The 72,089-nt window shown below is 36.5% G+C and overlaps 1 protein-coding gene across 4 annotated transcripts; it reads left to right on the forward strand.

Moving 5' to 3' along the window:
• Positions 1 to 19,553: 19,553 nt before the first annotated feature.
• Positions 19,554 to 36,170, forward strand: LOC131164507 (casein kinase II subunit beta-1-like). Of its 4 annotated transcripts, none has more exons than XM_058121767.1 (5): positions 19,554 to 20,316; positions 28,024 to 28,242; positions 34,820 to 34,929; positions 35,023 to 35,188; positions 35,455 to 36,170. In XM_058121767.1, the coding sequence occupies exons 1-5, from the start codon at positions 20,085 to 20,087 to the stop codon at positions 35,583 to 35,585; spliced, it is 858 nt and encodes a 285-aa protein (XP_057977750.1). In that variant the 5' UTR covers positions 19,554 to 20,084; the 3' UTR covers positions 35,586 to 36,170. The 4 variants fall into 4 exon arrangements, with proteins under 4 accessions (XP_057977750.1, XP_057977751.1, XP_057977748.1 ...); XM_058121768.1 differs by having other exon boundaries at positions 35,023 to 35,185; XM_058121766.1 differs by having other exon boundaries at positions 19,612 to 20,316; positions 35,023 to 36,170.
• The last annotated feature ends 35,919 nt before the right edge of the window (positions 36,171 to 72,089 follow it).

Below are 72,089 nucleotides of genomic sequence, written 5' to 3' on the forward strand. Positions count from 1 at the left end.
AGAAAAAAGTTTGAGACTTTGAATACTTTTATCATCATCACTTGTAATAGATATCATCCATATAGACAACAAGAAGGATCTTACCCGATGAAATATGACGATAAAATACGAAATGATCCACAGCACACCGTCGAAACCAAACTCAACTACTACAACATTGAAATAACTAAACCTCCTACTTAAGGTCACCATGCAAGAAGACATTCTTCACATCTAACTGATGCAAATACCAGCTACAAGTAGTAGCCAATGAGATGAACAGACGTACTGATGTAAGTTTGGAAACTGAAGAAAAAAGTATTAGAATAATCGAGACCACACATATAAGTGTATACCTTAGCAATAAGATGTGCCTTTAGACGAGCCACATAATCATGATGGTTTACTTTCATAGTGTAAACCCAATGATAACCAACCACAAAATTTGTCAAGAGGAAGAGGTACCAAGTCCTAAGTACCATTGTCATGTAAAACATTCATCTCTTCAACCATAGCATCCTTCTACATAGAATGGGCAAAGACTTCAGAAACATATTTAGGAAGGGTGGTAGATGATAGAACAGTAACAAAAGAATAATAGGAGGGTGATAAGGAGTCATAACAAACATAGTTGGAAATGGGATATTGAGTATATGTGTGTTTTCCTTTCCAAATAGCAATAGGAGGATCAACATCATGGGGAGTATGGTCATTAGACAAGGAAACAAAGGTGTGGTAGTAGAAGCTACTGAGGACTCTCTTCTTTAGAGCCGTTGTCGTGAATACACTTGCAAATTAGGATGATCAAGATGACGAGAAGGACTTGAACTTCATAGAGACTCATATGGTTGGTTGGGCAAGGACAACAAAGTAGAATCTAGAAGATAGGCGAAGGAAGAGACTCATTGAGCTCAAAAGCACTCAGTGATTGGGTGTAATAAGATGTAGATTCAGAGAAGGTAACATCAGTAGAAACAAAGCGATATAGTATAGGACTGTAACAACGATATCCCTCTTGAGCATATGAGTAGCCCAGAAAAACACATTTTATAGCAGAAGGATTCAACTTATCCACTTCAGGAGTTGGTTGATGAACAAAGGACACATACCTAAATATACGAGGAGGAAGAGAAAATGAAGGTGAATTAGGAAAGAGAATGGAGTAGGGAATTTTATCACTAAAAACAAAGGATGACATTCTGTTGATTAGATAACAAGCAGTAAGTACATCATCACTCCAAAACATTTTAGGTACATGCATTTGATAAAGTAAGGTGTGAGTGATTTCAAGAAGAGAAGTGTGAGCACAAGATGATTGATGAACAATACCAAATTAAGTCATATAAGTAGTGGATTGTCTATTGAAATATCCTTTAACACTCACTTCGGAGTATTCAAACTGACAAACCAAATTGAGTCTTTATTTCAGAATAAAATGCACAAAATACATGAAAAAACTCAGAACGATCTTTTATTAAAAGTAACCAAGTCATTTGAATAATCATTCATAAAGGTTACAAAATACTGGAAACTCAACTTGGACACAACCCTACTAAGGCCCCAAACATAAAAATGAATTGACTTAAAAGGGTTTGCAACCCACTTATTGACTTGGGAAGCGAAAGGAATATGATGATGCTTTCCTAACTAACAAGACTCACAATCAAGATTAGACACAAAACTCACATAGGAACAAGACATTTCAACTTTTTCTAATGAAGGATGACCAAGATGACAATGAATTTGAAAAGGTATGGCAGCAACAATGCAGGTGGTAGAAGGGGATATCGACTCAGTAATATAGTCCACCAGCTTCACACCCTCCCCAATCTCCTTCCTCGTCTTCGAATCCTAAATAACCACAAAATCAAGGAAGAATGTCACTAAACAATTTCCGGATTTAGTAATTTTTCTAATTAACATAATTGGGATATAAAATTGAAGGAAGAGAAATAGAAGAAGTGGAGTTTATACCCAATTCCCTTGACTACAGTGGTGGATCCATCAGCAAGAGTAATATAAGGTAAATTTGTAGAATATTGAAGAATGGAGAAGAAGCTTGGTATACCTATGATATGATCAGTGGTAGCAGAGTCTATAACCCAAGGACTAGAACGAGAAGTACTGGATGACAAACATACTGTGGGATTACTTGTTTGGGCAAGAGATGCAATGGGAAGAGAAACTTGTTGTGACGCTTGATATTGTTGGAACTTGGAATACACTTCCTCTAACATGGATACAATACTAGATGACAAACATATTGTGGGATTACTTGTTTGGGCAAGAGATGCAATGGGAAGAGAAGCTTGTTGTGACGCTTGATACTATTGGAACTTGGAATACTCTTCCTCTAACATGGATACAGTATGTTGGATTTCACTAGGACCCAAAGGTGAGGAGTCGGTGGTGGTTGCATTAGTTATCCCCAAAGGTGTGGAGTCGGTGGTGCCTGGATTAGCAACACGTGAAGATCTACCGCTTAGATCCCAACATTGCTAAATAGTATGATTACTCCATCCATAATGAGTGCACTTGTGAGGAGTACCTCTACCTTGTCCTTCTATACCACTACAACCACTTGAACCACCTCGATAACTTTTGCAGTTGTTTGGTAGAGAACTAGAATCATCTTGTGTAGCAAAGACTATCCTCTTAGAGCTAGATGCAAGAGTAGGAGAATGCGTGCTAAATGAAGCACGAAGAACACAAGAATAAACATCAGAAAATGATTGAAGCTCGACACTGCTAAGTATGTGGGACCAGAATGCTTCAAACTCAAGTTTCAAGCCTACCAGAACACGAAGAACTGTCATCTGCTCTCTTTGCTTCCGCATCTCACGAATGTCGACAGTTATAGGTTGCACAACGTTGAGCTCCTCATAAATATGCTTCATCTCTCCAAAATTGTTTGCAATACTCCTATCTCCTTGTTGTAACTGAAAGTACTCCTGGGATAAATCATGCATATGTGTAATGTTATTAGAATATAGAAGTTTGGTATAATCCCAAATCTCCTTGCACATATCTATATGCATACACATATGTGCAATCTATGGCTCCATTGAATAAACAATCAAGGCATCTACTTAAACCCACAAGTCTTTTCTCTTCTCGTAAGAAGGATCATATTGGAGCAAGTGGTTAGATTTTCCTAATCCTACTAAATAAACCCGAACAACTTTAAACCATTGAACATAGTTCTTTCCATCCAACTTTTGAGTCGTTATTTGTGGCAGCGATGTAGGAAACAATTTTTTTGGATTTATAGATTCCATCCCAACACTAACAAATCAGCAACCACACCAATGTCAAACGAGAAAAGCAATCAAAACTAATTGAGACAATCACAAACTATGTAAAGCATCGACACAACCACGAACGAGGTGAACAACTCACTGATGATAACACTGCCACAATCTCACACTTGAACATGCGAATGCTACCATTGCTCCAAAAAACTTACAAAGAAGCGTTTACAATCCCTTAACAAAGATTAACAAAATATTGTGAGTGCAGGTTGAAAAATGTTGGATTTTTTAAGCAAAAAAACAAGCCCAATAGCTTGATAATATTGTCTAGAGAAGGAATCATAACATGGCAGGGGGAAAAAAAAAAAAGGTGGCCAAAAATTAACTCGCACGCCGACGTGTGGGGTCGGCACTACTGGCATTTGGCTAGCGTATGGGGGCTCCTCTAGCGATGGGGTTTTTTGGGGTTAGGCTTCGGGGAGTTTTGTTTCTAGGTTTATGGTTGGTTTTGTGAAATAATGTGGGGTGGAAGTGGATTTGGGAAGGATAGCTACGGGAATGGTTTTTCTGGCGATGATTGAGGGGAATAGAGTTTAGGTTAGATCACACTCTAACTTGAAGGTAGGTCTCTCCCTCTATCTGTAATACAAATTAAATACACTCTAATGACAATAATACCCTTACTAACTCTTACTTATTAATATACTAATACATTTAATAATAATAATACTAAAAGATATAAATAACCTCTTCCATATATGAAATATAATTTCAACAATATAAGGAGGAATATTGAATATAAAATTAAACGTGATAATTAAGAAACCAACAACACTAATAAAATTCGATATGTTAGATAAATTAAGCAAGCAGAAGGAGAAATTGAAAATAATCTACATAGAGTTAAAACAGATAGAGTAAAATGGAGGAGTATTGCAGGCATGCTATACAATCATGGAATATCAATAAAATTAAAAGGAAATTTCTATAGAATGACTATAATACCATCATGCTATATGGACCAGAATGTTTGATAATTAAGAAACAACATATTCAAAAAGTAAAAGTGGTTGAAATGCACATGCTAAGGTGGATGAGTGATATAACATTAAATGGTAAATTAAGGAATGAACCTATTTGCAATAAGTTAGGCATAACACCAATGACATATAAGATAAGGGAGTGTGACTTAGATGGTTTGGACATTTGAAACACAAGTCAAGTATGGACCAGTGAAAAGAAGTAAGATAATTATTATTAATAGTACTAGAAGAGGAAGGAGTAAACCTAAAATAATTTGAAATGATGTAATGAATAAAGATTTAATAGCTTTTAAGCTAGTTGAAGAAAATGTCTTTGATTGCATGAATTGATTGGAAAAAAATTAATATAGCCGACCTTACATAGTGGGACTTAAGAGTAGGTGAGTGTTTTTTCTTTTTTTAAGTTTCAAAGGGGCCTTTGAGGTAGTGTTTGGGAGCATGAATTTCAAACCTTGAATTTGAATTTAAATGAATTTGGACAAATTTCAATATAATTTTTTACATCATCTTATCTAAATCTAAGACAACTCAAAACCCAAAACCTCCCCAAATATGGGGTTAATATCATAAAAGAGAAAACCTTAGGATGGCAAATTTAGATCGTAAAAAGAAATGAAACGTAAACTCACAACATATTCTTCTTATTTCAAACATGATAATGATACGATGTATCTATTAGGGATTGACTTGCTCTTTTGAGCCAACCTAAGATTCTTAATATGTCTCAAGACCAATAGAGGTATTTAAAGATTTGGTACACCATCCCAACAATTCTTTTCATTATGAAATTCAAACCTCCATTTAATATCAACTAAATGGAGAATAAACGGTGGTTATGAATTTCAAGAATCAAAATTGCTCATGGAATAATTGAAATAAAAATAAAACTTCAAAAGTAAAATAGATCATTCATTTTGTTGGAATTGATGTATTTTCAAGAGGGGGGGGTGAATTGGAATTTTAAAACTTTTGCCTAGGTCAATTCAGATTCCTCAAATAGTATTGCACAAACCTAAGATTTTTCTATATAATCTTAAGTCCAATCAAATATTAAAACAATTAAATATAAACATTCAAGTGCTGAAATTTAAAATGCGGAAATTAAAAGCAGACACAAGAAATGTTATCGGGGTTCGGCCAATACTGCCTACGTTCCCGCCTCTAGCTCGCAAGCCCGAAGATTTCACTAATGTTCACTTAACGGGTGGAGTGGCACCGTTTACAATCAGGTCAAATTACCAGGGTTGACATCAACCTTTATGCACTCTTCTTACGGGGCAAAGAAGGCCCTAACAACGGATCCTTGCGGGCTAGATTAACCCCCCCCCTTCAGACCACGCCTGGAATACAACAATGAATATAAAATTTGCGTACAAATAAAGATGCTTCTAATACAAGCAGATTTGTACAAATACGCACAAGCAATGACCAATGCACTTTAATATGATAGGAAATATGAGCTCAATGAAGATATATGAAACTACTCTTAATATAATGTCAATATGCAATCAAAATGTGAGAGTGAGTTTAGCAAAGTTTCTTTGAAACAATATATATATATATATCAACTACAAATAAGGTTTCAAAGATTTTCAAGAGTATAATCAAATATTTCAAAAAAGATTTCCAAAAGTTTAAGCACAAGTGATATTTAGCAAACAAGCTTGTCAAAAATATTTTTAACAAAACACAAGACAAGTTCAAGAGTTTTGTAATTAAAATGCAAAGACTCACAAGCTTAAAAAGTTTTCTCCAAAAAGATTATATTGATTAAATCATTAGGGAAAAACTTTGGGCTTAACTCTCTTTAAAAATCAACAATCAATATGAGAGTATAAGCTAGTGGAAACAATGTAGGATTTGTCAAAGCACTCTCACCAAATTTGTTTTTGCAAAGGAATAGGAATGGGTGAAGTACATAAGCTTGTTTGGGATTGAAAAATTCAAGGAGATTCAGAGAGAAATTTTGTTAATTAAGGCACTAGTCTCCTCTTGATTTTTCCAAATGAAAGTATATATATATATATATAGTCTTCAATAAAAATATGATTGTTAGGATATAAAGGGAATTATTAAAATTGTTTAATAAACCTTTAATCCAATTTACCTTTAATTAACCACAATTACTGCGGTTAAAAAATATGGCAACCCAAGAGTTTCGGTCGCCTGGACCTCAGAGTCGGTCCCCCGAACACTCACAATTGGAAAAGTTGGATTTTCAACTTTGGGTGCTCGAGGACAGGTTCGGGTGGCTGAACCAAGGCAATTTTCTAAATGCTAAAGGTTTGGTTGCCCGGTTCATAATTCGGTCTGCCGAACTTTATGATTCGGTCGCCCCGGGTAAAATTGAACTTAGTATTCGGGCGTCCGGGGACGGTAGAAAGTGTCAGCCTTTACGTTTGGTTGACTTAGAATAGTATGTTCAATTTAGGTTCAGTTGCTTGGGCCCTAGTCAACATGTTGACTTTCTACCAGTTCGGTCGACCGAGGCATTTTCAACGCGCTAGGTTTGGTCGCCGAAGCCTTTTCAAACTTAAACCTAGGTCCTGCTTTTGAGCATAAGTTACCCCTGTTTGCATAGTTATGATTTGTAAGATAGAGAGGATTTGTGCAAATGATGTGTAGGGATTTATGACCAGTTTACAACCTAGGTTTTTTAATTTAGCCTAAAAACTTGGCGTCGGTTGACCTTCTATGGTCATTTGAGCTTATAGTCCTACCATGCATGCCATGCATTAATTATTACAAACCAATGATTATTATAGACCCAAAGAAAAATAGAATGAAATACAATACAACTTAAAACAAACAAGAAATTTCATGCTCTGCTCCTTTGCAATTTCATGGATTGCGCCCAATGGTGTGTGCATTCAAATACTTTTCGGCTTCCATTTCTCATTTGTAATCCGTGTTTAGAAAAATGAACTTGTTCATATACTTAGCACACATATGAGATACTGTGGTTTGTTATAATCAAAATAGAGATCGGATTCAAAAAGTCAACACATTTCTATTCATACCTTGAAGCATTCTCAAAATAGCGGAATTTTGATTTTGAGTTTTCCTGACCAAAATGACATTGTTTAGTTTTTTATTTAGTATTAACCTCCTACAACAACAGAACATTCTAACTATATCTTCAATATGTAAGAATGAAACAAAATGGATGGAAAGTAATTTAAATTTATCACTCTATTTCTTTATATTTTTTATTCAAAATTTTATTTTATTTTCATTCCATTTCGTTTTTCAAACCAAATGTCACGTAAATACATGATAACATTAAAAAAATAAGAAGGAAAAAGGATCCTCAAAGTTTCTTATTTTTTAAAGGCAATTTTGATTTTCTTTCAAGTTGGGAAAACCCCTTTTGATATTGTATGTATATATGTATGTGTGTGCATATATATATATATATATATATATATATATATATATATATAGAGAGAGAGAGAGAGAGAGAGAGAGAGAGAGAGCAGCGCGAAGTTTCTTAAGATAATGTTTGAGAGTAGGAATTTTGAGATTATATTTTGATTTGTGTGGATTTGAAAGAGAGTCAATCTAATTTTGTGTTATATTTTTTAAAATTTACACATCCAAATCCATCATTCTACTTCCATGCTTTCAAATGTAAGGTAAAAGTTCTTGAGATTGGATTGTAAATTAAAGAAGAAAATTTTCTATTTGTTAAAACAAGTAGTAATTTGGTTGAATTCAAAGAAATGAAAATTAGTTGAAAAAATGTCTAAAGTATTTTCACATGTCGGAATTAAGCTCAAGTTTGACAATTTTATTACTTTTAATGTAAAGGATTAAACTAGATTTGGCCTAATGGACGGCACTTGAGATTTAAGACCCAATTTGTGTTTTTTTTGCTCATACAATTGCTTTGGGATTATAGAAGTATTATGTTGAGTATTTGTTAAAAGAAGAAGGACATGTTTCCAGGGAAGCAAAGAGTCGCTCAAAAGCACAGTGATTGTTTTTTTATTTTGTTTATGCAAAAGTTATTCACTCTGTGTTTGAGAGCATGAATTTTGGACTTCAAATTTAAATTTCGGTTAATTTGGACAAATTTCAATACAACTTCATATTTCATCTTATCTAAATCAAAGTTTTTCCAAACATAAGTTTAAACAAGTTAATGGCTATTTTTAACTCAACGAATTAACTTTATTTTCAGTAAAATCCTACCTCATTTAATTTTATCAAAAGCCAACAACATTTGCTCTTTTTTTTTTTAAATGCTCATGGTAATTTTACAATAATATTTTTCAAACATATAATGAAATACATGTCATTATTAATAGTTCTTGCAAAACAATTGCCAAAAAGTTATTAAAAGAAAACCTTCAATAGCTTCTTCAAAGTTATTTATTGGTAGCACTTTCATACATTTATAACACCAAGCAAACCCTAAGTCCAAGAATGGCCTTCAATTCATTTCAAGTGGTCCTCACCTTTTGGCTTTTAACTAAACTTTCATTTTTTATTTTTTATTTTTTATTTTTTATTTTTAGCTTACTTTTATGAGAAAAGTGATTCTTCATAGGACTATTGTCAAGGGTCTTAGCTTTCATATCAATTTTGGACATTGTGATGCCCCAAGTTTCATTTGATTAAACCAATGAAACACAATCAAATTCATTGGTTAATCTTGCAAGTGTGCAAAAAGAATTTAGCATATACAAAGTAATACATTTACAAAAGCAACATCTCTCAACCTTTATTTTTATTTAAGACAATGATCGCAAACTTAAGACATACATAGGAAAATCATCCGTGAATTCCCTTTGGAGTTTTATGCGAACATAACATGTCAATTTATATATTTACACCCCAATGGTTTAGGATTAGCAGTTGAAAGGCTATGCTGGACACAGTTAGCGTTTGCCAACAAGGCATAAGGAACAATGTGTACATATTTGTGGCTGGAAATGTTATCGTTTGTCCAAACTATAAGATAACCTTCAATCCAGTATGCATGTCAATACCTACAAGAGAAACTATTGGGTAATTGCCATGTTTGGTCAACATGTCAACATTGTTGTTTCTATCATTAATACTATACAGAGTCAGCGGGTCGACTTCTTATGTCATGCATGATTAACTTTTAACCATGACATATCCCATATATAAATTTGACATGTATCCAAATTAACCATCTAACACCGACTAAAATTAGCCACTGTAGCAAACTTGTTAAAGATCATAAGCACAAATCATATTCTTCTCTAACCATGTTGAGTACGTTATTTAACGTCTTAACTTCCATGTGCTCCCTTCTTTGTGACGTAAAATGTCAGTCCACGAAATCCCACAAAACAACCCATGACAAATCATTTTCTATTGTTGTCTTGGCACATGAGTTAACAACATCACATGCCTTAGTGTCACGGTCCAACTATTTTCACACCCTTGTGAAGGGTCGTGCGGCGCTAGCTAAAACACTCTTGTTTAACTAGCCAGCCTATCATTTGCCAACATTCATTCACGAAATACTTTCATTAGCATTCAATCAAATGGCAGCGGAAACAGTAAGCATTCATGAAAGTAGTGGCACGCAAGCAGTAAACATTGAAATTACGCAATTCATTAACAACACCTCCGTTGACATTGTGTGCTTAGCGAGGGAGGCAAGTAGGCTAAACACATTGACAATAGCTAGTGAGTTTTATAATGACTAATGAATACTTACCCTCCCCTAAAGAGGTTTTTATGTAATTATCATCTGGACACTAAGAAACATCAAAGTGACCGAAGAGTCATACTGCCTTATTTGGCATACAAAGACACTACTAGCAAATAATAACCCTACACTAGTATTTACATGATGGAAACCCATCCCAAGTACACGAGATAAGCGGTCACAAGCAAGCATAATGCCCTGAACAAGCTTAGCTCGTGACATTCTCCCCCATTTATCTGGTCAACGTCCTCGTAAACTTTGGCAATAGGTACACTTCAAGTTTGTCCATGAACGATTGAGTATCTTCCATAGAAATCCAATTGATTTCTTTGTCATCAAGGCATTTCCACTTCATTAGGAACTTCTGCCGCTTCTCCCTTGAGGATATGAACTTTCTGTCTGCAAGGATCTCTTCAACGTCATGTCTATCAGGTTGCACTGTCTTCAACTCTGCTTTGTTGGACTGACTTCTGCTTAGGTCATTAGTGTCGGCGTTGAACGGCTTGAGGCAGCTGACATGAAACTGTGGTCTTCTCCCCTGATCTTCCCACTTCTTCATCTGCTTAGAAGCTTTCTCCAGATTGGCTTGGGAAAACTCTGCATTCTGTCTCCATTCTCTGGTGAATATGTACTCCCTGGGACTTTTTCGTCTGTACGGCTCGTCCACTATGTGAGGTAATAGCGGCAGCTGGCCTGTAACAAGCTCAAAAGGGCTCTTGTTGGTTGTTGAGCACCTTTGGGCGTTGCCACAGAACGATGCCACATCAAGTAGTTGTACGTCATTCTTCTGGTTGTCTTTGACAAAATGGCACAAGTACTCATTTAGTAGCTCTCTAAATCTCTTCATCTGTCTGTCTGTCTGTTGGTGATAATTCGAAGAGATGTCAAGATGTGACCTGAATATCCTGAAAAATTCTGTCAAGAAGTTGTCAGTGAACATTAAGTCTCGGTCACAAATAATAACTTGGGGAACACCTCAATGTTTCACAACAGTCACAAGGAACAATTGTGTCATCTCCTTTGTCGAACAGTACTTTGGTGTAGCCATGAAAGTACCATACTTCTTCCGCTCCCCCTTATCTTGTTGGCAAGTGAGACAAGTTCTAGTATAATCAACCACATCATCCCGCGTGTGCGACCAATAATACCTCTCCAGTAGTCCTGTCATTGGAGTCATTCTCTGCGAATACCCCTCAACAAACTTCCGACAGTATCTAGTAAGACCAAGAAAGGAACGCAACTTCTTCACTGTCATGGGGATCTTCCGTTCTTGAATCATCCTTACCTTCTCCATACCCCTCCGGATACGACTTTGTTCAACCACATGACCAAGGAATTTGTTGCTTCGCTGAGCAAAAGAGAACTTCCCTTTCTTCATATGCAGACTGTTTGTCCTCAGCCTGTCAAACATCTTCTGTAGATGCTCTTCATGTTTCCTCTAAAACAACACAGATGCTCCCAATGGTGCTTTGGAAGGGTGAACACATCCTATAACGACCCGACCCTTTATACGGACCAGCACCGTTAACCCAAATATAAAATACCTATACCTGTTCAAGATATATAGACAACCCGCCCTAAACAGGGATATATGAGTGTAAACCATACATAATTACAATGTAAATGTTGCAGAAAAACATAAACATTCATTGAGATTTCTACTAGACTTATACCAGAGTTTACTATTACATCCTCAAGTACATAAATTCAACATAGAATATGACCTGTTATTACAACCCTCCAAAAAGGAACTTCATCAAAGTTTAGTACATAATTTGGAACGCTTACGTAATGCTAAACCAAAAATAATCTCTCCAGTCCCTCTAGCTACTAGGACCGACGTACTGATGGATCTGAAAACAAAGGTTGTATAATAGGGTGAGACACCTCTCAGTAAGGAAAAAAGTGTTACAACAGTGTGTGACTGCATATATGCACATTTTCATAGAAACTCATACATATGGAACATTTGTTTATGATACTGTAATATATAAAATTTATCTGCACATCAAGTATTTAAATCGTGCATATGAATATTAGAACACTTCCAGCTTGGTATGACAATTTGCCTGTTTACCCCCGTGGCACGGGTTGTGCACTAATACCTCTGACAGTGTCTTGTTCGTGTAGACAAAGTCGGGCATCTTTTATAGTCCGACCGCCCCCTGGTTTATTTTTACTAGCAGCTTACTAACTCCTTGTAGGTCAACCATCTAAAGTACCCATACTGATCCCTCATGTATGGTTGCACTATACTGCCTACATCGGAACTGTGCTTATAATAGTTTAGAGTATTTTTCAACCCCATCACTGAAGTTTTTTTCAACTTCTTTTGGTAGCAAGCTGTGGTTCTAGTATCATATATACAATTTATAGCAAAATATAGTAACCTATGCAATTCCAGTATTTTCACAAATTTAGATAATCACATCAGGTACAAACCGGCGCCTATCCACTCGATTTACCCATTTTGTTTCACTGATGCAGCTTGGTGTATAACTGGCCTCTATTTTCCACATTTTCAGTATAACAAGTTGGAACTCCGTTCCCATAATCCATATACATAGTATAGAAAAATTCATACATTTCCATTTCAACATATATCACACGAGAATCCAAAAATCCGTTAAATGATAAAAATCCAGTAAACATCATTTAAATGAAAAATGTAAAGGATTCAAGCATCTCCTACTACTAAATAAATGCAAATAAGTGTTTTTCGTAAAATTTGGAGATCGTACGCCAAAATCCTCGTTTTTACCAAAAATCGTAAAATCATAAAACCGAAATTTCTACTCGGTAGAATTTAGCAAATAAGCAGTTAAATCATACATATAAGTATAAACTAGCTTTTTAGCGGTTTAGTTTTTCAAAAATGCTGTTGTAATCAAATTCCCTTTACCTTAAACTCGAAACGAAACTACATACGAAAACGATCCAAACCGACAACTTGGGATCCTCAAAACCTAAAACCACAAAACATAACCTTACTATAATTTTGACTACTATCCAAATATCCAATCAAAATTGAGATCAGATCTTTACCTCGATTTTTGGGAAAATCCAAAAATCCTCAAAACAACAATCTGATCCGCTAAAATGTAGAACTTCCTCCTCTGATCCCCGTAGGAACTTTCGTTTTTAGAAACGGACGTCAAACAACAAAGAATCTTAGAAAGAGAGAAAAATTTCATTGGTTGAGAGAGAGAGAGAGAGAGAGAGAGAGAGAGAGAGAGAGAAAGAGAGAGAGAGTTTGGAGAGAAACTTAGCTTCTAAGCAACCAAAATAGATATTTATAGAGCCTTTGACCGAGTCAAACTCGTCGACGAGGCGGCGTCTTCGTTGACGAATCCGCCACACGGCTCGTCAACGAAGCCATCCCTTTGTCGCCAAGCCCAAATTTCGGATATTTCTCTGACCCGCTCGGTATTTGCTCGTCGATGAGACCCTGAATTTCGTCGATGAGGTTCTAAATGACTTCATCGACGAACGTGACTTCTTCGTCGACGAACCCAGCTTATTTTGGGTTTGGGTCTTTACACATCCCGCTTCTAATTCATCAAGCTGTTTCCCCAACTCTACTATCTCTGGAGGCGCAATCCGACATGACCCTTTAGCAGGTGGTTTCACTCCTGATAACAATTCGATCTTATGCTCCACAGTTCGTCATGAATGCAATTTGTGAGGCAGCTTATCCGGAAACAACTCTTTGTCCTCATCCAAGGTTGGTCGTAGGCTCCAGCTCTTGGCCTACTTCTTTGTCTACCACCACCGTGGCTAGATGTGTTTGCTCACCCTGACCCAATCCCTCATTGAGTTGTATCACTAAAAGAGACTTCCCGTCATTTCCTTTCATTGCAACGACTTGCACCGTGCACGAGTGATCTCCAATCAGACACAGGGAACCAATCGAAGGCATCAGCACTGCCCTTGTCCCCCTTAGGAACTCCATTCCTAGAATGACTGGAAAGTCATCCAATGACACCGCTGTGAAATTTGCATGACCTTCCCACTGTCCAAGCTTCATAATAACTTGCTTGGTTACTCCCAGAGTAGGCTGGGCTACAGAACTAATTGCTTTCATGCTTCGTGTATCCTTCTCTAAGGATAAGTTAAGTCTCCATGCTTCCAATTACGAAAAAAATTGTGAGTAGCCCACGTATCCACCATAGCGCGGGAACTCTTCCCATTGATCCTCAAGTCTACAAACATTAACCCTTTTGCTCATATAACTTTCGGTGCTTTTGCCTACTTTTCCATTGTGCTCACCAGCCGCACTAAACCTACCCTCGGGGCATCATCGTTTTCCTCCTCGCTTTCCACCACTTTTCTCGATGTGGAAGCTTGTAAGGCATTGAGTAATCCCTTGTGTTGACACTTACTCACTCTGTGAGATCCACTACACAAGTGGCACGAAATTTTACTCTTCCCCTTTCCATTGGGTGTGTTGAACCCTTGAGACAACAAAACTTCCTTTGAGGTTGATAACTTAGAGTCAGCTCCCCCACTATTGGTTTTGCCTTTCTTGAAAGACTTTCCACTGTTTCCCTCTCCACCAAACTGTTTGGACGAAGTGGTATCATCACCAACGTAGTCAATCAAATGTTCTGCAGCAGCTTGTCCAGTTGACAAGTAGCTTGTGCAGTTGATAAGTCTTGAACCCTTTGCCTATGAAGTTCAGTTCTTGCCCACGGTTTTATCCCCTTTAGAAAATAGAACAACTTGTCATTCTCCAACATATCTCGAATATCCAACATTAAATTAGAAAATCGTTTCACATATTCCCTAATTGACCCTGTATGCTTAAGATCTCTCAGTTTTCTCCATGCATTATACTTAACATTCTTAAGAAAGAATTGGGTTTTGAGCTCTCTCTTCAAATCTGCCCAACTATTGATTACACAGCGTCTAGTTTCAATCTCTTGGTACTTGGTATGCCACCACAGTTTGGCATCACCAACCAAGAACATGGTCACAGTATTCACCTTTGCCTGTTCTGAGATCATCCTCACAGCGCGAAAGTACTGCTCCACATCAAACAAGAAGTTCTCTAACTCCTTGGCATCTCGGGCACCGCCACACGTCTTGGGTTCTGGTACTTTGGTCTTGCTAACTCCCAGAGTGTTGGAGTTCCCCATAACAAGAACCATCAAATTCACTTTTGCATCCAGATAAGCCATCCGTGACTGCAAAGTTTCAACTGTATGGCGAAAGTCCTCTGATATGTCGCCTATCAAACTTGCTTAATGTTTTCGTGATCCCATCACTTCATCAACAAGTTCTCTCATCTGGTCGCGGCCATAGTATTGGTTGTTGCCTCAACTTGTGCTTCTAGCACGCTGATCTTCTCAGCATTGTTTGGTACCATGGTCACTTACCAAAGCTTTCCAAATCCCACAATGAAGTTAACTGAATTTTTGTAGCAACTGAGCCTGGGCTTTGATACCAAGTGTCACGGTCCGACTATTTTCACACTCTTGTGAAGGGCCGTGCGGTGCTAGCTAAAACACTCTTGCTTAACTAGCCAGCCTATCGTTTACCAACACTCATCCACGAAACACTTTCATTAGCATCTAATCAAATGGCAGCGGAAACAGTAAGCATTCATGAAAGCAGTGACACACAAGCAGTAAACATTGAAACTACGCAATTCATTAACAACACCTTCGTTGACATTGTGTGCTTAACGAAGGAGGCAAGTAGGCTAAACACGTTGACAATAGCTAGTGAGTTTTACAATGACTGATGAACACTCACCCTCTCCTAAAGAGGTTTTTATGTAATTATCATCCTAATACTAGGAAACATCAAAGTGATCAAGGAGTCATACTGCCTTGTTTGGCATAGAAAGACACTACTAGCAGAAAATAACCCTACATTAGTATTTACATGATGGAAACCCATCCCAAGTACACGAGATAAGCGGTCACGGGCAAACATAATGCCTTGAACAAGCTTAGCTCGTGACACTTAGCAATGCCATGGTAATGAAGGGTTTAACTATTGCTTTTGTGGAGATCATGGACATTTTTTTTAAGGATTAACTCCAATGAGGATTTGTCCATTTTAATTTATAAAGTTTCACGATTTGATCTCATAAAAAGGGTCTTACAGTGTTAGCCTAAACCAGTTTTGTACGACCAAAAGTTCAATTCATTACTACATATCCAATATGGGATTATGACATTATGCATAGCATTAGTTATATCAGGTTTTGATTACAATCCCAATGAACACAAGGTTGGTTATTTTGGTGGTTTGGGTTATGAAGTAATGACCTGCTTATTTTACCATTTTTTTTCTTTCTTTTCCATAATAATATTCTATATAATAACCCTAGCAAATCATAATCAACGTAGTAAATCATAATTCACCTGGACCCAAGGGTACCCGAGTACATCTGAAATACAATACTGATACCTAAGCAGCAGGAAACGTATTATCATATACATATCAAATTACCATTCAACACAATACCAAAGTTTTACTACAACTGTCATATACATATACGTACCCCAAAATATCCAAAAAAAAAAAAAAAAAGTGTCCTAGAGTCACCACCCAAAAATCTGTCAGACCCTAGCAAAAGACTTACCCTTCAAATAGGGTAGAACAACTAAATCCTAACGCTGCGGAGTTTTTTCCGCTCTTCTATCTGGGGATCCTGAAATGTTTATATAATTTGGGGCGAGACACCTCTCAGTATGGAAAATAAACTAATATCAGTGTATGACAACATGAGTAATTCCGTGATATACATATAATAGTATAAAAATTATACTTAGTATATCTACCCGTATTATATCTGTGGAAAACATATTTTATCATATCATGGTATAACATACGGAATTTCTATACATATATATTATCTCATATAACTGTACATAGAAAACACCCTAGATGGATAGCTGGCTGGTGTCATGTCTTACCCCCACATGATTGGGTTGTGCGGCCTGAAGGCGGGACCTAGCAATGGCTAGCCGACCACACTAGATCAAACATAAGTCTGTAAGTACGATGGGTCTGCCCCTCCTGGTCCAGACACTAGAGGGATGCTTGCGCTACAATAAACCACATTGGCTTTCGATCTCCCACTGCCCCGTACGGTAAGCGGTAGCACTAACATAAACATGATCGTGATCATATAGCTACGATACTGTGCTTCGTGAAAGCCTAAACCAAGCCAACCAGGTTCTAATAACATATAATATATTTTCAAATAATGGTACGTGACTATTCCATAATAATAATTGTCAAGTTAATATCTTCATATAATTTTGCATAACATGTCTAAAACCTTTGGCCCTTACACCGGTATTTCATATAAAATCCTCGGCTCGTACGCCGATATATCATATAAAATCCTTGGTTTGAAAAATCCCTGCATCATTTTAACATTTTCTTAGAAACAGTAAAAACATACTTATTTTGTAAACATAATATTCCATTATCATAATTTTCCATGATAAATTTTACTCATGACACACAAAAGAGGTATTAATCATATTTCTAATCAACATCATTATTTCTAACATAATTCTACAACTTACATATTTATTTGAAATTAAATGCTGTAAAAAAATAAATACATTTTCATGAAATCCTGATTTAGTTTATCCCCTTTCATGACTTTTGAAAAGCCCCTACAATGTCTAGTCTTACACCCGTAGGATTTCCCGTTCAGCACCCTAAAAGCAACATCTCCCTGAACAAAACTTCTGTATTTCTTCGACTACTACATTTTCTACAACTGTAGGAAAGTCAAATACTAAATAAAAAGTATTACCCTGAATTTGGGATGGAGTCCAAGTTAGCCTCACCAATGATCCACTCCAGCGGACTTGGAGAGAAACTTCCAAGGAGTGTTGTGGCGGTCTCGGATCATCGAATTGGCAAGAAACCGGCCCAAATTATGTGAGAGAGAGAGAGAGAGAGAGAGAGAGAGAGAGAGAAATATTTATACACCTACACTCATCGACGAGCCACGTCATTTCGTCGACGAGGCCACTAAGGAAATTCGTTGACGAATGCCTATTCCTCGTCGACAAAATTCAGAACTGAAAATAGTCTCTCGGTATCTTCTCGTTGACGAGACACGTGTCTCTGTCGACGATCCCAATAAGCCACTGCGTTCATTGACGAGAACCTGCTGTGATCCCCTTTATAATTTTCTATTTCTCTCTCTTTATTATTTAAATACCATAATTCTTCAGGTTTCCACATATGATGCATGGGTTTAGTGAGTCGTGTTTTGCACTTTTTTGTCCAAAAATGTAGTAAATTCCTTTGAAATTTTTAGTCCAAAATAAAACTTGTCCATCAACAGGCCCAAATTAATTAGGGCTCATATTACATTGCCCAAAAAATCAATGGAATGACACTAAAAGCACAAGAATAAAGAGGGAGGGAAGGGGTAGACAAGACAAACATCATGAGATTCACTAATCAAGAGATAATCGACTTGCATATGACATAGATGCTCTCTACTTATTATTGCAAAGATTGAGTTAAGTAATTTGTGAAGTTTTTGTTACTTCGTTTTGTGGTTTGGAAAGAAAATGATCGGTTTGAATTGGGAATTGAATGTATTAGGTTGTAGTTGCTGGAGGTTTAGGTATCAAACATAAAATGAAAAGAAGAAGAAGAAGAAGGAGAAATCATATATGGGAGTTCAATTGGTTTGACCTCTGACCAAATTAAAAATGCACAACTTTAAAGCTAAATCACTAATCAATTTTTGACTAAATAATTTATTAGTATGGATCAACATGCTATGATTAGTTATGCTATATGGATTAAATTGTTAGACAATTAAGAAATAACATATCAAAAAATAAAATAAAAAAGAAAGTCGAAATGAGAACGTTAGGATAGATGAATTATAAAAAATGAACACATTCAATGTAAGTTACTCATAAAACCTATAGAATAGAAGACATGGAATGAGCAACTCAACTATTTTAGAGCCTATGTAACACGAGCAAATATTTGATTAGTAAGGAGGAGCGAGTTAATTATTACTGACAATAATAGAAACGTAAGAACTTAAAATAAAATAATGGTTAAGAATTTAATAGCAATCAAATTATTAAAGAAAATTCCTTATTATATATATTGACAGAAATTGATTCACGTACTTCACCACCTAGTAGTAATGGAACAAGCGGGATGGTGGTCCCACCTCATATTGCCAAAAAGTTATTGAAGGAATGAAAGATTCTATTTAAGAAACTAGCTTAATGAAAGGATAAGTATGAATTAACACACTGGTTCATAATCATTGATCAAAAGATCTGTTATGTTGATGTGTATTGCGTATAGAAACTCTTCTGGTATGACTCGCGCTTCAGTTCGCTTGTCTCAAAAAGTAGCACTCCACCAACTAGGATCAGCGACAATTTGGATTTGACTTGTTGCGTGATCCTAAATTTTAGTATTGAAAATATAATTATATAGTTTTAAAAAACATAATTAATAGAAATATTGAATTGTTTTGGGCTCGAGTCTTTTATGTTGACCTTTATCATTAGTATTATTTTTTTTCTTTTTTTGAAAAAAAGATTAAAAAGTCACATGGGCCAATTTGGAGAAGGGGCTCGAGTTCCATGCCTTCAAATTATTCTCACCACTCACCACTAATAAATATCCAAGCAATCACACGCAGAGGTCTCCCCACCGTATCTAAAGCCACCAAGCTGTCACCGTCGACATATCACCAACATACCGTACCCCGACGGTGCGTACTCTCTCGCTCTCTCTCCACTGTTTCTCTCTCTTCCACGCTACCCACCAAGCCCTAGTGAGAGAAAGAATGGGAGAAGGGAGAGAGAGAGAGGAGGAGACGGAGAGTGGGGAGATGAAATGTATTAGCGACTAGTCTCTCTGTCCCGACGTTATCTCTTCAAACCCTAATCTCTCTCTTCCCATCTCTGTTCTTATCTCCTTCCGTACAGTAAAACCCTAGCTTCCTATCCTTGTTTCAAAACCCTGAAGTTTCCTTGTCCTGGAAGTCTAGGGTTTATGTGTTTTGGATCTGTTAGTATGTTTCGGCGGAGACGCTGAAGATCCCCGGCGATAAAGAAGCTGTTGGGTTGGGGCTTGAGGGGTGAAGAAGAGTGAGAGATGTACGGAGACCGGGGGGTTGTTGGATCGAAGGCTGGTTCCGTCCACGTCGATCGGAAGCGGATCAACGAAGCCCTAGACAGGCAGTTGGAGCGATCGTCGCCGTCCACGTCCAAGGGGTTGAATGGCAAGGATAGGGACAGATTGGCGGCGCAGTCGATAGTGAGCGGCAGGTCCCTGTCCGATCGGAGGGAGACTCGTCCTGCGCCTCTGTCCAAAGGCAAATGCTCAGGTGTTCACTCTTTTCCTCTCTGTTTGCGCGTCCGCCTTTGCTTTTTTGTTTGGCTAGGCTAGTAAAAGTTCTTTTCTGTGTGGTTCTTTTGCTTCGGGGGTTGCTTCGGGGGCTGTGAAGTCACGCTTCTGTGTGTGTGTGTGTGTGAGAGAGAGAGAGAGAGAGAGAGAGAGAGCTCTTCTTTTTTTGAGGCCTGTAAAGTTGATGGCTTTGTTTTTGGGTGTGTAATTTTGCTTTTAGTTCCTTTGTTTTTTTATTTTTTTGGGGTGGTCTCCTGCTGGTGACGAGTGATTTGTTGAATTGGTGTCCCATGTTTTTGCTTAGATTATTAATGAACAAGTACATTGTTTGACTAAAAACTAAATAGTATTATGTAGCTTTTAAACATTTTCATGATGCTTATAGCCAATTGTCTGATATTCAGTTGTGGTTGAAATGCGGTGACAGTTTCAATTTCTCCCCTTCTGCCCCTGTTTTGTCTTTATTTTTCCCTGGGTCATTTTGCGGATAATGGTTAACTTTGTGATCGGTGATTGATGTCAGGGTGGATCAACTTATTTTTTGAGATCAAACTTTGTCATTTACTTTTTTCTTTCTTTGATTACAAAATGATGCCCATGTTTTGCTGCTTAATTTTTTTCTAGCTAAGAGACTGTCAAATGTTTAAAACCTGAAAGAACACAGTTAGGGATTAGATATAATGAATGTGGAATCAATTTTATGGACAATAGCTGTCAAGAAGCATTAGTAGTCGGGTATGTGAAGCTAGGTTCTCATAGAGATAGGCACATGGTGTTTTTCTTCAATAAGACTGGAGAGCCACTGGATGTCACATGATTTGGTAAGATTCCTTAATTAAAACTGTAAGTCTTGGAATTCAATTGTGGCACGCTGATGTCCAATATGATATGTTTTTAGTTTCATAGACTCAAAATTGTTGAGCTTCAAATTCGCAGAAGGAAGCCTGTCACCATGTAGCTGAAAATAAATAGGATCAACAGAAAATAGTTTGGGATTTTAATAACCTGCAACCAAATTTAGCAAAAGTTCTGTTGGTCTAGTGATGAATGATTGAAAGCAGAATACAAGCTTGCAAGGTCTTCAACTTGATGATTTGTCAGTAATATGTCATGCTCAAGCACACCAATGTCTAGTAGTGTTTGATAATGCCATGAACACATGATTTTAATTGGGTGTTTGACAATACAAGCTTGCAAGGTCTTCCACTGCATGCTTCTCTCCCTTTTCTACAAGTAGTTTTTTGCTGATGCAGAAATGTCATTTTTTGCATGTAAGCAACTGTCATCAAGAGGATATTAGAGATGGATTCTTTCTAAGGGGAGTGCAGGATGTGAATTTTAAGAAAAATACAAAGCTTTCATGCTAGGATAATTAAGTAGAAAATTCCTAGTCTCAGGCCAGGGTAATTGCATGGAAGATATAAAAAGATATGCTTCCTTTTGTACCTCGGATGAAGACTTGTAGTTTTTCTAGGCTGCCATTGTTTATGACTGATTGTGCTTGGTTAGTCCTTGCATGACATTTATTCATACAGATACTGTCAACACTCGTTCAAAGCAATGTTATTTATCCGCGCTTCTTAGATAAGCAATTGGAATTTATATACAGAAAACCTCAGAAGAGGGAACTGTATGGAACCTCGACCTCGGATGAAAAGCAAGCAATTGGGGAATGAGATGTGGGATTCTTATGGGGAGTTGTACAATCTCAGCTTCTTGCGTAGAGGCGGAGATGTAATGAAATGGAGATATGAAAAGAAATCTGCTTTCACTGTCAATTCCTTTTACAGCCTCATAAATGGAAGAACAAAGTCCAAATGGAAGGCTGTGTGGAGGCAGGGGGTTCCCTGGGAACTTCCCTTCTTCATTTTGGGAAGCAACTTTGGAGGCCATTTTTACAAGGGAGAACCACAGAGACAAGGTATCATTTGCAGTAACTACTGTTTGTTTGTGCAGTAGAATGAGAGATGCACAATCTGCTTCTTCACTGTTCCAAGACCAGGGAGCTGTGGGGGCTCATCCAGCGGTGGTTTGAAGTCCAATGTGTGATGTCAATGGTTGTATTGCAACCTTATGGAGATGGAGAGCTAGCAACACTGAAGTGGCAGGATTGAAGTGTAGAAAATGGCTGCCATGTGTTTGTTCTGGTGCATATGAGGGGTATTTGACGGAAGAGCTTTTGAGGGGATGGAATTATCTGTATAGAAATTAAAAGATCCCTTGAGCTCAGTGAGTGGTTAGACCTTTTTCTCCTTTGATGTTTTGCCTTCTTACATGGGTGGCATTTCCTTGATGCCAAGTAATGCCCACGTGGTCGCTCATCGTGTGTATGGGAAACTCATGAAGAACAAGCATATTGTTGGAGAGAAGAACGCAGGGAAATGATGGGAGTCGAACCTATATATGCATTTTCCATGGCCAATGAGCTTGATGAAATCCATACAATAGCCCAAACAAGGTGGGAAATAGGAATTGATTTTGGAACCACTTAGTCCTAGGGCTATAGCCATTTTTCCTTTACCATTGGGCCGAGGCTATGGGTGGCAGTGTCATTACATTCTAAGTTTCTAACTGGTCATTGATATTGAAACACAAGTAGTTAAGTCATTTGGTTACTTGGAGAAATTTAATTGAGCAACATGGAATCATATGATTTGATAAGAAAAATTTAAATAAGAAAGAATTGACTATTTCCTGATTCTCAATTTGAATCCTATGATTGACTGAACAAAATTTATATTTTTGATTTATTAAGCATTAACATTTAACCTGGGTCCAATAAATCCAATTGGTTTCTTATCCAACCCAACTATTTAAAGATCCATTAAAAGTCATTATTTTTTAAGGAAAAAATCTTAAAACCTTTATAAAAGGCCTCGAGAACAAAAATTTTTGTTTTTACCTTTCTTTTGAACTATTTTTTAAAACTTTTTCTAAAGAGTTTGATCGTCTTGTATTGTCTCCCCATGTGTGTATTGTACAATAAATTTTTAGAATTTGTGCTGAGTCTTATGATTTGATTTGATTCTTGATTCACAATTTTAATATGGTTTTATGAAAAGTGAGTAATGATTTTGGATTACAACTTAAAGAGCCATAAATTTGAAAAGCCAACCATATTGGAACATTACCTTGGAAGTTGTTTTTTTTTTTGTGTGTGTGTGTGTGTGTTTCCTATTTTAACGTTTGAATTGTGAAGAGCAAAATTATTCTTCAAAAAATAAGTGGCATTTTTTAAAAATCAAATATTTTTTTGATTATTGTAAAAAATAATGTCTTTTAAATATAAAACATAGGGATATTAGTTAAAAATATTTTCTTTTAAAAAGGGCTATAAAAATTAAATGTTATTGAATAACTAATAAATAACATAAAATAACAAGATCCATGGAACATACTGGAAATCAGTGTAAACATGGAGCCCTAAGTAGCTCAATAGGCAGGCCTGAAATACAAGCTGTTGATGTTAAATAGCTGCAGCTGCTATTGTGAAAATCACATCAAAATATTTAAATGATAAGAGAGAGGCTGTCATGGGTCCCTCTCCCCATAGTGCTTGGGTATGGCTGTTGGGTCTGGCTCAGCCAGTGGCAGGATTGTTGAAAACAGGGTATGCTAGAGAACACGACGATGACAACGAGTTCACCAGTTGCAAAAGTAGAGCATCTTCTTCTGTTAGGGCTACAAAGGAGCCAAGATGAGCTCAAATCAAGCTTGAATGTACTTAGTCAAGCCCATTCATTTATGCAAATGAATGAGTTAATGAGCCCTCACTATCACTAACTCGAGGTAGTGAGATGCTCATGAAAAGTTTGGTTCTTTTGGAACCTCTCACTGAGAGGTGAGTGTTAGGCAAACGGTGAAAATGGATTCTTATTAATATCACCTTAGGGATTTTTGTCCCCGCCAAGCCAGCTTATTAGCCTTGGGCATTGGCCTTATCACTAAATTCTGATAATGGATTTTGTGGTAGCAAGCCCACACATAGCCCATACTTTTAAGCTTACTACAGTCTATTGAGTGTAGTTCAACCTGGTTAAATTAGCCCATAAATGAGCGTAATCCAAGCCTACTAGGTGAACCCAACCAAGCTTGCAACTTAGTCGATCAGAAGTCGACACGAGTTAGAGTCCATTCATTTTCAGGTTTGGCTTGTTTATTTATCTCAAAAGTGGGGTTGGGAACCACTCATTTATCTAATTAATGAAACTCAATAAGCTCTTACTGAGTCGAATTCCCAAGCAGCTCGTGAGCAGCTTGGTTCGTTTGTAGTTTGCAATCCTAACTTCTGTGAAGTTTGGGGGGAACGCTTTGTCTCTCACATTGAACATCAAAGTGGAATTGGATCCTAGCATGCTTTTAAATGGCGGCTGCGACCATTACATAATGCTGTTTTGTAACATTTTTTTGGGTCTTCAATATCGTTACACACCGTTAAATCCGTGGGAAGAAAAGGCTCAACTGTTGCCGCTGTTATTGATTGCTACTGTTATGTAACACCCGCTATGCCTGATATGTGACCACTACATGACTGTTACGGCTAAAAAATATTTTTTATTAAAAAAAAATTCTTCTCACTTTTATTTATTTCCCTTTCATAAATTATTCTTTATAAGTTATGAGGAGAGGGGGAAGACTATAATGAGGATGATAATGGATTAATGATACAAAAATTATTATTTTCTTTTTAATGTTCACAAGATATGCATTAACTAACAATTTGATATGAACCCTATTTTGCATAATATTTGTAGTTTTGAATTTTTTTCTATATTTTTCAACTTCAGCATTTGTTTCTTTTCTAGTTTATTTTCTTGTTTAAGTTTATTTTTTTTGCAAAAGTTAAGATACTTTTATTATGAAAAGGGAATATAAAAATACCAAAGTGAAACTAATAAAAAAGATTAGGAACGACTTCAGAACTTAAGCAAAAAACTCAAAACACTTAACATTTATACATCTGATATTAATATCTTTTATAATACCTAGAGCTGCCAAATCTTGAATTGTCAAAACTCCTGTATATAAAGCTGTATTTCTGATTTTCCAAGAATGATAAACTGAAGCAGCATGTATGATCTTTGCTAATTCATCTTCCTAGTCTTCCCCAGGTTAAAAAGCTATGTTAAATTTGTATCCCTGTCTAAAAGAATACTCTGAACTCTAAATTTAGAACAAACTGTGCTGGAAATCTGTTGGGTAAAAGCACATTCAAAAAACAAGTGCTCCCTTGTTTCTGTGCCTCTCTTACAGAGGCTGCAAGTAGCATCAACAATTCTCCCCCAACGAAGCAATTTATCTTTTGTATATAATCTGTCCTTAATTGCTAACCAGCAAATGAAATAATGTCTCTGAATACCATTCTTGTTCAAGTTGTTAGTACTTATCCATGTAATGATAAATTTTTGATGATATATTATAGTCCTAAAGCTTGTGCTATAACTTGTTTGTCTAAATTTATTTAGGTTTTTATACTTTAACAAATAAAATAATAGAACTTATTTAATCCATTGTATGATTTGTATGTCTAATGTGCCTAATAGATTGGTGGAGTGTAATGAAATTTGTTTTATAATTAATTTATCAAACACACGATTAATGAGAAAATGAAAAAGTATACATATGTCAATATTGGTTTAAAACAAGTGTAAAATGTGTTGCCCTTATTAAACAATGTTAGTAAGTTGAACTAAAGGATCTAAAATACAATATAATTCTTTTTAAGAAGAATTAGCAGCTCAAAAGATGCAAATTTACCAAAATACATAAGATTGTGTGTGCTTGGTAAAAATTCACAGTCACTACATCCACTTCCCATTACGTAACATCTACTACTCTCACTCCCTGCTGCACTTGTTACATTCACATTATGCTATTGGCTACTGCTATTTGAAACCATGGATCATAGGGCCATTTGGCTCATTTGCACCTTTGCAACCCTAACTTTGGTGAGGTTTTAAGAGAAGCCTTTGTCTCTCACATTGAACATCAAAGTGGATTTAGATCCCAGTACCTTTTGCTGTCCATTCATCCTCAACATTGAGCGCAGGTTTGAAGGTAGAGAGAACTCGAACAAGTCTCATTTTTGTTCTTTGCTACAAGCACGAGATCAAAAAAGGGAGAAGGGAGTGAAGAAAGGGGTAAATGTGTCTAAATTGGGTGATAGCATTGGTGTTGATCACATTGGGGGCAAATACTAATTGGTTCAGAGGGCTTTTAGCACCCATTTAGTGGTTGAATAGAAAACATCGCTTCACTTAATATTAGGCCAAAGAGCCTATCCTATATTTAGAGTATTAAGTGCAAACAAATTCCTTCAGAAATTTGTGTCCCGCGTGGCTAGCCAGTTCTTTCCTCTAATCCTGGTTTGGTTGAGGCTTCGTCATAATGCTCTCATCAGCTCTTTCGTTTCTTCCCTTGGGGATGGGGTGGGGGGGTTCCTCTTCATGGGGTTTCCACTTTTTTAAGGAATGTCAATGAAAGAGAGGTCAATGAGCTTTTCTTCCTAGACCATCACATGAAGGAAAGCTCTTCCCTAACCTTTTTCGAGTATGTTCACTTCAAAATATGTCTAGATTGCAACCTTGGAAAGGATTAACATATATGATTTGCTTCCGAGAATGCCCTACAAGGCTCTCAGTCCCAACATGTGTGTCATGAGTCATGAATGGAAATGAATGCTCATCTCTTTGTGCATTTGGCAACTCAGCTTTGGAAAACTCTCGTTTTTTTGTGCTGCAGAAGGTGGGAGAGCTATTATAGACTAATTATAGGCACTTTGACAAAAACAGAAACAGTAGAGTTCTTTTGAGTGCTGCATTTTTCACCATTCTTAGGATTTTTTGGATTGAGAGTAATACTAGAATTTTTTATTGGTCACGCAACCTGCTCATGTCTATTATGGGATAGAGTGATCTCCAAGTGATCTTCCATGCTTCCTTTTGGGTGCGCTCTCTTGTTTTTTTGTGGGGTTTATCTCTATCTGATCCCAAAAGGGATTGGAAGGCAGTGCTTTTGTAATTAAATATACACATTTTTTTTTTTGTTTTTTCTGTTCTTTTAATCTTTGGCGAGGACTCTTTGTCCTCCGAGACTTGTATTCTGCTTTTTGGATGTTAATAAATTGTCTTCTGTTATCCTAAAAAAAAAAGCCCGTAAATCCTTTTCCCTGAACCACAATGATATCTGATTTTTTTTTTACATTTATACCAAGTTACCAACCATTATTTGTGTCTCTATGTGCTGTACAGGTTGAAAGAATTTATGTATTTCCATGAACCACGTCTTATAGTTCCTTACGAGTGGCGAATTGAAAAACCCTGTGATTCAACCATGTTGAAAAGAACAGAAAATATTGTGTAGGAAAAAAAGCCTTCACAGATTATTTGCTAATCATTGTATGACTGCCACAAGTTGTGTAATTTATGCAAAAGCAATTTTTGGTTGGGCTTTTGCTGTCCTGAATGGTATTAAGGCATTGGCAGTTATAGGACAAGTTAATCTGTCTGAGGGTTGTCTGTTTTTTCTTCCTTTTCTAATGATATTTGCTGAGTACATAGTATCCTTGTCCTATTTTTTGTTTATTATGTTTTTTTGTTTTATGTTTTGTTTGTTTTTTTTTGTTGTTTTAGCCTTTTATTGATTATTGATTAATTTAATGTAAAAAATGTCATGTAATGAATTGCAGAGGAATCTGAAACAGATAGTGAAGAGTCAGATGTCAGTGGTTCTGAGGGGGACGATACATCTTGGATTTCTTGGTTTTGCAATATACGAGGGAATGAGTTCTTCTGCGAAGTGGATGATGATTACATCCAAGATGATTTCAATCTCTGTGGGTTAAGCAGTCAAGTTCCTTATTTTGAGTATGCACTTGACTTGATTTTGGACGTTGAATCATCTCATGGTAAGAACATTCGTGGACTTCTGTGGCTAGATTATTTCCTTCAAGTTTGTTTAATAAATTAAAGTGATATTGAAAATATGTTAGATAAGGCTTGGGATGCCTAAAGTGATAATCAATGTTGCCTTGATAATATCTACCTATCAGAAGGTTGAAATCTTAATTACTCCAACAGCCCAAATTTTTAAGGCAATTCTTGTGCAGCTTTCATCCTGTATTAGCTAAAAATGGGCTATTTTAGGTTTTTTTTTGTTTAAATTTTCATTTCATCCATCTAGTTTTAGATTTAAATTTTTAAATCCATGCTGTGTTACTGTTGGCCATTTTTACACCAACATTTAGCCAGTTGTTGAAGTGGGAGCTTGATTTATTAGTCAGTCATTTTATTAAAGTTGGGCTATAAACTGCTGCTGATTGGAAGGCCTAATGAGGTGTTGTCTTATGTTGGAATGATTTCCCTTGGTAATGGCAAACTCTCATTCACATATTTTCTTGCATTGTGCTGGTGTTTGGAGTATTTGGAATAGAATTTTGGGTTTGTTGTGGTCGGTTTGCCCAGATTCTTTTAATTTTTGGTTTTTTAAAGGTGTAATAAGGTTTTGGATTGTACTGTGTTTGCTGTGATTTGGTGTCTTTAGTTGGAGAGGAATACCTGGATCTTTAAGGTTGACATTTGCCTTCAGATCTGTGTTGGGAAAAGATTGTTTTTCTTGCTTCCTTATGGGCTTATGTGGGAGAATGTCTTATCCAACATTTCTTGTATTATTTGGTGGAGTTATATGTGATAACCATGTGTTAACCTTTTTTTACAAGCTGGAGAAATGAGAGATTTCCTTTGGTCTGGGTTTGGGGAGGAGGAATCATTTAATTAACTGGGGCGTTGTTGTATGTCAAGTTGGAGCAGGGGTTTGGATCTTGGAAAGTTGATGCTTAGAAACAGTTCCCTTTTGGCTAAATGGCCTTGGCAGTTCCACTTAGAGGATTCCTCTCCATGGTCTCCAAAACTCCAATTCTATTTCTTGTGATTTTGAATTAGAAAATAAAATAAAATTAGAAGAACCAATCAAGAAATTTTTGAGCAATTAAATAAATAATGACTAATACATTTATTATAATGCCTGCATAATTTGAAACACTCATTTCCCACACATCTTAAACTTACTTTTATTATAAGGTCCCACACAATTTAAGATATGCATTTCTTGGACTCTTTTCAAAAGGAAATACATTTGTTAAATGCATAGCAAATATATAGATTGTGTGTTTTGTTTTAAAAAATATCATAAAATGTCAATTTAATTTTTTATTAGTCATTTAAAATCACTTACATTATTATATACATGCTATTAGTTGACAATGTGATAACATCATATTTTAGCAGTGTTTTAAAAAGGCGTTCATGAGGGCTGCGCCTTGATGCATTTGAGCGTAAAACACCCTAAGGTGTAACTTGAAAGGCGTAAATTCTAAAATGCGTACGCCTCAAGAGAGAATGCATACACCTTAGGAGAAAAGTGCACCTTTTATGCTTCAGATGGGAAGGTGTACGCCTTTTAGGAGCATACTGGTTTAAAATATTTATATAAAAAAAAAAGCACAGAATTGATAAGGCTTTGACGAGTGTCAAAACCCCCCCTCTCTCGACGAAGTCTTCTTTCTTCCAAGCTTCTGTCTCTCTCCAACGACTCCTCCAGCTTCTCGTCTCTCTTTGACGAGTTGACGACCCCTTCCGACGTCTTGTCTCTCTCAGACCACCCCTTTGGACCTCTTGTCTCTTTCCAAGCTTGCGTCTGGGTTCGAAGACTCCTCCAGCTTCTTGTCTCTCTCCATCAAGTTGACTACCCCTTCCGACCTCTCATCTGCCTTCGACGACCCCTTCCGATGTCTCGTCTCTCTCCGACGACCCATTCGGACCTCTCGTCTCTCTCCAGAGACCCTCTACAGTCTCTCGTCTCTCACCGCGACCCCCTACAGCTTCTTTGCTTCAAGGTCTCTTCTCAGTCTGAGTCCTCTCCTCGAATTAATTTGAGTATTCGACTCTCTCTCTCCAGTGCTGTTCATCGCTGACTCCCAGGAGACTTTCTAGCTTTCTGCCAATGTCTTTAAAAATTATGTTTTTATTTTTTTCTCCATTATAGACCCATTGTGGTCCACCCCTTCCCCGGACCCTGCATATGTAGGAGCTTTGTGCACTAGGCTGTCTTTTTTATTCTAAAATTTTTCTCATTTTATACTATATATAAAATTTTTTTTATTTATTAATTATTTTAAAAAATACAGTCCCAAAATGCTTATGTCTTAACGCCTTGAGGCTTACTCCTCGCCTTGTGGAGGGTAAAACGCCTTGCCTTACACCTATGTCTTTTAAAACATTGTATTTTAGTAATCGTGCAGCTACCATTTTTGACAACTTTACAAATATGTATTCCAAATTTGATGTGGTGTTCTTTTGGGTCTCACATATTAAGTTTGACTGATGATTGCATGGGACCATCTCACATATTAAGTTTGAGTGGGGATTGCATGGGACCAAAAGTGTATCACATTGGATTCTTGACATAATGTTTGTAAGTTTTTGGGAATAGCATTTTCCTTTTAGTTAATTATTTAGATATTGGTTAATCAAATTGAATGAGCAAATTGGATAAGAAATAGTTAAAATAAGTTATATATCTTTACAATTTATTATTTTATGTTTTAAATTATATTTTACAGTAGTATGTAAACATATATATTTCATAGTGCTTAATAAATTAAGAGTAAAAGATCCCATGTACTGTACGATTCTCTACTAAAAGATCCCATGTATTGTATGGTAAAGACGTTAGTTTAGGAAACTGGGATTAGATTAGCAACTTGGAATATAGGGACACTTATGGGTTAAAGCATGGAAATTGTGGATACAATGATTAGAAGATGAATTAATATAATTTGCCTTCAAGAAACTAAGTGGGTGGGGGAGAAAGCTAGAAAAATTGATAAATCAGGATTTAAACTTTGGTACACTGGAAAAGAAAAACATAAGAATAGAGTGGGCATTATTATAGACAAAAACTTAAAAGATAGCGTTGTGGATGTAACTAAAGTAAGCGATAGAATTATAAAAATCAAGATGGTATTAGGACAAGAGATAATAAATATCATTAGTGCTTATGCTCCTCAAGTTGGCTTAGCAGAAAATCTTAAGAGACTATTTTGGGAAGATATGAATAGTATTAGACAAGGCATACTAGAGACTGAGAAAATATTTATAGGAGGAGATTTGAATGGACACGTTGGAAGAGATAATAAAAATTATGAGAGGATACATAGAGGATATGGATATGGAGACAAAAATGAGTCTAGGGAGATGATCTTAGACTTTGCTATGTCATATGATTTTAGTATAATGAATACTTGCTTTAAGAAGAGAGAAGAACACTTAATAACCTTTAAAAGTGGACAAAATAGAAGTCAAATATATATTTTTTAATTAGGAGGGTAGATCGTTTATCATGCAAGGATTGTAAAGTTATTCCAGGTGAAAGCCTAACCACACAACATAGAGTCTTAGTGTTAGATATATGTATTAAAAAATGGAAGAAAAATGATAAAATAAACCAGTGTAGATGGTGGAACCTAAAAGGAGAAAATATAATAAAATTTAAAGATAAAATGATCAAAGATGGGGATTGGACCTTATAGGATGGGATAGATACAAATACTCATTGGAATAGATTAGCTAGCTCTATTAAAAAGATAGCTAAAGAAATTTTAGGTGAATCAAGGGGAAGATTCTCGAATAGCAAAGAAAGGTGGTGGTGGGCTAAAGATGTACAAAAAATCATAAAGACAAAAAGAATTTGGTATAAAATGTGGCAAAAATGTAGAAATAGAGATAACTTTGAAAAATATAAGGAGGCAAGAAAAGATGCAAAAAGGGCCGTTAGTGAAGCTAAATATAGATCATTTAATAGTTTGTATGATAGATTAGGTACAAAAGAAGGGGAAAGATATATATATTTAAACTTGCTAAAGTTAGAGAAAGGAAGAGCAAGGACTTAGGAAATGTAAAATGCATAAAAAATGAGGATGATATTGTCTTAGTTAAGGACGAAGATATTAAAGAAAGATGGCGAAGTTACTTTAGTAGGTTGTTTAACGAAAACCAAATAGAAGACTTAAACTTAGAATTGTCAAATGAGGAAAAGACTAAAAATATAAGATTTATTCGCAAAATTAGAGTTAACGAAGTTAAGTTTGCACTAAAAAAGATGAAAAATGGGAAAGCTATGGGACCGGATAACATCCCAATTGAAGTTTGGAAATGCTTGGGTGATAACGAAATTATATGGCTAACTAATTTATTTAATACAATTGTAAAAACTAAGAAAATGCCAGATGAATGGAGGAAAAACATTTTAATACCTATATACAAAAATAAAGGAGAAATTCAAAATTGTAATAACTATCGTGGAATTAAACTTATGAGTCATACGATGAAGCTATGGGAAAGAGTAGTTGAACAAAGATTAAGGTTAGAGATGAAGATCTCAGAAAATCAATTTGGTTTTATGCCTAGGAGATCTACCACAAAAGGTATTTATCTTTTAAGAAGATTAATGGAAAAGTTTAGGGAAAAGAAGGGGGACTTGCATATAATATTTATTGACCTTGAGAAAATATATGATAGGATACTTAGGGAAGTTCTATGGTGGGTTTTAGAAAAAAAGGGTATATGTTGTAGGTACATCGATGTCATTAAGGATATGTACGATGGAGTAATGATTAGTGTAAGGACTATAGATGGAGAAACTAGAGAATTTTCAATTACCATAGGTGTACATCAAGGATTTGCTTTGAGTCCTTGTCTTTTTGCTTTAGTGATGGACCAATTGACTAAGAGTATTCAAAAGAAGGTTCTATGGTGTATGTTGTTTGCAGATGATATTGTATTAATTGACGAAACTAGGGATGGAGTAGAGACTGAGTTAGAATTATGGAGAGAAGTTTTGGAATCTAGAGGCTTTAGGATTAATAGAAATAAAACAGAGTATATGAAATGTAATTTTAGTAATGATTGGAGGAATATTGGAGACAAAGTTAAACTTGATGATAAAGAAATAAATAGCACTTGTAGATTTCGATATCTTGGATCTATTATGCAAGTTGAAGGAGAAATTGAAGATGATGTAATGCATAGAGTTAAAGCAGGTTGGGTAAAATGGAGAAGTGCTTCAAGTGTGCTATGTGATCGTAGAATACCCTTAAAATTGAAAGGGAAGTTTTATAAGACGGCTATAAGACCAGTTATGCTATATGGATCGGAATGTTGGATGACGAAGAAACATAATATTCAAAAAGTAAAAGTTACTGAGATGAGGATGCTTAGATGGATGAGTGGTATAACATTGAAAGAACAATTAAGGAATGAACATATTTGTGGTAAGTTAGGTGTAGCTCCTATAGAAGATAAGATAAGGAAGGGACGACTCAGATGGTATGGACACTTGCAACATAGGCCTTATAGTGCACCTATGAGGAAGAGTGACTTAATTACTGTGGGTGGCAGTAGAAGGGGTAGGGGTAGACCTAAAATAACTTGAGAGGAGATAGTGAGTAAGGATTTAATATCCTTGAATCTATCAAAAGAAATGGTCCATGATCGCATAAATTGACAGAAAATGATTCATATAGCTGATCTCACTTAGTGGGACTAAGGTTTGGTTTTGTTGTTGTTGTTGTATGGGAATGGTTGGCATGCTAATATGGGACCTATATGTTCTTTGGAAAGTCTCTGAGGTTTATCTCTCATATCTACTCCCTTTCCATTCCTTATACAAAGTTTATTTTGAGTAATGACCTCGTATTCAGTTTTGGGAAGATATTTGGGTGGGTAATACTGAATTGTTTGTTTCTTTCCCTCATTGAATCACTTGATTTTGTAGCATAATGGTGTTATTTCTTCTTTCTTGGTTTCTGATTATCATATATGCATTCTTGGGACTTCCACTTTGGAGTTCTCTAAATGATAGGGAGGTTGAGTTGTCTTGTTTGTTGTTGTTTTTTGAAAAATTGACATCCTTCATTTGTAGTGGATGGTCATTTTTGGTCATTAGATTCTTGAGACGTTTATTCTTGTGATTCTTTCCTTGGTATTTTGACTAGCGCTAATTCCTCGTTTCTGCTTCATATAATAATTTGTAAGGCCAAAGTTTCTTATAAAAGGCTTTTTTTTTTATTTAAATTTTGTTGGTTGGTTCTTAATAGAATAACCAACAATCTGTTGCATAGTAAGAGACCTTCAAAGGCACTTTCTCCTGATTCTTCATCTAATGAAATCATCTTCTTTTTTTTTTCAAAAAAAGTATTTCTATTGAAACAATTGTTGCTACAGATTTGAAATTCTTTGCTGATCTAGCCTAACTGAGTTCAAATATATCATTTTTTACGCGCTCTTACAACTTGCTTAAGAAAATTACTTTCCGATTTTCTCAATGAACACTTTGAATTAGATCTAGTTTAATGTATGCATTTATTCTATGAACTTAAGTTGTTGGGTCTTTATAATGATCCAAGTTGGATTTGTTGGATTGGATAGGTAATATATTCACTGAAGAACAGAATGAATTAGTCGAATCAGCGGCGGAGATGCTTTATGGTTTGATTCACGTTCGATACATTTTGACTACTAAAGGAATGAACGCAATGGTGAGGTTTTCTATAAATTCACAGCTCTATCCTTTCATAAATTTATCAAAATTTGGGCACATGGAAAACATTATGCTACCGAAATATTTACAGTTGGAGAAATATAAGAACTATGATTTTGGGAGATGCCCAAGGGTTTACTGCTGTGGACAACCCTGTCTTCCAGTTGGTCAATCAGACATTCCTCGATCAAGCACTGTGAAAATCTACTGCCCCAAATGCGAAGATATTTATTACCCTCGATCCAAGTCTCAAGGTGGTATCCTTTATTACATTTACCCATTTTTCCCTGTTTACTGGCAGCTGCCATCTCTGCTTGCAGTTTTCATATTCAGGCTATTCTTGAGCTGCATCAATTTAGGTAGCAAAAATGGTCATTTAAAAATATGTTACTCTGTGGTGGGGACATGATGAATTCTCACTTAAATGTGTTTTTTGCCCTAAGTGGATAATAAACAATTCTGTGTTGCATCATTGTTAGGACTATTTTTCTGTGCATAAAGTTATATTCTTAACCATATGTAGACATTGATGGAGCCTATTTTGGAACCACATTTCCCCACCTGTTCCTGATGACATATGGGCATATGAAGCCGCCAAAGGCATCACAAGGTTATGTTCCAAGAGTTTTTGGTTATAAGATCCACAAACCATGAGATGCTTGGATTAAAAGCGTTGCAGAACATTGTTGAAGAATTGTACTTTGGATTCAGCAATCTACAAATTGTGTTAATGGAATGTCAAGCTGGCTTTTGATGAGAGTTCTCATCTGCCCTTATCATTGCATTGCCAGTTCTCTGTAACTTTTGTTTCTGCCTGGGAGCTGTGGTTTTGAACACTCAAGCAAACTTCAGAAGTCCCCCAAAATTTTAGAGGCCAGGTTCACTATTTTGTATGGGGGCAAAAGATTGAAAGGCAGGACGATTGTCAACCCTTGTATTTCTTTTCTATTTTGGCTGCCTACTTGGTAGGCTTCTGCAAGCCCTTCTTCCCCTCCCTCCCCAACTTTAATTTTCTTTGGCAGGGGCAATTAATTAAAATGCCTCATGATGGCTTCTTCTGTCCTCATTTTCTGTTTGTATTATTATGGGTGCAGAGTCTGGTAGGGATGGTCATTCGAGTCAGTTATGCACCATCCTCTTAAGACTCACATTTATGTTATTTGTCTATTCAAGTTTTTGAGTGCTTAATTCTGTCAAAAGTTTGGAGGACTTATGCAATGAAGTACTACAATTCGGCTATGTTTGATTCACAGAATGTCTCTTCATAAAAGTAAATATACACGCGGTTTTCATTCTATTCTGTCATATTGCCATTTTTAAGAATATGTATTTTGCCATGTAAATGTGACTGTTTTACAGGATTTTTAACTTGGAAGTTTATCTATACATATATTTTTCTTCTCTCTGCCTTAAAAGTGTTTTCAGTGCTTGGTATTGACAGCTTTTTTCCTTTCTCAGCGTTCTGCCTGTTGAAAGCAATGCAAGATTTTATATTCTGAAAGTTGCAACAATAATAGTTCATTCTACACGGTTTTGTTATCCATGACTTTTGAAGTTAGAATCAGTTCTACCTCACTGGAAAAATCAAATCTAACACTGGGGAAAGAGAGAGAGAGCTTGCTTATGATTTAGTCAAATGATTTAGACATTGGTGAGTTTAAGTATATTCAAATTAATTTGTCTACTAAGCTTCATACTGAAGCTTGAATTTGGTTAGTTTTTTTTGGTAAGAAGGTTTGAAACAAACATGATTGAGCCAAATGCCAAATAGTTAGTGAACGACTTGGCTCGTCTCCTATGGCCATGCCACAATGATTTGTCAAATAATGGGAGAAGCAGTGGTAAACCAAGAGTATACTGGTAAACAATATTTTGAGAATGGATGCTCTTCCACTCTCACTTAGCGTATCAGGCAACATCAGATTAACCTTCATCAATGTCAAACCCATGTCACTGAAAACAGCTGCTTGAAAATGCATTACAAACTCCAATCTCGTAACTCCTGCTCAGTTCCTATTAAAAGCATGTACTTTGGAGAAGCAGTTGGTCTTACAAAGTTGGTTTATGGATTGCCATTTCTATTGTTTCATGAATTATGGATTGAAAGGTTACTACATCTCAAAAGGTAGGAAAAAAAAAAAAAATGAGTTTAGGACAAAACGCAAAATCTACAAGAACAAATGGGGATGAGAGCGTGTATGTTCAGTAGTCATCTCTCTACCCTATAAATAGAGTGAAATGGGTATGAATTCTTTTGTATGCTTGTGGGAATTAGATAGATAAGTGCTAGTGCTTCTGCTATGAGAGTCAATATTATAGGTCTATTACAAATATTGGAAAAGGGTTTAAGGAAAAAATAAAATAAAATTGTGAAGATGAAGTTGGAATATTGCCAGGGCGATATTAGTTTGTAGGTTTTGCCTTTTGACATGATTTTGATTTTTGTAGTTAAAACTTCGATTCTTGACAAGTGCCCATCTTAAGAACCCAATCTAATTCTAGTTAGTATATAATATCTCTATGTCAAGTCCTAATTAAGCTAATTGCTTTAAGAGTAAAGAAACAAAAAAGAACTCTTATCAATTAAATCCTCATACATGAATATAGATGTGTTGTTCCATCTACTTACATCGACACTTTGCACAAATAAGTTTGCTAGAAACATCCCCCCAGGCCCTACCAAGATAATGAAATTCCCTCTGCCAAAAACGAAAGGGGATGGATGAAGTTTCCTCTGCCAAAAAGAAAGGGCATAGATGAAGTTTCCTAATCAACAAGAGTCATACAGTCTTAGCTAGCCGCCTTATATTAATTATGAGCTTTCCTGACAAGACCCAGATGAGGTTTTCTTTTCAATCTTCCATGAAAATGAAATGATCAAATTCAAAGAGGCTGCTTTTCATTTCCATCCATCCCTTTCCCTTTCCCTTTCCCCCCTTTTCTTTTCTTTGTATTTTCTTCATCCTTCCCTGATCTCATTCACCCTTCAAAATGTATATAGAAGTTATGATGGGGTCAATGACTCAGATTCCAATTGAATTTCCTTTCTTTGGAAAAAAAAAAAGAAGCCCTAGTGTACATTTTTGAGAGAGAGAGAGAGAGAGAGAGAGAGAGAGTGTGTGTGTGTGATGGGGACAATGGGGTACATGGGTTATGCATGAAAGGCCATGAAAAAGATAAGAAGGTGAAGCCACCTAGTTGTATATGACTATATATATATATATATATATATTATATAATATAGATGCATGTGAAGGCCTCACGTTCATTCCTTCAACTTGTTTTTGCTCTTAATATTTTGAAAAATCTACACTTGCTGAAAAATTAAATGGGTATCTGCCATTCTGGTGTTGACTATTACTACCTACCACAAATCAATAAGTAGTTACCAGCTAATAGAACAGAGTCAACATAAAATTCAATATATGGAAGAGACTCAGATTAGGTTCCATAATATGAGAGAGAGAGAGATTGTCCCACTAAATTTTTCCAAAAATAAAGTAGATTAGATGACCTACTCTTTACCTGAAATGTTTTTTTTTTAAGTATTGGATTGGATCTCTAATGCTAGAAGTAAGATCCCCTTCTATATATAATATATAATATTAGTGTTATTTATTAATTTTCTAGGATACTCTTATAATTATCTATACCTAATCTATTAATCAAATTAAAATGCCCTTCAACTCTTGTTAAATTTTTTATAATTATTTATTTAAATTAAAAATAAAATTTCAGATAGCTGTTGAGCAAGCATGTGCCAATGACTAGTTGATAACTATCATATGCCCTGTTTGGTCTATCATCTATTAGGGATGAAGTAGAAGATTGAAAGATTTATTTGCTTTTTAGGTCTCTTAATCCTTTTGACCCTTAAACTAACTTTAACCCATGTGAAGGTACTAATAGGGGGAAAACAGTGCCCTCTTCACTAAAACCGTGCCCTTATCGTGTATTTGGGAACTTAGATTTTGAATTTTGAATTTAAATAAAATTTAATATAAAATTATATAAAATTCTATTTAGTTGCATACAAATCCAATATTAAGGATCGAAATTATTGCTCTCAGTATACAATCTTAGTCACAAGTTCGGTATGTATCGTATGAGTGAGATTGAATTAATTTTATTGCTTGATTTCTTTGTGTTTTCCATTCAATTTCTCCTTATATTTTATTCTCACCTTGTTATATTTTTGCAAACAAAGCCTAACTTAAGTTAGACATAGAATGTTTACAAGATAAGGGAAGGAAAATTTGAATGATTCTACATTTATAAGATAGGCTAAATAATGCATCAACGAGAAAGAGTGAGCTATTTATTATTAGTGGCAACAAAATGCGTAGAGATAAATTTAAAATAACTTTGAATGAGAAACTAATTAAGGATGTAATGATCCTTAAATTATCAAACGAAATTATTCAAGACCTTAAATTGATGAAACAAAATTAAAATAGTCTTATCATATTTAATGGGACTTAATATTTAATTTTATATTATTATTATTATTATTATTATTATGGGAATTAGGATGAGTGATTACTGGCGTTTGGAGAAATTATATAGGAGACCTCTCCCTCCACGTGTGCTTCTATCTTAAATGTTAAACATATATGTGGCAATTGGGTCCTACATTCATTAATATCAGATATATAAAGAGGGGCTCATTCCTCATATATTTAATATTTAAAAAACAAGTACACAAACATGTGAAGGAGGAGATTTACTATATAATTTCTCATGTGTTTGATAGATGAGTGCATAGAAATTGAAAGTTCACACTATGTCTAAAATACAAATTAAAAATAATTTGCTTTTTATTTCATGCCTTTTCTCACTCTTTTCAGAATTCCAACAATATAAAACTCTCAAATCTTTAGGCTCCGTTTGGAACTCTGAAAATATTAGAAAGGAAAGAAAAATATCAAGGAATCCACATTTTCATATTTGGTTATTGTTGCAGGATAAAAATGGCAGTGACCTGTGACGTCGCTCTCCGACTTATGATGACCTGAAAAGGGTGAAAACTAATAAGGCTTGGTGGACTCGAGGTGTACTCTGGGGATTACTCCGATACCTAAGTAAGGGAACGCTTCAAAGAGGTTGAATGCAACAGTAAAGTGGGTTAAGAGTTAATTACCTTGGCCTCTAGCCCGAGTCCCTATTTATAGTGGCAGGAGTTGACTTGAAGGTGTATGACTATTTATTGACGGGTTATGTTGCGGGCGTGAATTGCTCTGGTCTGCATGAGATTGACCTCTTTAGAGCAGCTGTCCTAGAGCGATGATGGCCTTGATTGTGGTTGCATCTTAATGTTCCTTTATGGCAGGTGGTCTGTTTCGACCTTGATATATATTCAGGGTATATCAGTTGTCCTCTCTTAGTTTTGAAGTTTTGGACCATGTTCTCAAAGTTCGAAAGTTGTTCCTATTGGACTTTGTGGAGTTTAGTTGTATTTGATCATGGTGATGAACCAATCAAAGGTAATGATGCGTGGTTTCTTTATGGAAGATTTCTTACTTAGGCTTAGTCTATGGAGCGAAGATTAGGGCTGATTTTTTTTTAACACCCTCTTCAGCTACTTCTTTATCTACGGCTTGCTGAACCGGATTTAGGGTGTGCTCAGCTTACTCGAGTTGATGTTGAGGCATTTATGGCTTTGCCGAGCCGAACTCAAGGGGGCGTTGGCTAGTCCGAGTCGAAGTGGAGGAAAACACGGCTTTGTCGAGTCGATTTGCCGAGCAAGATTTGGGTGCGGCTTGCCGAGCCGAATCTACTAACATGTCGGCTCATTCGAGTCAATGCTTCTGTATGCGAGACGTGTCGAGCCAAGTTCTTTGGCTTACCCGAGCTGATGATGCTGAGCAGGTCTTCGTTGAGTATTGGTGCCGAGCTACTCTTACCGAGCTGTTCTTGCCGAGCTATTCTCACCAAGCTGTTTTTGCCGACTTGTTCTTCATGGGCAACTTTTGTTGAGCTACTATTCAAGGCAATTCTTGCCGAGTTATTTTTGCTTAGCTGCTCTTCGTCGGGAACTTCTGCCAAGCTACTCCTCAAGGCAATTCTCGCCGAACTATTTTTGCTTAACTGCTCTTTGTGGGCAACTTCTGTCGCGTTGCTCTTCAAGGCAATTCTTGTCAAACTGCTCTTCGTGGGCAACTTTTGTTGAGCTGCTCTTCAAGGCAATTCTCACCAAGCTATTTTTGCCGAGCAGCTCTTCGTGGACATTTTCTGCTAAGCTGCTCTTCAAGGCAATTCTTGCTGAACTGTTTTTACAGAGCAGCTCTTTTTTGGGTATTTTCTGTCTAGCTGCTTGTCGTGACATTTCTTGTTGAGTTGTTCATCGTATCATTTCTTGTCGAGCTTCTCTTCGCAGCATTTTTTGCCGAACTGCTTTTCATGGGCAACTTCTGTCAAGCTGCTCTTTAATGCAATTCTCGCCGAGCTATTTTCGCTGAACAGCTTTTCATGGGCATTTTCTGTCGAGCTACTCTTCAAGGCAATTCTTACCGAACTATTTTTACCGAGCAGCTCTTCGTGGGCATTTTTTGTTGAGTTGCCCTTTAAGGCAAATCTTGCCAAACTGTTTTTGCCGAGATGCTCATCGTGACATTTCTTGCCGAGCTGCTCTTCGCAAAATTTCTTGCCGAGCTGTTTTTGCCGAGTTGCTCGTAGTTAGGTCTTTTTGCTTAGTGATTCGTGCTCACTTGTTGGCGGTTATATGGCCTCATGAGCTGTGCTCGTCAGTTGGGCCTTCTTTGCCTAATAAGCTGTGCTCATTTGTTGGGCGGTTGTATAGCCTCACGAGTTGTGCTCATCAGTTGGGCCTTTTTTGCCTAATGAGTTGTTCTCATTTGTTGGGCATTCTTCTGGCCTCATGAGTTGTGCTCGTCAGTTGGGCCTATTCTTCATTGCCTAGTGAGCTATGCTCTTTATTGGGCAACCTTTTAGCCTCGCGAGCTGTGCTTGCCAGTTGGGCCACTCTAACGTGACGTTGGTTTCTACTCATTACGTTCGCCGCTTTGTAAAATTTAAGAGTTTCTTGTTAATTGTGTCATACCTTTGGAGAATCGAGATTTATTGAAATTGGCGCCACGTTAGATGCCCACACAAATTAATGAGTTCCTGCCCTTTCGAGATGCTAACTTTTTTGCGGATCCGTGTGGCCTTCTTTATAAAGGTCGTGAACTCGCTCATTTGTTCCTTGTCTCAACTAAGGGGTCCCTTTTCCTCTGCTAAGTACGCTCTCCTTCCGCCCTTTGTCTTTGTTCCTTTATTCTGCTTATGTTTGACATTGTATGTTTGTTTTTGCTTTGTTCTTCATGTTTTTCAACATTCTTGTGAAAATTTGGAATTGTTGATCCAATTGGTATAGTTGCACAAGTTGTTTGTCTTGCCCTTGATTTTCTCATGGAGTCCTCGGTGCCTCAGGCCAAGCCCCCAATTACTATGAGGAGTGCACGGTGTGATCTTTCTCCCTCGGATACGCAAAATGTCCGTCGTTTTTTTTTTCTATCCCCTCTAACATTAGCATTAGATTACCTACCATCTCTGATTCTACTCTCAACCCTGTTCCAGATGAAATCTGTTTATATACTGACTTTCTCGACTTAGGACTTAGGCTACCTTTTAGTCCCTTTTTTTCTAATATGTTACGCTTATAAAATAGCACCATCACAACTTGTTCCCAACTCCTACCTGTTATTAGTATCTTTCGCTATCCTCCTCCTTCAGTGAGGTCATCAACCCACAGTGCCTCTCTTTCGGAGCTGCTTCAAGATGAGGACGCGCTCTATAGAGAAGGAGCTATATTACCTCAACTCTATTTCCAGCTATAAGCTCTTTATCCCTGGTTGCTCTTCCATTCACAATTGGAAGTCTCGGTACTTTTTCGCATCCGGGGAATTAAACAATCATGGGCCTCGCATTTGGTCTACTCCTCTCAATGGTGATGTTCTTTTCTTCCTTCTTTAGTTATTGTGAATACATGAGCTATGTGTAAGTACATGTTGCTTAACTCTTCCTTTTTTTCTTTTAGCCTGGCTGCGTCACATATCTCCCACGTTGTCTCCCTCCGAACTGGCTATCCTTAAAGACCTAGGAGCTATTGGTCAGTAGCGAAGAGCTGCTCAAGGAATGAGTCCTTATGCAGTGTGGGCTTAGCCATGTCTCCCCAAGTCTCGTACTTGCCTCGCTTTCATGGTGTGTATACTTATGTTTCTCAGTAGCGATCTGTAGCCTTATCTCTCATTTCTTTTTGCAGATATGGACTTTAACAAGTATGAGGCCCTGATGGTTGACACAAAGAAGCAGAGATCGAGCAAAAACAAGAAGAAGAAGAGGGAATTTCAAGGGGATTCTTCCCAGAGGGAGGAAGCTCCTGTGGCTGAGAGTGAGCCCCCTTTTGTGGCGAATCCACTTGGTTCGGCTATTTTGAGTGGGGCCATCTTTCACGAGCCAACCCTTTCTGGTCCTGCATTGCGTGAGGCTATGCATATGGAAGACCTAGTGGTGACCCAGTGTTCCCTTCCTGATCACCTGTTTGCAACCATACGACACACAACATACCAGGTACCTTCAGGGCATGTTATCCCTCTTTTTTTTTTTTTCAAACCTTGTGGGGTTTACAGATGGCGACAATGGTTTTGGCCTAGGAGGAGAAGGTAACCGAGATGTACCGACAAACCTTGGAGGCCAAAGATAAGTACATTGCTGCTCAGAATGAACTTCACGAAACCTGTGCTGAAGCAACACTCTACGAGAAGGCCCTTCGAGGGGAAATAGAGAGTGAGGAGATTCCTGCTACTGCTGCTGAAGTTGTTAGAGCCACAGTATCGGAGTACAAAAATTTCGAACAGTTCATCTTTTACACCACTTAGACCTATCGTGAAGGCTTTAGGAGGTGCCGCAAGTAGGTCACGACGATGCACCCTGACCTTTCCCTTGCTAGCATGTGTTCGTATAGCTATGACAACGAGAGCCCAGCATCAGGGGACGAAATGGACGAAGAGGAGGAGCCTGAGGAAGAAGATTTTGCAGAGGGAAACAAAGCTAATGCTTGAATAGACCAACTTATGGTTTTATTAAAATTGATAGTGTACTTTTGAAATTCTCTTGGTACAACTTTCTGATTAATGGAATTTCAATTCTGTTGTACAACTTTTTGTGGATACTCTCCCCTCACCTCTAGGTATTCAATGGTCGAGGTTTCTCTTGCTTCTGTCTTGCCTTTTAACGTCATCATATAGCAATTCCGAACTGCCACTTGATCTCCCTTGATCATCCTTGTCCCGTGTGGGATAGGGAATTTTATCTTTAGGTGATAAGTTGACATTATGGCTCGGGTCGCATTAAGCGATGGGCAGCCCAGTATGATGTTGTATACTGATGGTTGATCAACCACCAAGAAATCCAGCAACGAGGTGATTTTCTATGGGGCTGTCCCCATTATTACCGGGAGTGTAATTGTTCCTGTGGGATGTTGGAGATCGATTTGAGGTGATCCCTACCGATCTTCATTCCATCGAGCACCGACCCAAATATTATGTTGGCCGAGCTCCCATTGTCTATCAGCACGCGCCTTAACTTTTTAGTTGGCCACCAGAAGGGATACTACAAGGGCGTCGTCATATGGTTGTTGTACTCCTTCTTCATATTCCCTACTGAAGGTGATAACGTCTTCCTGTTTTTCTTTCTTGCCATTTGACTCCCTTTTGTCCGTTAAGAACACTTGCTGGGCATACCTCTTTCGAGCGCCTCCACTGTCTCCACCATTGGCGGATCCACCAAAGATCACTATGATTTCTTCAACGATCTGTTCCTCTTTCTCATCTTCGTTTGGCCTTTTTCTGCTCATGAGCTTCCCTTCTACGATCCCCTTTAGGTGTGCCCCATTTCCCTAGAGCTGGAGTGTAGCTCGCTGTTCTCCAGTGTTTTCTCGGCTCAGGAAGATTCGTCAATTTCCCTGTTACCCTTCCTTTTCTACTCGATTCGATTTCCTCTTGTATCCATCATCTCTTCTAGGTTGACATATTTCTCTGCTCTAGCCATCAGCTCTCCCATATCAGCTAGTGGCTTCTTCCCCAATGAGTAGAGGAAATTCCTCGGCTGAAGGGTTGTGGTCAGGGCTGCCAACGCCACTCTTATGTCCAGGTTGCTGATCTCTAGGGTCACAGTGAGGAAGTGGTGCATGAAATTTTTTAACATCACCCGTTCTCCTTGAACCAAGCTCATCAGATGAGCCAAAGTTTTGACGATTCTCTGACTGCTGATGAAATGGCCGGTAAACTACTACTCCATCTTAGAGAAGGAGCTAATTGATCCAATCCATAGGGTTCGGTACCAATCCCTGGAACTACCTTTAAGGGTGGTTGCAAATGCTCGGCACATGATGGTGTCAGGTGCACCCTGCAATTGCATCAACACCTTGAAGCTGTCCAGATGATCGATAGGGTTAGTCAAGCCCTCGTACCTTTCGAAAGTCAGCATTTTGAACTTGTTAGAGAGCAAGATCTCCATCACTTCTTTGGTGAACGGCGGCTCCGAGGATTTTAAAGAGGTTTCCCCGTAAGAGGGGTTGGTTCGCCCCTCTTTCATCATCTTCTCTATTTGATCTATTTTTTTTATCCTCTCCTCTAACTCATTCGATCTTTACTCGTTTACTCATACATTGTTCGCGTCTTCCACCTTATTAGTGAGCTTAGTTTTTTCCTCACTTTCCTTCATGTTCTCTGCTTTCTTAGGTGAGCCGAGACTGACCTGTTGTTGGCAGGGGACATGTTCTTCCTTACTCTTTTACTGCAAGAGTAGGTTGAACATATCCTCCATCTTCTTCTATGAGGTTTCCATTCTCCTTTGAAAAGTAAGGAATTCTAACTTAGTCCTTAAGTAATCTAAATAAATATCTCCTCCAAGATATTTATATATAAATATTTCAAAATATCTCTTTTCAAAATATCTTCTCCAAAATATCTATTTATTTATTTATTTTATTATTATTATTATTATTATTTTCTTGGGGTCGGGTTACTACAATGATGACCTTGATTGTGGCTGCACCTTTATGCTCATTTATGGCAGATGGACTATTTTGATCCTGATATATAAATATATAAATAAATATATATATATATATATATATATATATATTTAGGGTATATTAGTTATCAAGAAAATGAGAAAGAAAATAGAATACATATCAAATTTAAAAACAAAATTTTAATTTTTCATATTATTTAATATTTAATTTTTCTTAAGTTTTAGCCATAAATAAATTTTTATTTTTTATAATATTTAATAGAAAAAATAAATTTTATCCTGATTTCTTTTCTTTTCTTTCCACACGCAAAATTCTCGAGACCTTTAACAAGAAAAAATGGTTGTATTGACTGATAACACACATATGAAGGTGAGTGGCACACACACTATGTATAGGCTGACCCAGCTGCAACCATAGTCTCATGTCATTGTCAAATTGTATGGAATTGAAATGCCATCTTTGGGAGTACGACACATAATCACTTTAATTATTTTATTTTTTATTTTTCCCACAACTTTATTTTTTCTTTCCTCCATGTGAAATTAAGAAAGAGACTTGCAAAAGGAAAACCCTAGCCCACCTTCCATCGTATCTCTATCCTAATGAGTCACACAAGTGGCCCATGAATCTCTTTTCATGTCTCACTCTCTGCAGCTTTTATTTTTTATTTTTATTATTGGTATTTAAATAAAGAGAAGTAGGAGGAGGATGGGTATGTTATTTGGATGCACTAATCGAGTTTAGGCTTTCATATAAACTACGTATCTTCAATTTTTATTTTAGAGAGTAAATTTTTTGTCGTTTCAAGGGTTTTATGTCGAACACATTACCACCATTCGTTTGTGTTAGGCCTCTGGCACTTTTTATGTAGATGTACTTGATATGTATATGTTTGACATATCTTATAATTTCTCTGGAAGGTGTGTAGCTAAAGCCTTATGATTTTACGGCGAATTCAAAACTACGAGTCAATTTCTTTTGGAAGTTTTTAATATTTTAAATTGGAAAAACAAATTACAAATGGGACCCATGGAAAATAATTTAAAAAAATTAGAAATATACAGACATGCTAAAAATAACAAGGGAGATTCTTGATTCTCGTGCACAAAGCCTATGACAAGTTTTTTCTAGGATTATCTTTTTTTTTTAAATATTAAATAATACCTCTTTCTAGGAAATATTTCCCAAAATGACTCTGACGTAATCTCGCTACTTGGAGTAGCGAGATTTACTTTTGACTGAAGGGCTCGTTTCGACGCGTGGCAAATCTCGCTACTTGGAGTAGCGAGATTTTCTTCGGATACTTAATGTTCCGTCAACCGCCGTTTGACGCGTGGTAAATCTCGTTACTCCAAGTAGCGAGATTTGATTCGGATTTGAAATGGCCATCCACTCGGCTATCGACGCGTGGCAAATCTCGCTACTCCAAGTAGCGAGATTTGCTTCAGACTAACCTCACCCATTCTTCCTCCTTCCTTCCGCGAACAAACAGCCAGTACCTTTGTAGAGGAGGAGCGCAGGTTACCGTTGAAGGAGACTCCGGAGCTCAAGTGACTGTTGCGGGCTTCAAACCGAGAGCTATATAAACTCGAGATGGGGTAAGTTATATTTTCAATGTTTGGTGCATACATTTTTAAATTAATTTTATTTCATCCAAAGCCTTTGATAATCGGAGAGTGTGAGTTTAGAGTGCTGAAAGATTCGTGGATAAGCACTTTTCTTAAGGTTAGTATTTTTTTTTTTTTGGTATTTGAATTTTATTTTTTTTCCGAGAATATATAATTTTTTCCATTCAAATTGTTGTTTAATATTTAATTTTTTTTTGGGATTGTTGTTTCCATTGTAAAATGCATTGAATTTCTTATTTTTCATCTTTCCTATTGGCAAAAATTTCTCTTTGAGACATGTAATGTAACTCTACGTAAATTGTCAACTATGAGGACGGAGATGTTTGTCAAGAGCTCTATTCTCGAATGACAATTGCCTGCCCTAGAATTTGTTAAAGTTTTCTCCACTCACTAAATCTGTTTTGAATTTCCATTCACACTTTTTGGGTTTATTGGAACCTTGAAACTGAAAAAGGAGGCTAAATGTCTGTTCTACAAAATTTCCTTCCAAATAGATTTCCTAAAAAAAAAGGTTGAAATTTTCATTCACATTTTTTTTTTCTTCTCCTTTTTTGGTATCTTGAAATTGAAAAAGGGTGGTTAATGTCTGTTTTACAAAATTTCCTTTGACATACAAAACATTCGAAATTTATTAAAATATCAACAAAACTTTCCAAAAATTTGCACCATGGAACAAAATTTCCTTAAGTTTAAAATTTGATTTTTCAAACATCCAATTTAAAAACTCAATATATCACAATTTCTGTAAGACTTTGAAGAAAATCATTAACGGTTTGATAATCTCTCAGATGAAATTTCAATTTCATTAAATAAATCTCTTGATCAGATGGAAGCGTTTAATGCTCGACCTCTAACAAGTATTCAACCGTGTGATTATCTCGGACTAATAAAAAGCCCTTAAAAGGATAGGAGTGATAGATAGCTTTAAGCCTCTTGAAATTGTATGTAATACTGGACTCATTAAGTACAACATTATATGTGGGGAGTAGCTGTATTTGCATAATATATGAATGTTATTTATGTTGATTATAGATCTTTAATATCTTTCATATAGGGTAATTAAAAATATTATTTCCTTGATGTTTGTGATTTGTGCAAAAATTGGTAATTATAAACTTTAATTGATGGATGTGTTATGGAAGTAGTTTTACAATTGTAGTGCTTTATTTTGGATTGATTGTTATTGGGATATATGATTAAAAGTTATACTGAATTGTTGATATGGAATATTGAGTGCAACCTGATGAATGTATATAGATTATTGAGATTTTTAAGCTAAAATTTTGCCAAAGTTTCTATAAATTGGACTCCATTGGTTTAAGGGGAGTATATAAAACATTCATTTGCCATTCTCGTGGAAATTTTCAATTTGAGAACTTATTTGAGGAAAATTGCATTTTTCTTTTTAATCTAATAAGCATAATGAAAAGCATTTTGAGTTGGACATTTAAATACCCTTGTGAATGAATCTTGAACATATTGATAATATATATATTGTGATAATTGGTGTGAAATTAAAGCACAGAGCATAATTGCACATGTTTTGTGGAGTTGATCTTGTCCCTTTTTTTTTTTTTTTTTATAAAAAAAAGTAAATTAAATATTTTGAGACACTGAGATATTAAGGACATTGAAGATTTAAGCAACTTGATGCTTAAGATTATTTCATATATTGAAAATATTTGTAGAAATATGAGTATATTTTTAAAAATATAGTGGAAATTATCACTAAGAATGAACACCACATTTATTATGTTTGTGAAAATTGAAGATCCTCCCCGAACTTATACATACAATTTTGTCTTGCGTAGGTTTTTTTTATTATTTCCCAATCATTGATCTAAATGGCAAGAAGCTCAAGCAGTGCTCCAGTGACGGTATTAATATATATTAGGGGGGGGGGGGAACATCATAACCGGATTAGATGGTGTTAGGCATAGTAGTCGGCCAGTTCGACCTATTTGAATTGGTCATAGGTTTAAATTAAATAAATTATATACAAAAATATATAAATATTTGCATATTTATTTAACCCTCGCGCAGGGTTAAATAATATAGCCTTTTACGAGGCTATTCCCATATCAGATGATTATGGGCTGCGCATTGTATTGGACGCACATTGTGTCGGTGAGACATATTTAACGGTGCAATTGTATGTCGAGACCATTCCTCAAATGGGTGTAATCGCGGTTAGGCAGCCAGACGCACCCGCGGAGCAATTGGATGAGGTTGGTGAAGACACCGAACAAACACATCAGGTCAATGTTGGTGCGGAGGTTTGTGCTATGTCTACAGTCGATTTTAACGAATATCTGGGATCGTCATTCAAGCCGTCGGCGTACGGAGCACTTGTTCCTGACACGTTTCCACAGGGAGGTTGCGAAGACGTCCCGAGTGCGGGACCAGCATCGTTGTTCGCCATTGCGAACGACGCATTGGACGAGGGCATGAACATTACGAACGATGTTCATCTTGAAGACGAACACATGCACGAGCAGGAAATGGGTGAAGGGTTAAATGATGTCCCCGATGATGTGAACTTACCCCACCATGACACGGACGACGCAACGTTTGACGCGTAATTCATGGGCGAGCTTCCAATGTACGGTCATATTGACCTAGATGCTGCAGATTTAACTACGGTCGATGAGCTTCCTTAACGCGTGACTCGTTGGGAAGAATCCTCTAAGTTGAGTAAGGGGATGCTTTTCAGATCGAAGGATCAGTTGATCGCCGCAGTGCGAATATATCACGCTCGCACCCACCATGACTTCCATGTGGTGTGATCTACCTCTAAGTTGTGGGTTGCTAGGTGTAAGGACCACGATAGCGCGTGGAAATTGCGTGCCATGTATAAGATGGTACACCATTTATTCGAAATCACCCAATATGGTGGTCCGTACACGTGTCTGAATGAACTTCTATCGCAGGACCATAACCAAATCACGTCGTCCCTCATTGCTGGGAAGATAGTGAATATGATCAGGGGAGATGCGTCGACGTCGATCACTACATTGAAGGAGTTCATCAAATCGTTGATTCGAGTATTCAATCTCTTATAAGAAGGTTTGGTTGGGCAAACAGAAGGCAATAGCCCAAGTATTCAGTGATTGAGAGAAATCCTATAAACCTTACCAAAGTGGATGGAAGCGATGCGCGCGTACAATCCTGGGATTATAGTCAGGTGGAGGTCGACTCAAGTTCCAGGTAGCGAGAACAGCGTAACCTTCATATCTATATTTTGGCCATTCACAGCATATATTCAAGGTTTTCGTCACTGCCCTCCTGTTATATGTGTGGACAGGACACACTTGTACGGTAAGTACAAGGGCAAACTCCTTATTGCGACATGCCCCGATGCAAATAGGCAAATATTTCTCCTTGCATTCGCTATTGTGCAAGAGGAAAGCCTCAACACATGGAATTGGATTCTGTGTTGTTTGCGTTCCATTATCGACAGGGACGACATTTGCCTCATATCAGATTGGCATCCAAGGATTATCGCTGCGGTGCAGCACAATCCTGATTGGCAACCACCACGTGCGCACCATCGATTCTGCCTTCAACATGTGGTGAGCAACTTTAATACGAAAGAGCGGAGTGTCAATCTGAAGCGAATAGCTAAGAGAGCAGGAAGGGAGCATCAAGTGAGAAAATTTTACAAGTGGATGGAGAGGATATTTGATGAGGGTGGAGAACCAGCCAAGTCGTTCTTCGATTAGATCCCTTCTCATATGTGGACTCAGTGCCACGACGGTGGAAAGAGGTATGGAAACATGACCACCAACCTAGTCGAATGTTTCAACGCCATCCTAAAAGGCGCACGTGCCTTCCCATAACGGCCCTTGTGCAACTAACATTTTATCGCGTTGTACATTATTTTAATAGCTGACAGGAGGCTACTCGTAACGTAATATCTAGAGGAAATACGTCGACTCCGCATATATTTCTAGTGATGGAAAGAAGGAAGCTGAAGGCGTCCGGACATCAAGTCACGACGTTTAACCGATCTAGAGGTACTTTTAGCATCACGACCACGCAGTTGGGACCCCATAAAGGAAACAATGTCTAAACTTTGAGCATCAAGAGGTGCGAATGCTCCTGCGGGAAGAGAAAATCTTTACACTATCCCTGCTCTCACCTTCTCGCAGCCTGCGCCGAGACACGGCTAAATGCAAGCTAGTATGTTGAGTCATATTGGAGCACTTCCGAGCACTATGCAACATATGCTGCAGAATTTCATCCAATTATGCATGAGGCATATTGGCCACCTTCCTCGTTGCCGAAATTACAAGCAAATCCTGCATACGCTTGATATAAAGGTCGGCCTAGGAGCTCATGTATACAGAACGAGATGGATGCCCGGGAAGGTCGAAAAAATATCACGTGTAGCATATGTCGTCAAGAAGGACATAACCGCACAAGATGTCCGAGAAGGACACAACCTAAGGATGCAGCTGGACCTTCGCACTGACCTATAACTTATAGGTTAAGGCGATTTGCCTACTCGTAGTCCTTGAGTCACGACAAGTTTTCAGCTGCCATGCTACTTCCTCCTTCTAAACAAGGCGATTATAAATAAGTCAGCCGCATCCATTTACGTGAAGATTCATGAACTTGGGCTTAGGTAAGGAGAGCCTTTTTCCTAGATTCCAAATCTAAGATCCTTAGGCCGCTTTCCTTTTTCGGTGAACACATCTCCTTCCATGCTCAATTTGGCTTTGAGCAATTGAGTCACTGTGTTCATCAATGGGGAATAGTGCATCTCGAGATAAAAACTAGGTGAGATATTTTCATTTGTACACATTTAGGATAAAACCTGAGATTTTCGTTCAGTTCCACCATACAAAGCAGCCGTGAAATATACTCAATTTTGATGATTTTTATGTTTATGCTTTAAATATACTAGCTTGTTTGCAGGATCGATCCAGGGCCATCCGATACTAGTGTACTGAGTATGGGCGATCGTCACTGGTCCAGTCGGGCATGGACCGATTCGCATGCTGACGTGTTATATTGCCAAGGGGGTAGTCAGAGCGTATAGGATAGGTCAGGCGCGGAGCCCCACATTATTGATTGGATACGGGTCGCGGGTTTTTATGGGATATATCAAATTGGCCATATCCAGTTGGATTGGCATCTTTTGACCGCTTTAGTGGAGCGATAAAGGCCAGAGACACACACGTTCCATTTGCCGCACTAGGAGGCGACTATCACCTTATCGGATGTCACGGTGTTGTTCGGGCTACCGATTGATGGGTTGCCCATCACTGGTCGTACAACTAGACTAATATAGGAGGGAGGCGCCGGTCAGGGGGGAGCACTTCGCCGCATGTGCGAGAGATTGTTAGGAGTGGTGCCTCTATATGTGAGCTTGTTGGTGCCCACATTCGCATGCGGTTTCTGGTGGGGGGGGGAGCTGTTTCGCCAACTCTCGCCTGATGCCGATGATCACACTGTAGCGTGTCATGCACGTGCCCACATGCTGCGATTGATATGTGGGACGCTGTTTTGCGACCTATCGGGGAGTTACACACACTTGATGTTCCTTCCACTCCTCGTGGAGTGAGCATAGATACGCCATTATAGTTGGGGCTTTGCGACATTAGCCTGGCTGTACTGGGAGATGTACCGCGCCGCTGAAGTTTCCCACTAACAGATCAGAGGAGCACTCCGCTTATTGCAGGTTTGGGTGTGGGAGAGATTTACGTCGTTAGCTCCTACACGCTGCGGTCTCCGGCGTCTTATTCAGAGGGACGAGGACGGATGCCCGATTGACCCAGCTCCACTCGTATGGAGGTTAGTAACTCCACTTACAATCATTTCCTTGGATAAGTGGTACATATATTGAGTTGTACTACGTACTAGTCGTTGTACCTTGTTAACTTACGTTTCATTTTGTACAGGTGGAGGGATCAGTTGTTGGCGCCTAATGTTGCGCCACACACGCTGCCTTGGTATAGATTCAAGCTAGACATGCACCAGGAGCACGAGGTAGTCTCGGTTATGTGTATTGATAGTATTTTGTATTATTTGCAGATATTCCCGTCCCACCTCTTACATTTACTATATGTATACGCGCAGTTCGTATGGGCGCCCTACACTGATGACATTGTAGCCGACCTACCGAATGGCTATGCAGTTGGGTCGGACCTCTCGGTTGCCCTAGTACCACTCATATGTTTTCATATTGTCGAGTGGCATCTCCCAGACCAAGTGATGCACCAGTTTGGCTTTCGACAAGGCATCCCAAGCCGCTTCTTTACTTTGGGGGTCGATGTACGTGGGGACAACTTGCACGAGATTGATGGTCGCGGTCAAGGGAACACGAATTGGGCTGCTGAGCATGCGATGTACGTGAGTATGTGGGGACATAGGTGGGAGTACATCATGGAGGGAGTGCGGGCGGATGGCCCGATGGGTCCAGAGGATCCGTATTACATGTGGTACAGGTCGATCACACGTCGCTTTGTAGATAGGACCGCGGCGGTCTACATGAGCCTCGTACACTTATTCAAATGTATACATAATTTGTTACCGTTTATATTAGCAGTTCAATGTTGTAACCACTATTTTCGTATGCTGCAGGCTGACGTATTACACCAGGTCGACTCGCTATCATCAGACCCCGCTGTGAGTGATTTAGCGAGAGCTGGTTTGGACATTGTCTATGAGGACAGGCGACGGATCCCTACCCCACGCCGGCCCCCGGGACCACGAGGTGGTCGAGCAACTCCAGTATGAGGTGGTCGAGCAGCTACCTCCAACCGTCCATCGAGTCCGGCCTTCTCATTGCCCATTGTATATGAGGAGTACGTATTTGGGCCATCCGCACCGTATGCCCCATCAATAGCTGCTGATTTTGCGGGACCCTCCAGTAGACCGGCGGATTATGGATCTGACTCTGCCGCGAGGCCGTCGATGTCATACTTACTAGACGACCCTCTTGATGCGGAGGAGGTGGATGCACCCGGGTTGCCACCTCGGACTCTTCCAGAGACTACATACAACATAGCTCCTCGTCCGCTTCACCTAGAGATAGATTATCCAATACCTATGGGCGGAGACGACAGACATGCAGCCCCTCGACGTGACCGAACGCCAGACGCGGGCGAGCAGCCAGGTGAGGGCAGACGCAGACGGTAGCCACCCCGACACCGAAGACGACCTCCAAGCGGCACTGAGTAGGCGATATATGTATTTGTTAATTACTTCATTCTTTCATTTGTACATTAGATATATGTTTACAACTTCATTTGTACATAATGTATTTATTCATTACTTCATTTGTGCATAATGTATTTATTCATTGCTTCATTTATACAACATGTATTTGTTTAGAATATATCATTTGTACATAATGTATTTGTTTGGAGTATCATTTGTACATAATGTAATTGTTCTTAATTTTGAATCTATAGAGCACCCCTTGGTAAAGTGCCAAGCAGGTATCATTTAGTATAGTAATTTGATGTGTTGAATGTTTACAAATCTTGTGAATGTAATAATGTGAACATATTGGTATCAATTGTATTTGAAGAATGTTTTCTTTGCACAGGTGCGTAGATGGATATGCTCAATTTGTAAACAAGACTCTGCCGAAGTTAGTATAGTATTTTTATAGGTTCAATGTATACGAATCTTGTAAATATAACGTTGTAAACATACTGGTATCAATTGTATTTGAAGAATGTTTTCTTTGCACAGGTGTGTAGATGGATATGCTCAATTTGTAAACAGGACTCTGCCGAAATTAGTATAGTATTTTTATAGGTTCAATGTATACGAATCTTGTAAATGTAACGTTGTGAACATATTGGTATCAATTGTATTTGAAGAATGTTTTCTTTGCACAGGTGCGTGGATAGATATGCTTAATTTGTAAACAGGACTCTGCCGAAAATAGTATAGTATTTTGATAGGTTGAATGTATACGAATCTCATAAATGTAACGTTGTGAACATACTGGTATCAATTGTATTTGAAGAATGTTTTCTTTGCACAGGTGCGTGGATGGATATTCTCAATTTGTAAACAGGACTCTGCCAAAATTAGTATAGTATTTTGATAGGTTGAATGTATACGAATCTCGTAAATGTAACGTTGTGAACATACTGGTATCAATTATATTTGAAGAATGGTTTCTTCGCACAGGTATGTGGATGGATATGCTCAATTCATAAACAGGACTCTGCCGAAATTAGTATAGTGTTTTGATAGGTTGAATGTATACAAATATCGTGAATGTAACGTTGTGAAATATAATTTAGTCTCTCTATTTATGCTTTTTAGGTTTTATTTCTACTTTTATTTTCACAGTATTGAAAGTAACACCAAACGGGCCCTGAGGAAAAAGCAAAGAATTCAATTAGGTGCAATTCAACTTGAATAGGGTGGAAATGTATACTCAGTAAAAGAGGTGTATGATATGATGATTTATCTTTAGAACTACCCAAAAAAAATAAAATCCTAAAAAGTGCATACTGAGCCATTTGTATTTCTACAATATTTGGTTCGTGGCATCATTGTCTCCTTCCACTTTCGGATGCTTGAGAATTGTGTTACTCAAGATACAGAATTTTAATGTTTTGATCACAAACATATTGCTAATAGATTCTTTGGCATGGAGCATTAATCTTTTGTTCATAATAAGATTGATATGGAAAGGAGGGTATGTCTTATTTTTTAAAATATAATTTAAGATTTTTTGTCACTTCATAATTCTTGTTAATTATTACCAAGTTGCGAATCTAGATATGAATGAACATCTTCAAAGAAAAATCTTTATTATCGATAATGGAATTTGAACCAAACGAGGGCAAACATTAGAATACTTTGGAATCATTGAATGCACAAACCAAATGCCATACAAAGGCACAATAGAACCAATCATAAAATCAGAAATGTAATGACAATCCAAAATGTAGAAAGTTAAACATGAGCCAGATAGAAATAATAACCTACGATCTGAAAAGGAGGAAGTTCTATCAACTCCTATCAATAATGGAGGCATATATGATGAAGAAATCAAAGTTAAAAAACATTAAATGCAGGACTGTGTTGTCCCAACTCTATATGCTAGAACATGTTAATAACATAGAAGAAGGAAATAATTTACAAATCTTTAAATTTTGTAGGATTCATTTGGTGAAAGGGTTTTAACAGTTGGAAATGTAAAGACAATCCAAGGGGGGATTGTCGTCTGAAGGAGAAGCAGAATCAGAATTCAGCTTCTCTCAGCTACTCGCTGCCTTCTCTTCATTACCACCTACCCTGCCAAACACTGAACTACTCTTCTTCTCTGGTGAAATCCCTAGATTCTCTGCAGGCTTCAAAATGTTCGTCAGCAACTTCTGGCCTACTAGCTGAGGCTGCTGCTTATTATCTTGTCCTCTCTTCTTTCATACTGCTGCCGCTGCCGATTTGGCATTTGTTGCTACTTGTTTTCTTCTACCCCCATTCTTTCCCACTTCTAGGGCAGCAGTTTCCACCTCCACCTTAAAATCTTCATTGCTGAAATCATTGTTTTCATCTTCCCCATCAGATATCTCTATAACAGTTAACGGCTTATTGTGTGCTGCAGCCCTTGATACTTTATTCCTCCTTGGCACTTGGGGAATTTCATGTTAATTTCCAACATCAAGAACAATAAGTTTTGAAATGAGCAGAAGACTCGATAAGTATAATTGTAGTAGTCATTGGAGGAGTAATGAAGAAAATGTTAAGATTTGAAGGTGACAGACAAAATTCAAAATAAATGTCACAGATCACATGATTTCAATCCTCGGCAACTTATAAATTTAGTAATTATAATCTTTTGGCTTCTACCAGGGGATTTCAACTGCGTCCTTTCAGCTGCTAAGAAGGAGAATGGTCAGCCTGTCTCTGATTATGATACTAGAGATATGGGTGATTGCTTCTTCAACTCTAGTCTATCTGATTTGAGATCATTAGGGTGTTTCCTTACTTGGACAAATGGTACGGTTTGGAGCAAATTAGACAAGGTGATTGCTAATCAAAGATGGATTCTGGAGGATCTGAGGGCTAAGGTTGAATTCCTTTTCCCTGGGATTCTCTCTGATCACTCGTTGTGCCTTATTTCCCTGTTTGAAGAGGGGTGTCTGTGAAGACGATCTTTAAAAATTTTCATCATGTGGACTCTAAACCATGATTTTTTGGACATTATCAAATAAGGTTGGGATGTGCAGGTCCAGGGTTTTGAGCAATTCAAATTGGTGAGGAGACTTCAAGGCCTGAAAAAACCTCTAAAGGCTCTTAATGCATCCCATTTCTCCCACATTTCAGCTAGAGCAGAGAAGGCTGGGAATGATGTGATCGAGCTCACAACAGAAACTGCACGACAAACCCTCGGATGGTGACCTGCAACTACTACTGAATGAAAGGAGAGAGACTATGAAATGATAGGTTGTCTGGGTGTGCTGGATCTGAAAGCCTGGAATCTTTCCTTGCTTACAAAAATACTCTAGAACATCCACTCTAAAAAAGACTCTCTCTGGTCCAAACGGGTCAATCAAATCTACCTGAAAGGTTCAAGTTTGTGGGAGGCCAGGATAAAAAAATGATAAATCCCCACTATGCAAAAAGCTCATTGGAATTAAGAACCAGATTATGTTAAGATGTGCCAACCACCTGGATGTAGTGCTTCAGCTTTTTGAGGAATGGGACCTTGATCATTCTAGCTCTTCCATTTGCTATAACTTCTGGAGAACTAAAGGAACTACGGTTCCTTGGTCCATGATGGTTTGGAAGAGTGGAAGTACCCCTATACATGCTTTCACTCTTTGACTGGGAATTATAAGGAAACTACCTACTTGTGATAGGCTTATTGGGTTTGAAGGAGACATGTATTGTTCCTTTTGGTTGGTAAGGGAGTTGGCCTGACCTCCACTGTTTATCTCATATGGAATGCCAGAAATAGGGAAAGGTTTGAAGGAAAATTCATATCCCCAATGGAGCTGATTGTGACCATTCAGAAACATATATACACAGCACTAGGCCAAAAGGCCCCTAGATTGCTCAGGCTCTCTTAAGATCCTAAGTGTTGACTTTGTTGCTTGTAATTTTGATGGGGCTCATTTCCCCCCTATATCTACCCAGTGTTCCATGTAAATACTCATTTTGATCAATATATTTACTTTTCGATCAAAAAAACAGTATGATAAATTGATGGATCATCGACTCTCTTTGTGCTAGAGCTCAATAATAAAATATATAAAGATTTTCCTATTTAATTAAATATAATTACTGTATATTTATAGTGTATGACTGTTATATAACATTTGTAACTAAATTACAAATTGTAAATTAAGCAAATCTCGCTACTCCAAGTAGCAAGATTACGTTAGAGTCATTTTGAGAAATATTTCTTAGAAAGAGGTATTATTTAATATATTTTTTTAAAAAAAGATAATCCGGGGAAAAACTCGCCTATGACCCCCTTGTGACTTTTGGAAGAATTCTTTTTTTTTTTTTGAAAAAAAAATTATAAAAAAGGAGTTTATTGAAATTGTTATAAAAATTGTCTAGTTCCCATATGAAACTGGAGCGACTAGAAAGAAAAAAAAGCTTGCTTCTAAGTGTTTGTTAAAAAGTTGTAAAGTACCAAAAAGTATTTTGAAAAAATTAAAAATATATATTTTTTAAGAAAAAAATAATTAATGCGTTAATTATTAATTTTATTATATTTAAAAAACTAAGAACAACAATGGAATGGAATCATTTTATCGAATAACTAACTTTTAGCTTTTAAAATTTTCAAATTTGTAACTTTTAAAAGTTTCCTAAAAAAACTAAAAATGACTTGTCAAAAGTAAAAAAAGTTATTATTTATCAAACTTGTATTACTGTTATGGATGCTCAATTTTATAATTCAGACCTTGAATTTGTACTTATATTGATTTTGGTAAAATATGGTGCAAATTCAAATTGTATTTGATCTATACAAATTTAAATTTAAATTTTAAAACTCACGCTCTTAAATGCGTGCAAGATATTTGGATTTGACTCACTATAACTCGACTTCACTAAATTCTACTTCAATTTGAGTTAACATCGAATTATTTAAATTGTTAGACAAGTCAAATTCGAATTCTTTAATACCCTTTTACAAATTTACTCGACTTGGGTTTGAATATCTCGCTACCATAATTTAAGTTGACTGCATCTTTAATAAGGTATGTGAAGTGTTAAGGAAAACATAGAATATGTCATGTTGGCATAAGGATGTATATTACACGTTGTGGAGTCGTCACACTGCCTATCTTGACCATCCTCGTCAAAATTTACTAAGATGATTAATATTTTGTTTATCATAGAAAAAGTACTTGCAGCCCTAAATATCTTGAATTAGAGATTTTTAAATAGTAGACAGGGAAGATTATGCATGAGATTTTTATTATAATCTCAAGTAGTATCATTTAAATATAGTTTTTATTATATATATTTTTTATAATCCGAAAACTTCGGCCATCATCACGCCTCATTGGACGTCATGGCACAGCACCAAACTTGGGGGGATGTTTAGCAGATCCCTGGAGCATGTCATCGACAAGACCCTCACCTTACTTTCTAAGCAACCCTATGGGGATTATAATTTTTTTTAATATTATATAATAATACAATACATAAAATATATTTTATGGCTATATTATTTTACAGTATGATAATATATTTAGCTTTTAGAAAATATGGTATTATGACACATTTATGATTTATAATTAGAAGCTAACCTCGTCTGTGGGTTGGCTAAAAAGCATTAACCTTCACTGAGATTTCAAAAATTTTAGGAGCCTTTCCTAAAATTTTAAGAATTCTAGGAACCTCTCCTGAGATTGGCCAAAAAATACAAATCTCTCCTTGTATTTTATGAAGACAAGCCTATTTTTGAAATCTCAAGAGAGGTGAAATAGGATTTTTGAAATCTCAATAGAGGTGAAATAGGATTTTTAAAATCTCAGGAAAATCCCTATATTTTTGTTAAAACTCGAGGGATGGTCAGTGCCTTTTGCCCTAAATTATAACAAAACTTAAACAAATAAAAAACATTATTATGTTATAATAATATGATAACCAATTATATTATAATATATAATGTTGTTTTTATTTTACGTTATGAAATGACTCAATAATATATTTTTATTTTATAGAATAATATTATTATCACATGTCACTATGATATCGAACTATAATGAATAATATGTGTTATTTTATATTATATGCTTATAATAGAAAAGAGAAAATGCCTTTGTCAAACATGAATCATTAGAAGATGTCAAAATGCAGCACGATTAAAGGCCTTCTAATAATTAAAGAAACACAATATATATATTTTAAAATGACTCCCTTTACCAACATAAATTTCACTTGGCTAGCCCCTTCAAAAACTATTATTTACAAGATAAGTCCTCAGGTTTGTGGTATTTCTATAAATTGAAATAAATAAGTGGAGCATTTTGTTATTTCAAGAACATAATTGAAATGCAAGGTGCTTGCAAAATATGTTACATGAAATCCCTAGATAAATAGCCACTACCTCAAAGTAGGGGTGCACGAAGTTCGGTTTTAACCGAATTAATCGATCAAATTCGGTCGGTTCACTTCACTTAATTTTTAATTTGGTTTAGTTCGATTTTATAATTTAGTAACTTCGGTTATTCGGCTTTCGGTTCAATTATGGAGAATTCGCTTAATCAATTTAACCAAATTATGTAATTAATTAAATTAAATATAAATTATATAATTTAGGGTTCCCAAATTTCCCTAAATCCATAAAATTTTCGAATTATGTAATTAATTAATAATTAAGTATAAATTATTATGTTTAATTTTGAAAGCATACAAATTGTACAATCATATTTGTTAGCCTTAGTGACTACACCGTCATTGTTTAATGTGTTTTGATGATATTAACCTATATGTTGTTCCTAATGTTTTCCTATTTTTGTAGATCATGTTTAGTACAGGTACTCATACATGAATTATTGGATCGAAGGTAAAGATCGGATCGAGTAGACGTCAAGAAGGAAAGATCAAATGGACACGTACTCGGAAGGACCCAAGCACAACCAAAGGAAGTTTAATTGTAGAATTATTTGTAATAAGGGTTGTATAAGGTAATATGTTTGGTAACTCTTGCGAGTATGTTTCTTGCATGATTTCTGAGTAAGAGTTGAGCAAATGCATACATACTAGGACACATGAGTATATAGGATTGCACTAAAGTCACAAACTCAATATTCATAGTTTTCTAAGTTAAAACAAGAGTTCATCAAATGAATCCTAAAACTCAAATATATTTTCAAATGGACAAGTTTTTAACATCTTAGTTTTAAAAAAAAATTTATATTTAGTCCTAATTGTGTTAAAACAAGTTTTATGTCCTAAAGATTCAAAGAAAGTCAAGTATATTTATAAAAAAGACATACTAAGCATATAAGATATCAAAATGGGTTTTCAAACGTACTTTAGTAATCAAGATATCTTATATTCAAAAGGAAAATCATTTGGACAAGTTTTAATCTTCATTAGACTTAATACATTTCATATACTTTTGTCCACGAATGTTTTGAGTCATTAAAATGCTTTTTGACAAAGAAAAATAAAGCAATCGTCACTATCGTAGTGCAGCCTTGAGTCTTGAACATCTTTCGGTATTTTAAGCATAACTTTTTCTAAAAAAGTCCAAAAAGGACGATCTTATTGTCCCTGGAAAGTTAAGACAAAATGTCACAACTTTCATGTTGATAACTTTTTCTAATTCAGGATACTCATTGACGAACATAGGAGATTCATCGACGAGTTGCAATATGTGATTAGTCGACGAGTGCAGGGGACTAGTCAATGAATCCAAAGGGTAGAATGACCCTAACGGGCGAAAAATGGCTAGTTTACCAAATAAAATATCTTTTCTTCCCCCCAACGGCTAGTTAACGGCTCCTTTGGCTCTTGGGCTAAATACAAGCTATTAGACTTGTATTAACATGATTTTGAAGGCTTTTGATCATTCTTCGTGAAAAACATCTTTTTATACCAAAACCTAAGCACCTAACACTTTGCATTGTTGTTCTTCATTCACAAGTGCTCATTCTCTCTTTGTTGACCTGATAGGTCACACCCAGTTTTGATCATGACAAGTACTCTTGGTACTGATGGTTGTACTAAGGTTTGCATACAAGTTCACCTCGCGCGCGTACTTGAACTAAAAGACATATCATAATGGCGTGCGGTGTTCGTGCTAATGAATGAAGAAGTTTTGCGTTGTATTTGTAATTCTTTTTCACTTTCTTCATTCTGGGATGTAATATTATTATGGACTGTACACTCCTATGACTTGTAATAATTTGCATCATGCATGATAGGTAGATATGCTCAAATCAACCCTAGTTGGACTTTAGGTACCTACACAGACCATAGAAAGACCTTAGGGATCAGTCGAGCAACGCCGAATTTTTTTGGTGTCCTAAAGAAGACCTAAACTGACCTTAGGACTCCCTATGATTTATAAAAATATACCCTATCTTTTTAAATATATATGCTCACATGAATAGGGTTTATGTATAAGGGACTTGAACCAAAATGTATGAAAAATACATGTTCGATCGACCGTACTTGAAAGCATCATATTCCTTAGTCGACCAAACTGGCCTGGGTCAATAGTTTGACCATGGCTCAGTCGACCGAACCAGACCAGTTCAATTATGTTGGTCAACCCAACTGCCCTGAGGTCAACACTTTGACCTTTCAGTCGATTGACCAGGAAAGTACTTCAACGCCCTGGTCGATCGAAGGTCTTCGAGAGATGCCACAACTACTTAGTCGACCAAACTTCATAGTTCAAAGTGTCCCGGTCGACTGAACCGCGTTAGAATGAAAAATCACCCTTGGAACCCTTAGTCCAGTCGACCGAACTCTCAGTTCAAATTTCTTTTGGTTAATCGAACTTGGTCACCTGGTCAATCGAATCTCAAGTCCGGTCGACCGGTGCTCTCAGATTGGGAAATTTTTTTACCGCAGTTAAATTTTTTAAACAGGGTTAATTGTACTAAAACGTTTTAAAACAATACTAATAATACCTTTGGTGTCCCCAACGGTCATAATTTTGCCTATGCCTATATATACAAGTTCATTTGCAAAATTAAGGGATGATTAGCAAGATCATTAAGAACAAAATTCTCTCAAATTCAAAAATCATTTTATAGCCTATACTACTCTTATACACTTCAAAGCTTCATTTTCCTTGATCATTGAAGTGTTGTGAGTATTTTTAAAGTGCTTGTGTCTAATCTAGCTTGCTCATATTCTCATTAGATTATATTGATTGTTTGATTTTATTGAGAGTAGAAGCATCAAGTTCTTCCACTAATTTAACTTGATAAATCTTGTGTGGGAAGATTTGGAAGGTTGTGGTTCTTGCATTGTTATTGCAAGACACTTAAGCCTATATTTTTGTGTGCAAAATCATTTTCAAAACTTGTATTCAAACACTCCTTGTGCTTAGTACATTGAGAATATCTTGATGAGTTTGTTCGAATCAACTGGCTAGCATATTTGAAACCTTAATCTGATTTTGTGATAATCACATACTATGTTTAAAATCTTGCTTTGATATACACTCTAGATCTGGATTGATAATCTATACTTATTTGAGAGTTTAGATCACATTAGAGCACTGAGCATATTTACATATCATACGTGCTTGCATTATTGCTTGAGTTGTATTGGTGCACATACCTGCTTGTGTAAGAAACGTATTTTTGTGTACAAATTGTATACACATCTGTTATATTTTAGGTGCGGGCCTGAAGAGGGAGACTAGTCCTGTGGAATAGTCCTGGACTGGCTTAGACCTGGTTAGGAAAGCTAGGTGTGCCATCCTAGTAAGGCGCGTTGGTTGAGGTCAGCCCCTTGAATTGACTTGATTGTAATCGGTGCCGCTCCACCGGTTAAGTGAGCAGTAGTGGAATCCTTGTACTGGTGTAGTCAAGGTGGGGATGTATGCAATTTTCCCGAAGCTCGATAACATATTACGTGTATTGTTTACATTTCTGCACATTACTTTTACTGCACGTGTATGTATATTTGTTGATTGCATAAACTGACCCTAGGTCGTGTAATAGTGCTGTTAAACCGATTAACCTAGGTGATAATTTTTAAATTCCCAATTCACCCCCCTCTTGGGGTTGCACCAAAGCTAACACTCTTGCTCTTTAATTGTGTTTGATTCATTACTTGAGAGATAGTGTGAGGTTTGCTTTGTATTTAATATTTTCTCATTTGAAGAGCATCATATTGTATTTCTATCATCTTCTTGTAAAGGTTCTTTGTGAACCATTTGGTGAAGGTTCTTTGTAAACCGAAGAGGCTCTTTGTGAGCGAGTAGGGTTTTGTTCCCAAGTAAAGGCTCTTTGTGAGCGTGGTAGGGATTTGTTCCCGAGTCGTAAGGCTTCTCCGCCAGTGAAGGAGTTCCTTAGTGGATTGTGGAATCTTTGGGTTGGTCCTAAAGCATGGACGTAGGCTTGGTGCCGAATCACGTAAAAATACTGGTGTTAATTTTCTCTACCTTTCTCTTCATTTTATTTGTCTTGTGCATGATTTACATTTACTTATATTGTGATATAATTTCTTGTATCTTACAAAGAGTTTTTATTTTATAGAGAAATACGCATTCCGCGAAAAGAGTCTATTCACCCCCCTCTAGACTATATACTCCTGGGGCTAGGACGACTAACGATATTTTTTTCATAATTAATTATAATTTTATTCTGTTAAATTTGGTTAATTGAATTAATCAAAAATTCAGTTCGGTCGGGTATGGTTCGGTTAAGGAGTGTAATTCAGTCAGTTCACTCATAATGGATAGTTAACTGAAAAAATTCGGTTAATTGGCCAAACCGACTAATTGCACACCCCTACCTCAATGGTTGACTTGATACTTCAAATGTATTTTGAATAAAAAATTAAATTAATTTTTTTTTATATTTTAGTTGGGTTTCTCATTTTTAAAAATTAAAGGTTGACAATATATTTGAAACTTTTAATATAAATTTTTTTTATTAATCATTGGATATCCTTCTGGTGCTTAGTAATTTTTTTTTTAGTAAAATCTAGTAGAGCTTTTAAATATCACACTGCACTTTCCTAAACTTCTAAAAACTACTAAGAAAATCTGTTGAGATTTAATTTCATTGATAAAATGAATCTTTTGCTCGCCAATAGTTAGTCAATCGATAAGTGTATGTGAAAAAAAATTAAATTTTACCCTTAAGAAAAAATGACATGTTTTAAATTTTTTTTATTCAATTGTAATGGGAAGTGCATATGCTAATAAATTAAATTGAAAAAGCTTGTTTTTGAAGTATAATGTCTTAAGAATAGACTAATAAGGGAATTAGAGACTCGATCGCTTTCAATTTGACTGCTCGTGTTAGTTTGATCAATTTAGGTTACATCAACATGACAACATAATTATACTATTATTTAAAATTTTAAAAATATATAAAAAAATTAAATTACTAATAAATTATAAAAATCTAGTAATATCATAATGCACAAAGTATTTGTTATAAATACATCATAAAACAAATAGAATTTAGCATTTTTAAATTTAACTCATCATATATCATGCTAAAAAAGCATAAACTAAACTCTTAAAATTTATACTTCGTAAATTAAAGTTATAAAAGAGTGATAGATTTTTTTTTTCCAAAATGTGAATGGTAAATGTATAAAAAAAAAAAAATTATATTAATTGAATGTTGTTTAAGTTTATTCATCAAATTTTTCTAATTTTATTTAGGTTGCTATGTTATTAGATATGACATTTGGCCATGAAAGAGAACTAGTTCTTGCTTCATCCATTTGATTCAATTTTAATTAAAATACTTATCAAGTATAAGTTTGTATAGAATTGAAAGATTGTGATGGTAATTGTAGGCTAGAAGGAGTGAACTTCATGATGATTCATCAATATAGGGAGGGCAGTAGTGCGATTTTCTCGTTAGAAAAGGAGAAATGAGAAATAATATTATTTACGAAGAATAACATCTTTTACCACATTTTTTGAAAGGTATCTTTTGGATGGATAGGTTGGGTATCACTTCCTTTCGTCATTAGTTCAACCTCTCATTTTTTTTGGTAGGTTTAATTTTTTTGATTTTTTGATTTTATTTTATTTTATTATTTTTATTTTTGATAGGACTATTTAGATTTGTTTCTTATTTAGCTTTGTTTGGATTTGTAATTCTGTTTTGGTTGGTTGTTGGTATTGTTTTTTGGAGGGCTTTAATTTCTTTATTTGTAATCTCTCAATGCTTGTCTTGTAACCACGGTATTTGTAACGCTCCGGTCCTTTATACAAACCCAGAGTGCTACTACACCTACGGAATACGTGTATATGATAAACATACATAAATAACCTACCCTAAACAGGGACAAACAGGTGTAACTCATACATATATGTATTCATGCACAGCGAAAAACATAAACATTCACATTCGGGGTTCTATTAGACATATACCAGAGTTCTATCTATATCCTTGAGTACAAAGGATCCATGTTTAAAACATAAACATATTACACTCTCTTACATTCTACCAGGCTAACAACTCAGTATTGATACAAAAACTTACGTCAACTAACAAGACTATAAGCACCAAAGTCTCTCTAGAAGAACTAGGACCGACGTCTTGTAGAACCTGAAACATAGGTTGTATGATTGGGGTGAGACACTTCTCAGTAAGGTAGAAGATATTACAACAGCACGTGACTACATGAGTTTATTCCAGTTAAAAACAGTTACACAGTATTACATACACAGTACAGTCCTATCATAGATATATAAACATAATACAGCATCATTACAAACGAGAGTCCCCGAGGTTAGGGTAAGGTACAGGCTCATACGCTGTATGATTCCCTTCACATGGTACTCAACCCTGTGACTTTGCCTATTTCTGTTTTTAAATCATGTATATGAAAATTTAGTACAAAGACCAGCTTTGGAACTTTCAGCAATATGCTTAATTACCTCGTGGCACGGGTTGTGCACTGATAACTTTGATAGGGTCCTATTCGTGCAGGCACTGTCAAGTATCACATATATAGTCTGACTGCCCCACTTGGCCCATTATTTCACCAGTGGCCCCATTCACTCCTACAAGCTAACTATCTTGATACCCATACTGATTCATATGTGTGGTTGCACTATACCTTAACTAGCAACGGAATTGCGCCTCTAGCTATTTAAAGCCTCGAATAACCTGGAGTATCTTTCAACTCCTTTAGTAACAAGTTGTGGTCCCAATCAATCATATATATAATTTATAGTAAAGCATAACAACCTGTGCAGTTCCAGTATTTTCACAATCGTAATCATGCAATCTTTCATGCATTTTTCTTTTCTGTCAGTCAGTGGTGTTAACCGGTACAATCGCTCTTGGTTCAACCCTTTTTACATTTTAAAGTTCGGTGATTAACTGACGCCTATTTTCCATATTTCTAGATAACATAATAGAATTTCAGTTTTCACAGTTCATTCACAAATGTAATAGCTCAGTATGTTTTAGTTCATATCACATGTCACGTTCGTTTCGTCAAAAATTGCTTTAATTAGTATATAATTCGAAAAATACCATTTGGACCGCAAACATGGGTATCAAGCAGTTCCTACTACAGTTTTAAAACAAATAAAGTAGTTTTGGAAAATTTGGAGTTCATATGCCAAAACCCTCGTTTTTCCGAAAATCGTAAAAACTAAAATTATAAGAAACAACATTTATACCCGATAAAATTTTGCAGATAAGCAGTCAAAATGTGCAATAAGACATAATCTATCTTTCTAGTGGTTCAGTTTTCTAAAAATACTTATGTAAATAAATTCCCTTACCTTAATCTCAAAAACCAAAACACAAACGGATCGATCCAAAACAACAACCTGGGATCCCCGAAACCTAGAAACCGAAGAACATTACTTCACTATAATCACGACTACTACATATATACTAAATCAGAAATGGAGTCAGATGCTTACCTTGATTTTAGGAAAAAACTCGAAAATTCTCAAATCGAAAATCTGATCCTCTATAACTGTAGAGATTCTCCTCCTAATCCACGTAGTGATGTCGGATTGTTGATTCCGGCAACAAATGACACAAAATCCTCAATAGAGAGAGAGAGAGAGAGAGAGAGAGAGAGAGAGAGAGAGAGAGAGAGAGAGAGAGAGTGTGTGTGTGTGTGTAACGCCCCGGCCCCCTAAGTGGGCCCAGAGTGCTACTAATCAATTCATTTACCCAATACTCCACATTCTAATATCATTTATGCAGTGGAAAACACAACTAAAATCTTTCACCAAATACAACACCAGAGTTTTCTACATCCATCTACATTCTAACATACATCATACATCTACCTATATTCACATAAATACATATCTCCAAAACATAATCCCCAAATATCAGTATGTTTCACAACCATCCATCACTTAGAAGACTTAAACATAATACATAAAATATTTACATTCCCAAAAATATCAAAATTATACCCTTTTCCTCAAAGGTGCTATAACAGTTCAAGCTCTCTAAGTTCGATCTTGTGGAGGTCCTGAAAAAGATTAGTTCATATTCGGGTGAGACACATCTCAGTAAGAGAAGAAACAATATATTAAACACAGCGTGTGGCTAACATGAGGTATATAGATATCATTTTAAATACATTTGCAAATCATTATCACAACATTAAAATCGTTTTCTGAACCTAAACAATTACATGCAAATATTTAACCCATGAGATTACCCATGGATATGGGTGATTACCTGCCCATACAAGTAGCACCCCTGTGCTCTGATACTTAGATAACCCGAAGGTCACTACTGAAGCATACCAGAGCACTCACCTTACTCAGCAAGCCCTCAAGTGTTAGATTGATCTCGTACTCACATCGTTCAACAATAGCTTTCCGGCAAAGGCCTTAAGGATAGGGAAATCTACCCGCCCATACAACTAGGTTCCCTTTGCCCTAGTGCATTATACAGCTACTGCCACATCTGAAGCTATTAGTGCACTCGCCTTTCTTAGCAAGCCCTCAGGTAAAGAGTACGCCCCACCCAGTCATAACATATTCTATATACATAGGTACTTCTAGTATCATAATACATTATCCTTTTTGTCATTATTCAATCATACACATCTATTCATGTTCATAACGTCTACATTTCATTGCATTTCACTTTACGTGATCTTTAACATTTCATCGTTCACATTTGTCATTTCATAGTCATTGCATAACATTTTCATTTCATTTCCTTCGTACTACAGCTGGTCTTTAGCCATTATTAGTTAGTCTATAGTTCTTTTTAGCTATCATCAATTAGTCTACGCAGAAGTGCGCTAGATTTGCTAACATGACTGTTTTTCAGCTGTCTTATGCTTACATGGTTGCATTTAATATACATAAACAACATAGTCCATTTCATATTTTATTCTCAATGCTTTACTTACTTAGCATGTATCTCATATATTTAACATATATTTGCATAGAATCTCATGTCACACAATTTAGCAGTAAAATTCATACATATTCCTATAAAATAAGTCAACCCACATTTAGCATTTAATTACTGAAAATACAATTTCCATTTCTTACATAATTATCTAGAAAATTCCTTCCACTTTCTTTAGTTCATTTCCACAAATACATACCTAAATAAGTGGTCCTAGGTTCAGAAATCATAGTTTTACATGGTTGATATTTTAATAATTCACACCAAAACATACATATAATATAACGTAAATTATTAATTTTTATTTCATAAATTCTGATTTAATATATAATTTTCCCTTACCTGATTTCTTGAACTATGCCGGCAGGATCCCGAAAAATGCTTGCGGCCCTCACCCGGGTCCTGAAATTAAATTTCTAGTTACATTAAATTAACCATAAATAAAATACTATTTAAATATTTTCTAGAGTCATAATTTTCAAATTAACAGTTATACCCGCAAACATAACCAATTTGCTAATTTTCCCAAATCCCACTCTCGCTTTGGAGTGGCGCCTAGAAAACTCCAATTGGAAGTTTACCTACGTCAAAACAACGACAATCACGACTAGGATCACGTGGTGGTACCCGATCATCGATTTAATGGCAGATTTAATGAGAAATTGAGAAATTAGGAAAATTTTGTCTCACTCCAGGAATGGTGCCTACGCCACTCCCACAAAAAATCTGTTCCAGTAGAAATGTCGACAGTGAAACCAGGAATCCTACGACATCTTCCGTTTCCCGATCCGCCGCAAACCCGTTAAGAAATTGAGAGAGAGAGAGAGATGGAGACGAAGAGACAACTGGCGCAGGAAGGGCGTCTTCCTCTGTAAAAAAAACAAATTCTTCCTGAAGCTTTCCTTCAGGAAGATAACTTTTACATATCTATATATATATATATATATATATATTTTATTTCAATTAGTTTTTTTTTAATTCTTTCATACTATTTTATTTATTTTTTTATTTAATACATCAATTTAATAATAGTTAGCTAATTAATTGATTAATAATTTTAATTAATTAATTAACTTTATTTATTATTTTATTTATTTTTTTTCTAATTATTTTAATAATTTTAATTTTTCGAGTCTTTACAGAGAGAGAATGGGATAACTTAGCATGAAAGTAATGAATATTCCATTTATAATTAGGTTGACCCGGCCAACCTCGTCGACGAGCCTGAGATTTCAGAATCTCTGAAAATCCCTTGGCATCTTCTCATCAACGAGCCCCGGCGTCTCGTCACCGAGCCACAGAAGAAACCTCGTCGACGAGCTCTATTGTTTTATCTTTTTTAATTTCCTTTCTCTTTTCTTTATTTATTTTCCAGATTCAAGTCCCTACAGTATTCCTCCGCCAAAAGTGAGAGCATATTAATAAAGTTTGCTTTATAAAATAAAATATAATTATTCCTTATATGTTGCTAATTATTCGTTCGCCATATAATAAGAAAATGAATAGATATCCCCATGATAAAATTTGAGAATAGTTACTCCTTATCTATTCCTTATTATGGACTCTTAAAATAATTTGTATAGTTATTTGTTTTACTATAATAGCATAATTTCTTATATAACTAATTGTGACTAACCTATTAAAATTAATCTATTCTTGATAATAAGGGTGTACAAAAATTACTACAAAATCAAAAATCGGACCGAAATCACAAGAAGTTCGGTTTTTCGTTATTCAGTTTCGGTCTTAGAAAATGTAAATTTTTAGTTTTGGTTTCGGTTTCCATAATATAACCGAACCAAAAAATTGAAAAACCCGATTTAAATTTAAATTAAATATATAAATTAATATAATTACTTAGTTAGTATGTTAATACATGATTGATCCATTTAATATTTAGAAATCAAAATGCTCAATAGATTCCTAACAATCCTTATGAAAAACAATTGTTGAATATTTAAAAATTTGGTTAAAATCG

This window comes from Malania oleifera, chromosome 9 (genome assembly GCF_029873635.1).
Source record: "Malania oleifera isolate guangnan ecotype guangnan chromosome 9, ASM2987363v1, whole genome shotgun sequence".
Classification (NCBI taxonomy): Eukaryota; Viridiplantae; Streptophyta; class Magnoliopsida; order Santalales; family Ximeniaceae; genus Malania; species Malania oleifera.

Excerpts from the sequence above, each read along its gene's own strand:
- LOC131164507 (XM_058121765.1), top strand. The coding sequence starts at position 20,085 with ATGTACGGAGACCGGGGGGTTGTTGGATCGAAGGCTGGTTCCGTCCAC. Across the intron at positions 20,317-28,023 it reads GTCCAAAGGCAAATGCTCAG|AGGAATCTGAAACAGATAGT; the intron begins GTGTTCACTCTT and ends AATGAATTGCAG. Across the intron at positions 28,243-34,819 it reads GGACGTTGAATCATCTCATG|GTAATATATTCACTGAAGAA; the intron begins GTAAGAACATTC and ends TGGATTGGATAG.